This window comes from Lontra canadensis, unplaced genomic scaffold (genome assembly GCF_010015895.1).
Source record: "Lontra canadensis isolate GAN:19392208 unplaced genomic scaffold, GSC_riverotter_1.0 scaffold51, whole genome shotgun sequence".
Lineage (NCBI taxonomy): Eukaryota > Metazoa > Chordata > Mammalia > Carnivora > Mustelidae > Lontra > Lontra canadensis.
This window is the reverse complement of record NW_022631045.1, coordinates 2,601,271-2,673,359: the sequence shown is the minus strand read 5'-3', so window position 1 is coordinate 2,673,359 and position 72,089 is coordinate 2,601,271. Positions and strand designations below refer to the sequence as shown.

At 35.0% G+C, this 72,089-nt stretch overlaps 2 pseudogenes; both read right to left on the bottom strand.

The window, feature by feature from the left end:
• Nucleotides 1-20,399: 20,399 nt before the first annotated feature.
• On the bottom strand, nucleotides 20,400-21,539 carry LOC116877261 (annotated as a pseudogene).
• A 17,383-nt stretch (nucleotides 21,540-38,922) lies between these two features.
• LOC116877292 lies at nucleotides 38,923-39,403 on the bottom strand (annotated as a pseudogene).
• Between the last annotated feature and the right edge of the window lie 32,686 nt (nucleotides 39,404-72,089).

The following is a 72,089-nucleotide window of genomic DNA, read 5'->3' as shown; positions in this document are numbered from 1 at the left end:
ATTTATTTATTTATTTATTTTTTAATTAAAAATTTTTTTATAAACATATAATGTATTTTTATCCCCAGGGATACAGGTCTGTGAATCGCCAGGTTTACACATTTCACAGTACTCACCATAGCACATACTCTCCCCAACGTCCATAATCCCATCACCCCTCCCAACCCCCCTCCCCCCAGCAACCCTCAGCCTGTTTTGTGAGATTGAGTCTTTTATGGTTTGTCTCCTTCCTGATCCCATTTTGTTTCATTTATTCTTTTCCTACCCTTCAAACCTCCCACATTGCATCTCTACTTCCTCATATCAGGGAGATCATATGATAGTTGTCTTTCTCTGATTGACTTATTTTGCTAAGCATAATACCCTCTAGTTCCATCCACATCATCGCAAATGGCAAGATTTCATTTCTTCTGATGGCTGCATAGTATTCCATTGTATATATACCACATATTCTTTATCCATTCATCTGTTGATGGACATCTAAGTTCTTTCCATAGTTTAGCCATTGTGGACATTGCTGCTATAAACATTCCAGTGCATGTGCCCCTTCGGAGCACCACGTTTGTATCTTTAGGGTATATGCCCAGTAGTGCAATCGTTGAGTCATAGGGTAGCTCTATTTTTAGCTTTTTGAGGAACCTCCACGCTGTTTTCCAGAGTGGTTGCACCAGCTTGTATTCCCACCAACAGTGTAGGAGGGTTCCCCTTTCTCCTCATCCTCTCCAGCATCTGTCATTTCCTGACTTGTTAATTTTAGCCATTCTGACTGGTGTGAGGTGATATCTCATTGTGGTTTTGATTTGTATTTCCCTGATGCCAAGTGATGTGGAGCACTTTTTCATGTGTCTGTTGGCCATCTGTAGTCCACACTTCTTAATGTTAATATGACTTAAGTTTTTTTTAGACATGAGGGTTTTTGTTTATGTAAAATATAAATGTTCTCGGAGACAGGAGTCAAGATGGCAAAGAAGTAACAGGCTGAGACTACATCAGGTAGCAGGAGATCAGCTAGATAGTTTATCGAACCATTGCAAACACCTACAAATCCAACAGGAGATCAAAGAGAAGAAGAGCAACAATCCTAGAAACAGAAAAGCAATCACTTTCTGAAAGTTAAGGCCAGCGGAAAAGTGAATCCAAAGCGACAGGAAGATAGACCATGGGGGGGAGGGGCTGGCTCCCAGCAAGCAGTGGAGCAATGGAGCACAAAATCAGGACTTTTTAAAACACCACCTCACACCAGTCATAATGGCTAAAATTGACAAGTCAGGAAATGACAGATGCTGGAGAGGATGAGGAGAAAGGGGAACCCTCCTACACTGTTGGTGGGAATACAAGCTGGTGCAACCACTCTGGAAAACAGCGTGGAGGTTCCTCAAAAAGCTAAAAATAGAGCTACCCTATGACTCAACGATTGCACTACTGGGCATATACCCTAAAGATACAAACGTGGTGCTCCGAAGGGGCACATGCACTGGAATGTTTATAGCAGCAATGTCCACAATAGCCAAACTATGGAAAGAACCTAGATGTCCATAACAGATGAATGGATAAAGAATATGTGGTATATATACAATGGAATACTATGCAGCCATCAGAAGAAATGAAATCTTGCCATTTGCGATGATGTGGATGGAACTAGAGGGTATTATGCTTAGCAAAATAAGTCAATCAGAGAAAGACAACTATCATATGATCTCCCTGATATGAGGAAGTAGAGATGCAATGTGGGAGGTTTGAAGGGTAGGAAAAGAATAAATGAAACAAAATGGGATCAGGAAGGAGACAAACCATAAAAGACTCAATCTCACAAAACAGGCTGAGGGTTGCTGGGGGGAGGGGGGTTGGGAGGGGTGATGGGATTATGGATGTTGGGGAGAGTATGTGCTATGGTGAGTACTGTGAAATGTGTAAACCTGGCGATTCACAGACCTGTACCCCTGGGGCTAATAATACACTCTATGTTTATTTAAAAAATTAATTAATTAAAAAAAAAGATAAACTACACTTCTAATAGGAAAATGCATATCCAAAGAGCTTTCCTTGAATCATTGTTTATAACCGCAAAATACTGGAAACCCTCTGAATGCCCAGTATCTTGGAAAGCAACTGGATAAACTTCAGTACATCCACCCAATGGAGTCCTATACACTTGTAAAAAGAATAAAGAAAATTTTTCTACACTGAAAAAAAAAAAAAAAGAAGTGTGGACTAAAGAAAACATAATTTTAAGTATAAAATGTAATTATCAATGCTTTTTCTGTTCCTTAAAACAAGTCATGGGAGTAATACTTCCAGAAATGATTTGAATCTAAGATGGTTTTGTAAAACGCTGTCATTCTCCATTTATTCAGGCCATTTGATTTCTCCTCTCCCAAAAATATCTTACACAAAAATTCCCCCAAATCTTTTCCTATTAACTAAAATTTAGCTTAATGAAGCCCAACCAGCTGAGCATCTTCTCTTGGAACACAAGTTAAAGGGAGAGCAGGTGTCACCAACAGTGACTCAAGCCAGTGAGAACCAAAGCCAACAGCTCATGCTGACATGGATATCCCAGCCTGTCGATAGAGTGGGCAACGGTGGAGAGAGCAGTACAGCTACCCCTTTAACGATTCAGGAAGGTGTTTCCTTGTTTCCTTCAGCCCTGCTACTCAGTTCTGTGTTCCCTATCTAAGTGATTCCCATCCTATGGTTCTTCTATGTCATGTCCTAAGAGTTTCTAGTTGATTTCACCTTTTTACAAATATAACATTTGGTGGATCCTAGTGCATGGTCTTTGAATTACATTTTTTTGCCTCACAAATGTACTTGCCTTTCCCAATTCTGATTATTATTTAAAAACATTTTGCAGTACTTTAGTCAAACATTTTTGCCCAAGCCTTTTTTGTCTCCTAGTAAAATACTGTTTACCCAATATGTAACAGCCCTCCTGTCCTCCTTATACGGTTTCATCTAGGCTGTGACTTGGTGTGCCAATCCTTTACCCCCATCTTGCAGACAAGTTAAAAAAAGATATCTTCACTGTATCACTGAAGACTTTCTTGTTCATATCCTGATATCAAGGTCTATATGATAGAGTGGACCACTTAAGACTACAGTGACTGATTTACTGGGTTGTGTACTGGGTATCAACATTAATGGGAAATTTTATATTCTGCAATTGCATTTTCCAGGTGGTAGTTCCATTGTTGTAAATAGTATCAACCCCAACAAGTAAGAAATGGAAAGATAAATACAGTACTTTCCCAATATACATTTCCCAAAGTTAAATATGGATATTTTATGATACCGTGTTTGCTTTTTTGAAGAAGCTGTTCCAGAGAAATAATGTTCATAAGACTTTCTGCCCTAAATTAATAGTTTCTGACCTACTTAACAGGCAGGATTAAAGTTTGATTGGGGTTGGGTTTGGTTTGTTATTTAAACTCTACTAAAACTCTTATCTGATCTGATTTCTCCATCTCTAAGATTTTGGGTCTCTATGGTCCTTTCAATTATACTTTTTACAATAAAGTAAATACTCATATTTTGATCAGAGAAGATATTATAAAAATGAGCATAATTCAGAATCAGAACCATGGATAATTTAGAGGTTACATATCTTATTTCCTAACAACAAAACTGACACAATGACATGGAATAAAAGGATTAGAAGAAAGCTTACTTGTTGAGTTTATTTACTCTCAGGATTCTTGGTTTAGTTATATAAAAATAAAACAAAAAAACTCTCAAAATGGAAATATTTTGTTTTTTTCCCTAAATATCTCGGAGATTGTGTGAACTATATTTATGTCTAGTAGACCAGGACTTTGGATCAACTTGGCTTTATTAAGTTTTCTCAGAAATAAGGCACCAAGAAAAATCATGACCACAACCTCAAAATTTATGCCAAATATTGGAAAACTTGTTTTTAAAATCCTGCCATTATAGCCCTATTCATATGCAAATAATCTTTGTTTAGAACTTGTGCTGTATCCAGTGACCCATCTAGGGGGGACTTGCATCTGCACTTTTGAATTTAAGCATCTCATATGCATTAGTTTCCTAGAGCTGCCATAAAAAATACCACATACTGGGTGACTTAAGACAATAGAAAATTACTTTCTCACAGTCCAGAAATTCAGAAGTCCAAAACCAAGAAATTGGCAAGTTTGGTTCTTTCTGGAGGCTCTGAAGGAGCAAATGTTTTAGCTTCTGGTGGTTGCCTGCAGTCCATGGTGTTCCTCATCTTACAGAAGCATACTTCAACCATGCTCCTATCTGCATATAGCATGCTTCCCCCTATGTCTGTGTATCTTCACATAGCCTTTATAAAGACATCAGTCACGGGGTTTAGGGTCTGCCTTAATCCAGTATTACCTCATCTTAACTAATTATACCTGCAAAAAGCCCATTTTCAAATAAGATCACATTCTGATGATGCAGATGGGTATATAATTGGGGCTGGGAAGAAGGGTATACTACTTAACCCAGTACCCCACATTACCTACTTTGATTGAGAAAATGAGAGCAGAAGTGTTTTCGTGTATTCTGGGTTTAAGTTTTAAGGGCTAACACTTCCTTTTCCATGCTCTCTTACTTTTCTCCTGACTCCTCCAATGTATTAAAATGGAATCTCTCTCAGCCCAGAAGAGAGCTCTGCAGTGACATATGATAGGACAGGTCTCATGTACAAGATATAGACATTATCATTTTAAAACTCTAAAATTTTCAAGTTTGATTTTTTTTCTTCACAGAATAATTGGTATAATGACTGATTAAAAAAATTAACACTGAATCAGAGGTACTTCCTTAACAGACAACGTAGACCATCTGGCACTAGCTTTGAAAACAGTTATTTGGTGGCAAGGGAATTTCTAGAGGCTAGAAATATATGAACACATGTCATGCAAAAATTCAATATTTAGAAAAAGTGTCATATATGATAACTTAGGAGGGAGGTATTGCACATGGTAAGCTTTATCTTTAAATGAAGAGGTGAAAAACCAGTAGTAGTAGCATGTTGTCTTGTTAGTTGCACTTGCCAGGATAATACAAGAGAGATGAGCTCAGAAAAGACCTAGCTATTTTTTAAGGAAAATTTTAAAGAAAACAGAGAGAATGCAGAGTCAAATGACTTTCTGGATTGCAAGTTTAACTGATACTCATTCTTACTTATTATATATACAACTGACAAAGCAATTAAATAAAAAAGACCAGTTATAACTCGCTTAAGGATCAATATCAGGGTGTAGTTATCAGGCCCATTAAAAAAAAAAACAAAAAAACTCCTAATGGTTATAATTTTCCTAGCCAATTCATTCAGTTGGAAAAATACAGCTTAGAGAAAAAAGAAAAACAGCATTCCTCTCCTATGGAAGCACAATAGGCTTAAGTTGTCCAAATTAAATTCAAGGAAAGAGGCATGGTTTCAGAAGAATGGCTGTGTCTATTTTCACATGAGATTCACAGCAATCAAAAAGATAAGAAAACAATTAACTTTTTAAGAGAATTGTACAGACAAACCAACCATGGACCTAAAATCATTGTGGGTTTTTTTGATAGTTAAAACAAAGGCTGATCTCCCCAAATTCTATAGACAAGAAACAGGCAGAGATGATCAGCTACAAAGAAGTTCATGTAATATCACTAAAAATCTCACCTTCTTATTGGCAAAATCAAGTCATCCTAGAAAATTATCCATTAGTTGTAGCTATAAGTAAATTTAGCTAAACATAGAAATTCTTCATTATTTTTGCAATACAAAAATGCATCATATTGTCTGGTAGTTAGTTATTGGTAATTATTGATTATTTCTAATATATATAACACAAGAATAAATATACATACTTCCTTTTATCTATGTTTTCCTGTAATTGGAGAAGCAGTAAGCTCACAATGGTCATAGATTTAAACATTTGCCAGAATTTAAATCTTCTGTATTTTTGGCTCACTTTCCACAAGAGATAGTGTAGTATGGAAAATTTTTCAAATGTCTTTCAAAATGCAAATTTAGAGGAAATGTTAAAAAAAAAAAGGAATCTTTCTATGTTTTAGTAAACTGGAGATTAAAGCAATGTTTTTCATTTTCTTGTTTTTTTTTTCCCCACTAGAAAATATTGTCTCTCTTCAAAGCATGCTCTAATTTTAGCAGCAGGTATATTAGAATATTTCAGGTGGGACATTTGCGTAAATATGCCCACAATACAAGCTGAATATGTTGTTTCATGTTGCTAAGACTGACTGAATCAGGCTGTGAGCCCCACTCTTCCTCACAGCAGTAGACATAGTAAGAAAACAGAAGACAATAGGGGGGGAACAAAACACAAGGCTGTGTATCACATTGTGTATAAAATCAGGTAAATCTGATCTCAGAACAATGCATACTTTTGATATGTAGTTCTAGCTACTCTAGTAGGGGAAAGCAATTCAGTAATAAAAGTAGAAAGCAATGAAAGGAGTAAATATCGAAGAAATAAAAAAACAAGATGTGGTTTATGGTTTAAATAAAAAATCTGTTCAGACTGCATTTTGAATGTTCAGAAAACAAGTAAGCTAAACACAGCTTAATGTTTTCTTGTCAAAACAATGGTATGGAATCCATCAGTATTAAATGGGTACATCTCTGTGCATGATTGCACTTTTGTAATACTGGTAATTCTGAAGAGTGCCTTTGACATTATTTCAAGCTAGAATCTGTGATAGGATTGTTACGTCAATTATGAGTAGTTTAACAAGCAATGAATTACTTAGCCATAGACATGGAATCACATTCAAAAAGCAGGCTCAACAGTTTAAAGTAAGCTTAAAAATGAATTAGGAAAAAATTCAGTACAAGTGACAAGTGTTTCAGAACTGAAGAGAAATGTAGAATATATTTAAAATTTAGTACATTTTAAAAGTTATGCTTAATGTGCTTTGCCTATAAAATGGTTATATTTTAACAGAAAGTTACATATCATCTATTATTAATAACAAATGCCTTACCTTCCCATTCAATTTTGTCACATAATAATGAAATCATGAAATTATTCATATAATAAAAGAAAAAAAAATAACCAAAGATGTTTATTGGTTCCTTCCTACCACTCCACAAGCACTCTGCTAGACAGGGAGTAATAAAGTACTTATACCACTGGGACATTACATAGTAGTAGCAGCAGAAGACAAGTAAATAGATTACAATATTTGAAAAGTGGTATTAGAAAAATGTTAGAAAATCTCTCACACCAGGTCTAACCATAGACAATTCATGAGAGGGGACTGAAGTACAAGTTGCTTATTTGGTTAGTGATCTTATAAAATACCATTAGGTCAGGGAACAGGTGATACAGAGAAGGGAGAAAAGACCACACAGGTGGTGCCAAAGGGCAGGGCACTGTTTGGGTCAACTGGGACACTAAGAGATTATATGATATCTGTAAGGTTGCTCACCACAGTGCCAGTACTTTTCCTTGGTTAGGCTTTCTCAAAGACTTCAAATGCTCTATGGCATTTCAGCCAGGCCAGCACTTGCGAGTGCTTACAGTAACACATAGCTAGATGGTGTGGGGCCCATAAAAGAGGTAATGACATGGACTGGATAGTACCAGAGTCTGCTATAGAAGTATATCAAAATGCACCTGCCCCCAAAGAAGAATGGGGTTGGGGGAGAACTGGATGTCCTTCCAGTATAAAACTAAATGATACAACTTCTAAAAGTGAAGTTGGATTTAGCAAGAAGAATGATGTAGGAAAAATACCCAAAACAAGCAAGCAAGCAAACAAACCAAGAAAGTGTATCATGCCACCTTCAGAAGATGGTAGTTTATTTAAGATTTTGTTTCTTTTTATTCTTGTGCTTGCTCTGAAAGAAGTAGGTAGACAGAAAAAGGAATGGATATTTTAAATTTTAACGTAGGTCTTTCTGTTAGATTCTGTTTTAGTTTAGAAAGTTATCCTGAAAACTATGAGAAGACTGTGAGAATTTTAAAAAGAGCTCTTTTTTTTTAAAGATTTTATTTATTTATTTGACAGAGATCACAAGTAGGCAGAGAGGCAGGCAGAGAGAGAGAGGGTAATCAGGCTCCCCACCGAGCAGAGAGACCGACATGGGGCTCGATCCCAGGACTCCGGGATCGTGACCTGAGCCAAAGACAGAGGCTTTAACCCACTGAGCCACCCAGTGCCTCTAAAAATCTTTCATTTATTTTTTTTCTCTTTTTTTCCAAATAAGTACTGAGCCTCCTCTATCAGACCTTGTACTATGTTCTAAAGATAAATGTTTGCTGTCCCTGTGCAATTGGGGAAAAGACAAATCAGTAGTTATCAGCATAATCTTTTTTGGGGTGGAGAGGATGCAGAAGGGCAGACAGAGAGAGAGAATCTCAAACAGGCTCCATGCTCACTGCAAAGCCCAACATGGGAATCTATCCCAAGACCCTGAAATTGTGACCTCAATTGAAACCAAGAGTTGGGTGATTAACTGAATGTGCCACCCAGGCGCCCCTCAATATAATGTTTATTATATGTGGTATGCCAAGGCTGCTCAAGTTGCAGCCTGGTATGCAGAAGTGTTTCTGTAAAGGTTGAAGAGGGTTCCCCCAAAATCCATGCTCAGCTGTAACCTCGAGATGTGACCTTATTTGGAAATAGTGTCTTTGCATGTGTAATTAATTAAGATGAGGTCATACTGGGTTAGAATGGGTCATAAATTCAATGACTGGTGTCCTTAGATGATGGTTGTATGGAAACACAGACATAAACTTGGGGAAGAAGGCCATGTGATGATAGAGGCGAGGACCAGAGTCACACAGCTACAAGACTACAGCAGCCTAGGACTGTAGGCAGCCACCAGAAGTTAGGAGAGAGGCATGGGGCATTTTCTCCCTAGAAACTTCAGACAGACCTTGATTTTGGATTCTAGGCTCTAGAATTATGAGAGAATAAATTTCTGTTGTTTTAAACCATCCATTTATTGTATTGTTAGGTTATTCCTGGGACTCTAATAGAGCATCTAACTCAAGGCTGAAAAAAGTTGAAGAGAATGTTTGGTTTTGGGAAGGAATATTTCAAGCAAAATGAAAAAAGATGTATAAGTATCCAAAAGAGAGGGAGAAGATTTTGCTCTTGAATAATAAAAATATTTTTTACAAGATGAAAACCTGAAGTATGGGGTTAAGAGATTAAGCTAGGAAAACATACAAGAACTATTTAATAAAGGTACTTCTTGCTTATAAGTTAAGATAAGGATGTTAGAAATTTATCTTCAGAGCAGTAGAGAGTCATCAGATATTCTTAAACAGGGAAAACACAGAATCATACTTGAAGTTTATAAAAATTACTACAAGTGCATTATATTCTCCACAAGAGAATGGGCAGAAGAGGGGAAAATCTGATGGCAGAAATACCAGCCATGAAGTTATTTTAGAAGTCCAGATGGAAAGTAATTATTAAATAAGGAAGGCACCAGTGGGAATGGAGACTTGTGGGTAGATTTGAGAGGCATTTATGAAATAGAATTTTTATAATTTGATGACAAATTTTTATAATTTGATTTAAAGTGTAAAGAATAAGGAAGAGAAAGCAGTCAAGGGTTATCTGCTTGGACCACCAGTGATATTCACTGATTTAGAACAAAGAGGAGAATGAGTAGGTATACGAGAGAGAGCTGATTTCAAGTTTGGACATATTGAGATGAGGTGTCTTGGAAGATTCAAGTGAATATATCTAATAAGCTGCTGAATATGTGGTCTGATGCTCAAAGGAGAGATATTTGTGAAAGAGAGTTGGAAAGGAAAAACTGATCGGGAGACAATCAGATTACTGCTAATGATTAGTAGAAACTAATCTATCAGTGGAAAAGGGTAGTAGTGATGAGGACATATATGAGAGCAGAGATTAAAGAGATACTAATGAAGTGAAATATACAGGACTTACTGGAAAGAATATTTTCAGAGGGAAGTGTGGAAATACTGTTTTATTTGCAGAAAGATTTGAGAATATATGTATAGTAAGAGGAAAGAACCAGTCAAGATGGACAGATTTAAAGCAAAGCTGAGTGAGATCCATGAGAATTAAGGGAATCCGATTCAGAAAACGGCTATTGTAAAGAATAATTATGAGCCAATGAGGCATTCTTGCTGCTTCAGTGATTCCTGATCTCAGTGATTCCTAACACAGCCAGGATCTGCTCACTGCCTGTGTATATAAAAGATGGCAGGCACCCTCAAGAAGATTATATCTTCATGTGCAAAATCAAAAGCTGTCCCATTTTTCTCTTTAGCAGCATCACTTAATAGTGGAGGGGAAGGATGATATTGGACTGTGAGGGTCGGAAAAAATTTGCAACATCGAAAGATACTTAAATAATAGGAATACCTGTATAAATCTTCATAATAGCTTTTCTAACAGTTGGACTTGAGGTGTTTTATCACATATTACTGGCCACTAACAGGCTTTACACAGTCAATAGATCTGGACTGGCTTTGGTACTCACTACTTCATCTAGGAACTTTACAGAGATCATCAGGGACATGAATGTGAGGCACAGATTCCAGCTTTTAAACATATTCTGTGAAGAGAGAGAACAACAGGTGGAAACTGGAATATATTTGAGGGTATATGATTTACATGAGAAAGGGAGATGGAATCTGATGATTCTAATTTCTCTGGGAGGTAAGAGCTAAGGTTAGTTGTTGAGAATGAGGGTTGCAAGAGTGGTTCATGGGTGGAGGATGGTGAATTCTTAAATAATAGCACATTTCGGACCCTCCCCCCCAAAAAAAGGTTGATATGTAGAACACTGCAGTGCAGTTCTGAAGACCTCATAATGATTTCCTAATGTATTTGATCAGAACTGTGGTAGTTGCTGGTCGTGGTAGAAAGAGGTTGTGAATTACGAAACACTGAGTTTAGATTTAGGTTTAGGTTTAGGTTGTGATTCAGCAAATGAGTGGAGTCCCTTGCAATTCTGATTACTATTTGCAAATACACTGCCGGCCAAGGCCAATGATCACATGGTCATTCAGAAACAGTAGCCAGTGAAATGATTCAGTATGAAACCTGCAGCTTTCCTTTGTTTGCTTCTGTTGATCTTTTCCTTTATATTCCTCCTTTAAAATTTTTTTTCTTCCTTTCCCTCTTTTTGTCCTTCACTTTTTAATGTTTTCCTCTTTCTTCATTTTTAGTTTCAGCAAGCATATGCTTTTTTTTTTTCTAACTCTTGTAGTGTCTACTTTTATTATATTTCAGATTTACATATTTGACATTTAAAGAGTCAGGTAATGTGTTCAGGCTTATAAGGAAAAGTAATTAACTTCTAGACTTACTATTCCTATCCCAAGTTTCTTGACAATCAAATACTTCATCTGGTTGGAATCACTGTGTCTGGTATTTATTTATTTAACGTTTAGATGTTAACTCTCTTCTCCTTAAATGGCAGTTGAGGATTTAAATCACTTGTGCCCACCACTCACAAGTACATTCCCCCTCTACTTCCCCCTGGCATAATTCTATCACAATATTGATTACAACAACGTTTATTTAGGATTTGTAAGATGTTGACTATGTGAATATTGTTCAGAGCAGAAATAATGTTTTTTCCCCCTTGTCCAACTTTTAAAAATTCATTGGAGTTAAAAATTACCTAGATATTCTTTGGCTGAGTTTTCAACGTATCCTGGCACTAACTCAGCACCAAATTTCTGAGATAAGTGTACATTTCCTCTCAGGATGGTAAAACCCATCTGGTAATTTACTAGTTCCTTCTGTGTACTTTTGACTTTCTCAAACTGTCCATTTTTCTCTCCCAGTGTATGCTGATCATCTCAAACTCTGACAACTCTCAGTTGATGTTTCTTTCAACATCAGTTTGGAGATTCTATTTGTCTCTTTCCTGTTATATATTCTACTTTGCCTGCCATCTCTTACAACCCTCCTTTGGAACACAACCTATAGTGGTGTCAAAGCAAAAATTGAACCCCCAAAATTTAAACAAACAGGAATGCTTAGAACTTTGAGCTCAACTCCACTGAAACAAAGGACTGGAAAGATTTTAATTGGTGGGATGGGGAGAATCATTGGCCATCTGTGCTTGCTAACTGGATTTATCCAAAGAAAAATAAACTTCCTATATCCTTATGACAGAAAGTAGTTTTACAACTTGGAGGAAGGTGCCTGCCTAAGATAGGCTCCTACTCTGCCAGGGAAATGGTGATCACAAATCAAAAAGATGGCTCCCAGGTTCCACAGAAAGATATGCCTGGCTTGTAAAACTGCCAAGAAGTCTTCTGGAAAGATTTACATCTCAAAGAGGCAGAGAAATAATTTACAATTCCAAGTTTTCTAAAGCCAGTGTTTTAAGAAAAGGAGGTCAGGGACCTACAATGAGGAAGAAGCTTGTCTAAATTCTAGCATTGCTGAGGGAGATGCTCAGGGTCTCCTCAGTCAGTCAGTTTTTTTCCTTCCTTTACAGAAGAACTTGGCTGGTCTCTTGAAACATTCTTGGCTGGTCTTTTGAAACTTCTTTGAGATATTACATGTCTCCCACTTAAATGACAGTTTGTTTTGATGTAGAATTTTAGGTTGAAAGTCATTTTTCCTCATAAGAAGGCATTGTTTCATTGTCTTCTAGTTGCAATACTATTAACAAATTGTAAGCTGCTCTCATTTTACATCCTTAATATGTGCATGCTTCCCTCCCCCCCCTTCTGGAAGATTTTGGTCTTATTTTTGGTTCTGTGATTTTGAAGTTTCAGTCAAAAATATGTTTTTGTGTAAGTCCCATTTAATTCATTATTCTAGGTATGCAGTATGGCTTTTTTGATGGAAAATTACACTCTTTAGTTTAAGGAAATGTTCTTATATGATTTTTTTGGATGATATCCCCTGTATTTTTTTCTGTTTACTTCTATATTATTTGAATGTTGAAATCTGTAAAATCTTTTTTCTTTCTGCATTTCCATTTCACTTTTGCTGTTATTTTCCTAACTTTCTGAAATCTATTTTCAACTTTAGCTTCCATTCTCCTCTAATTTTGTAGTGGTAGTGAAGTTAGTGGCTATTTTTTAAATTTTTCCCTCTTTTCATAAATTCTAAGAGTTCTTTCTTGTTGTCTGTATTTTTCCCTAAAGTGCCTTTTTTTGATTATTAATATACAATGGTATCTCCTAGCTCTCTGAAAATGAATAGATTTTGAAGTTTCCCACTACTCCCTTACATGGTCCCGTTTCCTCCAAATTACTCTCTTTCATCTATTTTTGTCCGAAAAGCTTGTTGCTTTTTGTTTTTTTGTTTGTTTGTTTGTTTGTCTCCTTCTTTCATATCATTGGCTTTCCTCAAGTGTCTGCCGACTATTCTCTGCCACTTATGTTTAAGTGCAAGGCACTGAAAAGGTGATGTTCAGCTTTTTGTGCATGGGCAAGCTTTGTTTTTACCAGTAGTCGCTATCAGATAATAACCCAGAGACTTAGCAGACTTACTGGGACTATTTCCAAAATGCAGGGACCTAAAAATCTTCTCTCTTGGATTCTCCTGTATTCTTGGTTAGGGTGGTGGGTTATAAGTGAATATAATGACCTAGGCTTTTAATCACTGTATTGAGTGAGTACTGAGTCTCAATTCTCCTCTCAATTTTGCCCCATACTTCAGGTGCAGGGCCTCTCCAGTTTCTTCTCCGAATGGACAAACTCTTATTTTCCCTCATTGTTGGTAGAGGCAGTTGCTTACATGTAAGTCCTCCAGGCTTTTGGAGGTCAATCACCCTCTAAAGACTTTTATTTAGAACTACCTGTTGCTCCAGTTCCCCAGACTTTTCCAGGTTTGCTTCTTGTGGAGTCTCCTCTGTGGTCCTGTAGATATCCATCCTTTTCTTTTTTTGTCAAGTCAGGTGTCACTTGTCTGTCAGCTTACCATTTTCCAAATTTGTTTGACATCTGTTTTCCACTCTTTTCTCTTATTCACTTCATGTTAGTTTTCTACAAAAAACTATTTTTTTATGTTTGAAAGAATTGTAAATACACACATGTATTCAATCTGTGAAGTTTCAAATAAAAGAGACAATAGTTTTTTAACGCACTCAAGACACATTACCCATTTGCTTTTTATGTTATAATAGGTTGTGAATTGAGATCTCTGCCACATAATCTATTTAGACCAGATTGATTTATTTGAGGGTTTTTGGCTCAGGATGCAATTGTAAGATTTTTAAAAATTATATATATATATTTCAGGTAGAAGGGTATAAATGTAGGATATTAAAAAAAATATTTCAAGTAGTGGAAAAATCGGGATATTCCCATTATCTGTTGGTGGGTGGATTTTAAATAAGAGAAAAAAAAACAGGAAATAAAAAAGATTATCTGAGACTGGGACTAGACCACAAGCATGAGTGGCATTTTAAAAGTGCTTGATAGCATACATGAAAAATTTCTTCTTTACAGTGATAAATATAAATGTGGCAATTAATCTCATTTCAAATTTTTGGAAATGTTTTATAGTATAGGTAACTATATACATCTCTCTATATAGAGAGTACACACTAAAATATAAATATGTTCATATACATGCATACATATATCTGTTTATATGGTAATATAAGGTTTTTAAAGGAATGGCATATAGTACCAAAATTTCTGCAATTATAGTTTACATTTATCCTAAACAACTGTAACATGAAGGCCCAATGTTATTATTCTTGAAATGGAGTATTAAAAGTCAGGAGGAAATATTAAACAAAAAGAACATTAAACATTTATCAATAAAATACATATTTTATATTCTTTAACATAAAAAAACAATTAAAGATGATTTGCTAGCCAAAAGAATGTAACTTGGGGTTTCTTTGCTTTTTAAACTGGCTTTTATGCTTTAGGAAAAAAATATTCTTTTGTTACAAAGAATAGAGTACTATGCCACAATATGGAATGTTTCATAAAATATTTATGAAATTTTATATAGTAAGGATATAAAATATATTTTAATTGAAATTTTATGTAAGATTATACATACCTACTATATACACATATATTTTTCATGGATCATTGGGAATATATGTAAGACTCAATTATTGAACTAATTAGGTTTCATAATACTTTCTCATCTCTGCCATTTTTAAAAACTAGAATGCTTGGGAAATACATTGAATGTGTCATATTCTTACATTAACACACTTACATTAAAGTCAGAAATCATCTGCCAGAATCTGTAACTGATGGATATATTTGAATCCTTGTGTTCTATCTCCTCTACTGGCACATTATTTTATACATTATCTATACAAAATGAAAATTTGGGGTGTCATTTACATTTATTTTTATCCTTAATTGTATTACAAAGTCTCTAAACTCAAAACGCAGTGAATTAACTGAAACTGGACTACATGTGAAGAGAGAATCTGAAACTAGAGATCTAACTTAACTAGAAAATAATCAGTTTTTAAAAATTAGTGTTTTAACAATAAATATGAAAGCTATAGGACATTGTTAGGAGAAATTTAAATGGTTGTGGTTTTGTGGGTGAAATAGTTGGAATTCTAGTGATAAAAAAATGTAAGGCTATTATGAGAAAAAAGTTGCTATTTGAAAATCTGTAATGACTCTCTTTGTAGATATATTATCATATATTAGTTGTCTAAAAGTCATATTCAGACCAGAATGCCTATTTAATACTTACTGTTATGTGAGCACTGTCACCAATTTGCATTGTTTCCTTCCGTGTCATTTTCAGATTCAACATGAAGACAAAATCTGGTTTCTAGACATGAAATATTTATAAATAAGCTTTAAAATACCCTCCTTTCTGCTTCCCTGGTGATCATTCTGCTCTTGTGTACAAGATGGTATACATCCTTCCTTTTACTTTTGACTCTGGAAAAGAGCTCACAAGGATGATGTTGTGCGGTAGCTCATCACTCACATACGCCTGGTGAAAGCTGATTGCATGGTATCATTTCCTCCCCATATGGAAAAGGGGATACCTCACTTGTCACAGGCTATTGAAAGTCGTCAGCTTTCATCAGTGGATCCTGACAACACGGAAGGAATGATTCACCTGAAGGAAGCAGAGGGCATAGCATTTCAAAAGTGATCTCTAAAGACTGATTATTTCTTGTCCTTGACACCCTGCCAAGGGCTAGATACATCGAACATTTGGGATGTAATGGAGCCTACAAATCACTAGTTGCCTAGAGTCTCCCTGGGTCTACAAGAGGATAGCATGCTTGACTTTAGTTCAGTTTTTATTACATGTTGTAAACTTTTGACTGCTCTGATATGCCTTGTCATTGATGTGTCAAGATTGGATTGTGACAAGGTGTCTGACCTGATTGAAATCAAGAATGCTCTATTGGATCTTGTAGAAAATAATGGGAAAGCTTCTGTTGTGAGACCTGGGGCAGTGGAATACATTTCATAATTATGTCATTAAAAAAACACAGAGACTTATTTTAAGAGCATTTTTACAAGGAATGAAGGGAAGGGACTTCCCTTGGCCCGCAAAAAATTATATTGAATCATACATTACAAGAATTCAAAAACTATAAAGTTACAAGTTACATATATTTTGCTTTGTAAAAGGGCTAACTTTGTTGGTGGAAATTTGTTCATTTCTGCCACTAAGTGGTGTTCTGTTGTCATTGTTTTAAGGCAGTTGATGTAAATGATTTCTTTAGCACACAAGAGAAAGCACAAAAGACTTGTTATCAAATGAAAGATAAACTCTGCTTTTGTTATTCTGGTATTCAAAGTGCTCACTTGATAATATTTCAGAATCTTTTATGACGGCTTCATGAAATGCAGTTTCCAACAATACGATCTCACTCCATAAGAACACACTCACTGATAACAGTGGCTTACCCTGTGGAGAAGGGATTGTGGATCAAACCGATTTTTTTTATTCCCTCTCCAAAGATATTCCCTACTCAGAAAAGCTAGTAAACAAGAAGATAAGGGCATTATTTTAGCCACAGTAAATCCTAGTGAAAGTACCAGAGAACTGGTGGGAAGGAGTAGCAGCAGAGCTTGCTTCAGGCTGATTCTGTAATTTTTCAGTAGGAGAGCGCCCACTTGTAGATTAAAAGATGCAGTCCCATCGCTGCCTGGCGAAGTTGATATTTTGAAGAAGTTAAGCAAACTCTCACATCCCTCCCTTGAGTTTAGGAATATTGCCAAAGCAAATAAACACAGCTCCTATGCTAGTATTTGAACCAAATGATCATCTTCTAAAAACTTCCTTGCAAAGAGTCCTTTAAATACAGGCAGAAAACTGTGGCTTTTTAAAAATTGTCATTATCTTCAAAATTCATTCCTCTTCTCATTCTTCTCTGCCCTGCATGTGTACGGTGTTAAAGAAAAAACAAAACAGAGCCTGAAAGTAGTTAAAGCCATAAAAACAGACTTTATTCAGGAACTATTATAAGGGGAAAGAGACATCAGTAGAGAATTGGGCTCAATTTTGAATATAAGGACAAGAGAAGATTTATAGTCAAGCAGCAGGGTAGGTGGGTGGGTGTTTGGGAGGGGAGATGATTGGTGGATGGAAGATTATTGAGAAGAGACATCAAAGGTTAGGGGCATTCTTGCTAATCTGACCTATTGGGATTCTGGCTGAGGGCAGACCAGAGTGAGCAGATACTGCTGGGGCAGGGGTGGGGGCATTGGGGAGGTGAGAAGTGGGGAGGGATATGGTAGAGAGGCCTCATCAGGAAGAAAGCTTAGAGCTGTGTGATTAAAGTGTGGTCAAGGAGAGAAGCAGTAAAAGATTGTTCTTCATTGGCAGTAAGTTTATCGGGTAGGTCAATTATAATTTTTTTCTCTTCCATCTTCCTTGTCATGAAGTATCACCCTGAAGTTAACTGACAACCACAATGTTTTTCTGAGACCTATAGACATCTTCTATCAAGGTCTAGTACCATTTTGGAGAAAGCTACATATTTCTTGAAAGTATACATTGCATGGTTGAAGCATTTAAAAATTGACTGCAAGTTTTTGGCGTAGTGTTGAGAGGCAGGCTTTAGAGTCAAAATTTTCCATCTTGACTCCATTGTCTGTTACCTATTCAAACATGGACAGGTGGACAAGTTACTTCCTCATTCTCAATACCTCGGTCCCTTTAATATCAAACACAGAGATCACATCTTATAAGAATGTTAGAGGATGACAGAAAACTTGATACGTGCTATCTCACCACATAATTTAATTAGTGTTAATATTCAAAACAAAGATGAGGAGTTTTGTTTAAATAATTCTGCTCAGTTGGAAACAAAGAAGGGAAACAAGATTTCTAGAGCTGAATAAAACTCTTTAAAATTCTGGACTCTAGAGCCTGTCATTGCAGAGTGCCCTCTCTGTCAATTGTGGTTTTAAATCTGTTACTTACATTTGTGCAGCTCCTCAACATGATAAATTATTCAAAAATATACAACATCTACACTTACTTTAGGTTTGGGGGAGATAAAGAAACAAGGCAGATGAATTTAAAAGAAAAAAAAATCAGCCTTGGTTCAGAAATAATGATTAGGACAATGATTACAAGTACTTATGAAAACAAAGGAAGGAAAAGACATACAGATGTAAAAGATCTAGTAGCTTACCTAGTAATCTATTTGTTTTTGCTAAACACAAATATAAGTGTCTGCCTGTGTGTGTGTCTTCTAGAGACTTTTGATTCTCATTTTAATTTTCCCATGAAATTGAATTTTCTTGGCAGTTTGCTACATAGTCCTGAATATTTCATTTAGAGATGTTCATCCATCTCATTCAAAAAAGTTCGCCTATATTCAACTGTACTTTCCTTATTCTCAGATTTGATTTGGCCCATCTTTCTCTATTATAATCTACTGCCAATGCCCTAAAATGCATTATTCTGAATTGGCAACCAGGACTCATACTACTACAGTATTAAACAATTAGAAGATGAGAGTCATGTTAATTTAATACACATTTATAGTCAGTGACCCATGCAACTTTGCTTTTTTTTTTTTAGTTTGACCAAAAGATGTTAAAAACTTATTGTCATTTTTCTTATTCATGTTTACCAAAGTTCTTATTCAATCTTAGAGCATTTGTTGTTCAAATCAGAAAATATGTGAGCAACACCCGGAGGATCTTTGGCACTCTTTAACACAGAATCACATGCTGAGCACTGTTAAAATAATCCTTAACTTTTAGCATAAACAAATTAATTTCAATTAAAAAAAATTACCACCACCTATTCTGTGTAAGGCAGAGTATTACATTTTCACCACTTACTGCTATTCCATATTAGGGACCAACTCAACTCTTACTAAGGAAACCAAATTTGATAGACATTGTCATGGGTATGCAGAGCAGATTCCAGTGTAATGACCAATGGGGACTTTCAAGAGGCTGTCCCTTAGATTTCCAACAGCAGAAATGTCACCCAGTTGTGGGGGAAATGGAAAGAAGATGTCCTTTTCAGCTTAGAGAGGGAACACCTTTTGAGATTGCTTAGGGGCCATCTTTTTCCAGTGTAACATGATCCATCAATGAGCAATAGCAACTTGGCATTAAAACAAAACAAAACACAATTTTATTAACCTTACTGATTCTCTTGTTGTTTGTTATAAGAATAGTCTCAAAGTTTGGTGGAGACAGGGAGATGGGCACCAAGAAAAAGAAGGAATTCACTGGGAGTGCATACTACTTTTTGGAAAAATTCTTAGCTTTATTTTCTAATTTTACTGAAGAGCAAATTGGGAACCGAAAGTGAAGTGATTTATTCAAGGTCATACACAATACAGCCTCAATCAATCCCTCATTACATCACAAACTCAAAGTATACCTTTTGATTTCATTCTTCTTGTGGTAAAATATCTTCCTATCAGATTGAGATAACATGGAAGTCTGTATCTTCGGCTTTGATAACTTCTGTAGCTGTAAACTTGATCACAGAATTCATATTTTATCTTTCAAACTTTTAATTTATCATCTTCCTTGCCAGCTGTGCTCTCCCACCCTGCCTGTCATCTTTGGTGATGTCCACATCTCCTCTCATCCTTTGGGAGTCATCCTTTAATTCCTCTCCTTCTTCACGTTGACTTCTAATGAGTGAAAGAATAGCAGCATTAGCATCTGTTTGTCTCTTTTGTTATACTGTATGTTCTTTGGGGAATTAGGCTCAATCTTATTTATCTTTGAATAAATAAATTTAGGCTTTGTTGAACTTTCTTATGCATAGTAAATAAAGGACTGATGGGTATGAAGCAATGGATAAAACTAGAATATCTTATTCATTTGTTTTTAATGCACTTATATCCTACTTTCCAAACAGAAAATTCTAATATGTAGTATGTAAGATAATCAATCAAGTCCTGCCTTAGTTCAGACCTTCCTCAGGTCTTTCATGGTTTTCCTTAGAGGTATGAAACAGTTTCTTAACTGACTTTTCTCATACTTATTGTGCCTTTTTCCATATGTTCCTTATGTTAATATCTGCATTTCTGGGTAAATAGTATCTGGATATTATTTAAATTATTTATAGCCCAATTTCTTCTTCATTTCAATATACTCACTGATATTTCCATAACTCTTGGTCCTTAGATCAGGTCTTAAGGGAAAATGATGCTCCTTGTATTCATTCAACCAAACATGTGTCAGCCTCAGTTATGTGTCACAGTGTCCTTACCTTTAGGAGATCCATATGGTGGCATTTTTGTTTTTTTTTTTCCCCCAGAAAACATGTCCTATTATAGAGCAAGGGAAGATGAAGAGCTTACCACCACATTTTCAGATCCTAAGTGATATTTCTAAATCTTTTCCTCTACAGATTTACATGCTACTTTTGCACTGCCAATTCACTGAAATGGTGTGTATTCATGGCAAACAATCCTCCAGTCACTGCAGGTGACTTTACTGTTGCATTATCTCCATCTGGTCCTTGTAGCTCAGAAAGGGGAACAAGGTCCCATTTTGAAGTATGGCCCCCCAGCTGAATCCTCCCTGTTCCACGGAGGGCAGCAAGTTGTAGACAAGCATTTCTGCACTGATGATATCAGCTGGGTGCCAAGCCATGGGCTGCTGGTCCTCTTGGATGACAGCCAGCAAGAGCTGCAACCACATCACATTCACTTCACAGTGGCTGTCCAGCAACACCAGAATTTCTCCTGTAGCATGGGTTGCTCCAATCATTCTTCCTCCAATCAAAGCACCATGCTTTGTATTTCTTGTTACTTTAATTTTTCCAACAAGGTATTTGGGGATATATTTATCTAGCTCCCCTTTCAAATCATCAAAGTCATTATCATTATCCATGGAGGTGATTTCATGAAGATGATGTGCTTGTATGCTGTCTATGACCATGCACTGTCCTGGGCAAGGCTAACACAGCTTTGCTGTAGAGACAAATAATAACACTAGGGACTATCATATCAGTCAAGTAAAGACTTTTCTTTACATGCTGCTCTCCTTGTGTCTGACAAATCTCTATGGTAGGCCAAGCAGTTACATATTAAAAGCATGTATCTGAGAGTCTAAGTGTCTCAATTCCTGATCATTTTCTTTAGAAATTATATCCAATTTAGAAGAGAATTTCACATTCTTTTTTTTCTGGATCTTCAACATGAATATTGTACCACAATTTTGTGTGCTTTGAACTATGATTCCAACACTGGCCTTGGAGCTTGAATGAAACAGGGTATAGAATATTTTAGGCAATGATCCACAGGGGACAGACCCCTCGATAAGCACATACATGAACAACTGAATAACTTGACTGAAGTTGGAATAGGCAAGGAACAAAACTCTCCAGGTCACAGATATAAAAAGGCACCCGAATAGCTATCTCAAACTGTTACACTTAACATTGTGGACCTAGCAATGAAAGGACCTTTTCAATTTCTTGGAACAGAAGCTGCTGGAGCCAAAAACTAATGCTGGAGACTGAGTGTGGACCAATGTGAGAATGAGAACATCCCAGATGCAGTTGGAGGTGGGAGTGGGGATGCTTCTGCAGGCTTTACTTCCAGGTACCCCATCATGTCCTCATGTTGAAGACCCCCGATGGAAACCTTGTGACTCCCAAAACCACCAGCCCAGATCAGGACTTCACAGAATCTGGCTGCGGCACCCTCTCTCCCTGCCTTAACCCCATGTGGGGTAGGAGAGGCCAGTGAAAGGGGCCCCGGCAATCCCCACAGCCCAGCTTTGGACATGCACCTGTCACACTGGCAGTCATAGGTCCCAGGGCCTTATGCCACCATCTATTTCTTTTCCCTTTCTCTCCACCCCACCCAAAGAAATTAGCTAGGCTTTTAAAATTAAATGAGAGTTTTGGTGTGCTGGGTGGTTTAGTCGGTTAAGCATCAGACTCTCGATTTTAGCTCAGGTCATGATCTCAGGGTCCTGAGATCGAGTCCTGCGTGGGGCTCTGCACTCATCAGGGAGTCTGCTTGAGACTCTCTCTCTCTCTCTCTCTTTCCTTCTTCCCCACCCTCCAGCTCAAGTGCCTGCCCACACATACTCTCTCTCAATAAACAAAGAATTAATCAATTTAATTAAACAAGAGTTTTAACAGCGTGTCTTGGGAAATAGCAAAATAGTTTGAGCATTTCCACCCTCTCCATTCCAGTTTAAAGTGAATGGAGGATTATTTAAAATAGAAAAGAATAAAATAAAAATAAATAAATAAATAAAAATAAATAAAAAATAAATAAAAATAAATAAATAAAAAATAAAATAGAAAAGATAGGAGTGTGTGTGTGTGTATACATACATATATATATATGTATATATATATTCTTTTTTGATTTTTTTTTTGCCTATTAAAATATTTTTGTTGAGAATCTCAGTTTTCTTTTCTTTCATTACAACAGTATTCGCATGCTTTTGGTGCCTCCTGAAGAAAGTCCTAAGTGAAAACAAGAAGAAGGAAAAGGAATAGAATATGGCAAAATAACAGTGCTCCATTGGTAACTAGCTGTCTATTCCTTTTTTTTTTTTTTTTTTGTAGAACCTGAAAATTTCCCTTTTGAAAGATTTTTTACAGTTTGGTTTCTGTCTTCTAGCATGGAGACTGGTATTTACCTTGAAGGCAAATAGCTCCTTTGATGTCCATGACTACATTAATATATCTTTTCTTATGCAGAAGTAAGACATTGTGTTTAAGCATGTGGCATACTGATTAGTAGATAGAAGGTGCTAAACAAACAATTTCTTGACTTAAATTGGATAGTAAGCTTTTGGTTTATTTTGAGACTCCTTTGGGATTTTATTTGTGTTGGCTAAATAAAGTAGTAATTGGAAAACGTAAAAAATAATATTATCTACTTCAGAGTTGCTGGAAGGATAACAAAGCTAATATTTGCAGTGACTTAGTTCATCTTTGGGATACACTAAGTTCTCAAAGTGTTTATTACTTTTGTTGAGCTATTATCAGTAATGAACACACATGGTACTTGTGTTTATATGTGTGCATTTTGGTTTCTATATGCATACATGCATATGTGTGCATGTATTTTTAAATACTATAATATCATGATTAATACGTATCTATAAATTCACTTAAAATTATTCCTGACTTTATCTTTGAAATTTAAATCATATATATGTTTTAAGACAGTGTACATTATTACTGCATAATGTGCTTTTTAGGGAATTTTTAAAGAGCTACTCTAATCTTTATAGCTTTCAATATTTTAAAATCTGTCTTTAAAACGTGGGATTATCCCCTTGAGTCTATGAGAAAAAGCTCTGTTTCCAAAATTGAAAGAATGTGTGTCATTTCTATCTAGAGCACGGGCACATGTGAATTTTACAGGACTGGGGAGGATTAACTAGGAACTTGGTACGATGTAAAGGCATCTGAGAAGCAGTAGGAGATGATACTTGACCTTTTGAGGCTTCTCAGGGGATTGAAGTTAAAGCAACTCCAGGTGGTCTTCAGAATCACTTGACATTTCCCGTAAGTAAGGGGCCAAACAAGAAAAAAACTAGAGAAAGTCAAGAGTTGCAATAAAGTTCCATTTCACCAATTTATTGAATATATTTATTTAAAGTATCTTTTTGGCTCTACAGTTAGTATATCCAAAATGCCTGACTATACTCAGTGCAGCAACCAATATGATACTTGTATTTGTCAAAGTTCATCCTCAGGTCTTTTCCTTTGTAATAGCCTCACCCTCAGAGATCTCAGTCACTTCTAAAGTTTCAGCAATTGCATCTGTGTTGATTACCTAAACCCATGTTGCCAGTCCAATATTTTTCCTGAATTCAAGATCTATATTTCTTAAAGATTTTATTTATTTAAATTAAAAATATAAATTTATTTATTTATTTATTTATTTATGGAGCATAAGCAAGGAGAGAGACAGAAGGAGAGGGAGAGAGAGAATCTCAAGCAGAGCCCTTGCCGAGCACCAACTCTGAGCCCAACACAGGCCTAATTTCACAACTATGAGATCATGACCTGAGCTGAAGTCAAGAGTTGGATGTTCAATTGACTCAGCCATCCAGGTTCCCCAAGATCCATGTTTTTACACCTACTCTCTATCTTCATTTGGATAGCTTACTGTTACCCGAGACCCAGGTTCTCCATTTTTCAAGATGAATTAGCATCTACTATTTGATGTGCTGTGTACTCAACACTGTAGATATAATGATGAACAAACAATGGAGCACTTCCTAGAGGAGGCTGTGGTCTAAACCGCAGGTCAACAAACTTTCTTTTTCCCCCCCAGAAAAGACCAAATAAATGTAATTCACCATAGGAATTAGGAAGGCTTTCCCAGTACACAGTGACAATAAACTGCTTCCCCTGCTTTGTGACCATTTTGTACTGTATACATACTCCAATTATACCCTTAACACATTTCATTAGAGTTGTTTCTTTGTATCAGGGGTCAGAAACTACAGCCCACGGGCTAAATCCTGCAGTGGACTAGATATTAGGGGATGAGTAGATTACAAATTGTTAGAAAACCTGATTTTTACTTAATTGCAAAAAAGCTCCTTCTCTAAATTATTGTTTCTGGTATTACCAGGAATATCACCACTATCTGTGGTGATTGCCAAACTGAAAACTGAATTCTTTCTTACACTGCAACTGACTTTAAATAGGTTACTTGCTATGTCATGTAGACAGGGGCTAGTCTAGGCTTTGTATACTTAGTAATTTATATGGTGTGTGGGCTTTATTTAAGTAACGAATTTCCAATTTCCATGAATAATTCAGTATAGGCCTCAAAAAGGGATGTATAAGTCAGGGTCCATGACACATAAACTTTCTGGTAAATTCTGTGTCCACACGCTCCTTTCTGTTTCTACTTCCTCTTTAGTTCAGACCTTTATTATGCTTCATTTGGACTCCTGCTATAGTCTCTTACATTGATTTTCTGGGATCGACATAACAAACCACCACAAATTGGGTGGCTTAAAAACAGAATTTATTTTCTATTGGTTAAGGAGGACAGAATTTGAAATGAAAGTATCAGCAAGATTGGTTCCTTCTGGAGACTCTGAGGGAGGAACCATCCCATGCCCTTCTATTTCGGTTATAGGCAATCCTTCAGATTCTTTGGCTTATGGATACATTATTATGATCTGTTTCCATCTTCACATCACCTCTGTGTCTTTCTGTGTCTTCTCCTAGCCCATAAGGACTCTGATCATAGCATTTAGACCTTACCATAAATCCAAAATGATTTCATTTTGAGATTCTCAACTAATAACATCATCTATATTCACATTCTGAGGTTCTGGGTGGACATGATCTTTTTGTGAGACTCCTTTCAACCTACTACACTTCTTAACTCATTGGTATGTCCTCACTTATTGTGTTGCCAAAATATCTTCATTATGCACAGTTCCAGTCTTGTTACTTCATTGTTTAGCAATATCCATAATTTATCAAAGCTCCTAAAATAGGACATAAACACCTTTTTTTAGGCTATTAAATAGCTTTCCATTGCTTCAGGATCCTTGCTTTCCTTCTGGGGGATTTCTCCTATAACTCTAAACTCTAGCTAAACTAGCTTACTTCTTTTGAAAAAACATACACTATGTTTTCCTGCCCCTCTGTCTTTTGGTCATTCCTTCCTTTAACTTGAGTGCAATTCCCATCAAATCACTCTTAATAAAAAATATCTTTTATTCTTTAAGCCTCCAAACACAGACAATTTAACAAATTCATTTAGTAATTATCCTCCACCAGGAAAATTTATTTGCCCCCTCAGATGCATATAGGGTGTTATTTCTCCCTCATTTGAATAGTAACAGAATAACAACTTATTTTCCTTTTCATAGCTCTTCATTGTTTATAGAGCACATAGGTCTTTGACATTGATTCACATTGACTCTAAATATTATTGAAGTCATTTGCATACTTACATAATTCTTCCTAGGTTCAGAGCAAGGTGAGCACAGGAACTCTGTTTTGGTCATTTCATAATCCTGCAGTGGTTAGTGTGGGGTTTTAGGAACAATGTAACACCACCACACAGAAATTCTTGTTCTCTGAGGAATCATGCTAACCTGGTAACATATAGGTTTAGGATTATGGGCCTGATTATTAGTAGAGATCTAACTCCTTAAGGATTGTGTCTAGAATGATACTGAAGTCATTTTTTAAAAAAATCTCAGAATATTATAAAGATTCAATCAAATAGCTAGTGACAACACCCACATTACATATCACATTACAGAGCTAAAACTAGAATTTCTTAAATGGGATTGTAGTAGATCCTTGGAGGATTGTTCCTGAGGCTTTATCTCCCCATACTCCTCATGCGATGATGTGTCCTTTTAAGGGAATAGAAATTACTTCTAAACTATGGTTGTTGTTCCAATTAAAGTTATCACATCCTTTCTTATAGGATATAGGAACTGAAGAAAAATAAATAATGCATACAAATGTCCTGCTCAAATACTTATCTCTCTAATCACTTAGGGAGATGTGTCCATTAGTAAGACAATGGATTTTGCCAGAGAATGGTCAATAGAATTAATCCATTGGTTGAAGTTGTGGGTAGAGTTACATGATGGCCATGTTTCTCCCTGAGATACAAAAACAAACAAACAAACAAACAAACAAAACAACAACAACAACAGCAAATAAGACATCTTCTCCATGTTGCTAGAGCAATAGCCAGATAGTCTTTGCCAATGCTTTGGTGCTCTCTCTGTAGTGGGCTCCTAATTAAAAAAGGAGCAAAGCCAGGTTGGGGGCTCAGGATTTTCAGCCAGTGAAATATTCTCCTGTCATACATAGTGATGAAAACAGTGTAGATTTTATTTAAATATATTCTGTCTATTGAAACTGAAAGAAAATAAAAGGGCAAATATTATCCTTTGACAGGTTTACATCCCTTAGTATCCTTGAATATTTCTTTCATTATCATTAAAAGATTCAAAGTATAACTTTATCTAGAAAATAGAGTCGTTCTAGCTTTGCCCTAAGAAACAAACACAAGTAAACAGGTAACATAAGCAAGAATTAATGTGTATAAACATAGTACATGCATGTTGGAAAATTGAAACTTCCATCCTTCAATGAAGGATTCCATCTTCCTCAATGAAGAAGGAAACTTGTGGGTAAAATAAAGCATTTTGGACCTGGTGCCAGTTGATATCTTTTTCTGTAAGAAGGTTTATAATGTAATGTAGAGCAAGGAGAAGGCAAATGCACTCTAAGACTGAGTTTATTTGTAGGAAATGGGTTAGGGTTTGACAATAAAAGGTAAAGAAATATCTCACATATATTGGATGTGTATCTTTTAAAAAACATAGTATTTCTCTGCTGTGGGAAATATGTTTGATGGATTTCAGATATTGTAGGAAAGGACCAACTACTGCCAGCTACAACTCTCATTCATCTACACTGTTTTCTTTACCAAAGATCATGATTTATTTCCCTTTCCCCCAAATCTACGTGGCTTTGTGATATGTACCTGAATACTTCTATGAAGAACTGTAAGTTGAATCACACAACATTGGTTGAATAGAAGCAATTCCATGGGGGCTCATCTAATATTTGGGCTGTTGTCAGAGTAAAGTGCAACTTCATTGGAGAAAAACAGGTGGGGAAGTATCTAAAATAGGGAAGGACAAAGGTACCCAACACTTCCTGCCACCAGTGTCATCTGAGAGGCATTTGTTGTTCCCTCACAATGAGCCACAGAGAACAACCAGGCTAGGAAAAACAGATTGATCCCTCTGTGGGATCAAGTGCTGGAGATGAACTGTGAGAAACAGAAAAGCAAGGGGTCTGTCATACATGTCGTATTTTCTGATTTCATCAAGAATTTCTGAACTTTAATGCAGTGTCCAATGGCCCCTAACCATATATGAGCCAGGCCCTAGTCCTATATGTGAGCCAGGGTTTAGTTTTGCCCCCTCCTCCCCACATCCTCTCTGTGATTTATGGCCACTAAATTGATAGAAAAATTTGGCTAAGCAAAACTGACACTCAGAGTTGAATGACAGTCCTGAGGGAGATGGATGTGAGGCAGGCAGCAATGACACCAAACCTAGAGTTGCTGAGGAAGTGGAAACACCTGAATGTTTCACTGAAAAGCTATACTTAGTGCTATTCAGATCTATAATGCCAGCTACTCTTAAATGCTCTCAAGAGCTATCTATCAAGAAGACTAGGTAGGCCTGGAGAAGACTTATACTAAATACTGGAAAAAAAAAAAAAAGAGTCACATTTCTGCTTGAGGGAGAAGAGGCAGCTCTATATCTAACTTGAATGGTTAGGACTCTAGATACAAAAGTCCAGCCTGAGGTCCTGGATATTAACCAGATCAGAGGTCCTGGATGGGTAACAAGACAGACAATGCAGTCTTTCATTGATGGTACTTTATTATGGAAATTTTCAGCATACTTTGAGATAAGTATGTCTAACTCTAATTGGCCTTTTCTTTTGTCTTCTCAGGTTCTATTGAACCTCTTTAGTTGGTCCCATGCCGGTCTACCATAGAATGAAAGACCTCTCATTTCAGAGAATTTATTTATGATTAAAATTCTCAGTCTTTGATTCCTTTAAGAGTCTCCATAGTGTCAGCAAACTTAGGCAATGTTCAGGATCTACTCACTCAACATTTGTAAATGGCAGGCTTAGACAGGAAGACTCCCCATAGTTCCCATTTTATAGAATCTTCTATGTAATTAGGAAGATAAACTAGATGAGGTTTAAATGAGCTTGTGGAAATACATTATTTAATTAAACCCTGATTATAAAAAGAAGCACAGTTATATTTTTATCCTCCTGACTTTTCCTAATTCATATCAGTGAGGGGATTATATATCATTATTCCACTTTAGTTTCGGTGAGAAGGTAAACTTTCCTCAGGAAAGTCCAACATGAAAAGTTCTCACTAGAAATTAATCCATGTTAGATACATACAACTCCTTTAGCCCTTCTTGTGTCTCCCATTCTTCATTTTCAAGACTTCATTATGGTAAGGATTATCACTATTCAGCATTTCATAATTACTATGTCATTAGTGCCTATTTAATCAAATTAAATAATTTGTGTTTATTTGCATCAACAGTCAAATCATAGTCAGATAGACACCAAACCAAAGTTTTGATGAAACCCACCAGTGACTTCCACCTAGTGAGGAGGTATCTGTATTATTTCGTGGAATAGTGATGAAAACATTGTTTGGCAAATGGCATCGTATGATAAATTTTAATAAAACTTTTGTTAGATTCTACTTACTGGTACAGCTCTCATTTCTCAGACACTTTTGAAGTTAGGAAGATTAATAGGAGACATTTAATGACCCTCTGGAAATATATCATTGATTATACCCTGATAATCTTTTTATATTACCACCAACTATGTTTATTTATTTTTATTTACAACTACTTTAATTGTAATGACAGGTTGAGAAAGAAAATCATGATAAGGAAGATAAGTTGGGTCTCTGTCTCAGCAAATTTCTTGATGCTATAGATTAGATTTTTCACATCCATACAAATTCTTCTTATCCATACACAAGGGCTTGAAAAGACTGAAGTAAACTTTTTTTAAAAAAGATTTCATTTATTTATTTGACAGAAAGAGAGAGAGAGTGAGAGAGAGCATGAGAGGGGAGAAGGTCAGAGGGAGAAGCAGACTTCCTGCAGAGCTTGGAGCCAGATGCAGGTCTCAAACCTGGGACTCTGGGATTATGACCTGAGCCAAAGGCAGTGGCTTAACCAGCTAAGCCACCCAGGTGCCCCAAGACTAAAGTAAACTTATTTCAAATAGGAGACATTGGCTTATTATATTTATTCTGGTTGACTGCAACCATGCCCATTTTAAAAGGTACTTTTAGATCATATTACATTGGGGAAATATAATTAAAAATAAACTCTTCTTCCAATCCAGAAAGACTCTCCATAAACATAGTAAAGAGAATACTTCATTAATGAATAATTATTAAATCAGAATGTGATATGCAAAACAGGTAGTCCATAAAGAGATCACAAAGACAGAATATTCATCCCTTTACATAGCCAAGGAGGTATAAGTAGTAAGTCCTCGAATAATAAGGATAAGGATAATAATAATAATAAGTAATAATAAGGATAATAATAAATAATAAAGATAATAATAAATAATAAGGATAATAAGGGGCCACCTGGGTGGCTCAGTGGGTTAAGCCTCTGCCCTCAGCTCAGGTCATGATCTCAAGGTCCTGGGATTGAGCCCCCTGTCAGTCTCTCTGCTCAGCAGGCAGCCTGCTTTCCACCCCTCTCTCTGCCTGCCTTTCTTCCTACTTGTGATCAAGTAGAGATCACAGAGAGATCTCTGTCAAATAAATAAATAAAATCTTTAAAAAAATGGATAATAAGTCCTCAAATAAGAGGACTGGGCAATACCAATTGTCACACAAGTACATCCTAAATTTACCTGGTAATTGAGGTGACCATCTATGTTAGTTAATTGATTACTGAAAGAAAAACAAGTTTCTCAATCTTTATAGCAGGAGGTAGTTTTCTAACATGGAACAAGACACCCACAAAAATTAAATTCCTACCCTCCCACAGAAACTGGGAAATAGTGACACAATCTCCCGTGATGTTTACGTTTCAAGAAACTGGTTCCTAAGTCTTTGAGAAAAGCACTCCTGGGTCATAAAACTGACAAAAGACCTATCTAGGTTTCTAAAGGTTTATACACATTTCAAAGAAATGAGAAGTACTTAAATACAAGTTTTCTAATTTAAATGCTGTAAGAAAATTGGGGGAGAAGTAGTAATCTCTTCCTTTATTTTCACAGGGGAGAATTAAGCCACTTTTAATTTTTAATTGTCAATATAGTCATTTCTATGGCATCCCATAATACTCAAACAGGAAAAGGCATAGTTTTTATCAATGAATTGTAGCTTACTGTTCCCTTCAAAACTCACTAATTTTTCATTAGTACTACCATAGAGGTTTCCACTATAAAAATAAATACAAAACAAACAAACAAACAAAAGCTTGAAAGGCAAATGGGGTAGTCATTTTCTTAAATGACATTTTCACGCTCTGTGAAGACCTCTCCAGAGTGTCAAAGGCCTTTTTCCAGTTCCACCACTGAAATACCCTTGTTCAAATCATTCAAAGGCTGTAAATGACAGGCTTGACCAGTTTATTTCTGACATTTGGCTCTTTGGCTTGGCCATAAATAGATTTTGCCCCCCGCAAGCACACATACCTGCTTATACTTTCCTCTAGTAGAGAAAGACGTTGCTCTGACCATCCTAATATCTCAATAAGTATCTCTGAAATGTTTTCCTTTTCAATTTTCTTGGAAGACCAGGTAGATATTTTTACCCTCAGAACACCAGGGGTTAGACTTTCACAGTGGTACAGGCCCAACTCTTAGCACCTGGTTTTCATGTTTCTGACATTTTTCTCTATTATCATTCGTGTATTTTCTTGTGGGTTATTGGGAAAAGAAAGCTCATGTTGCAACCAGGATACAGAAGAAGTAAAGAGGGAAAATTCAAAAGGTCAATGGAACATTGGGTAAGTGTTTTCTTCAGAAAAAAGCAGACAATTTTAGCAAGGCAAGAGCTGTCAGTTTCTCGTGTAAAACATAAAATAAAAGAATAATACTCTAGAGAAACAAATCTAATGGGAGAGAGGGAATAATAAGAATATACCATTTAAAATGCTCCCTGAGGGAAAAATATAAATACAAAGGTAAAAAAAAAAAATTGATGTTCAAAGAGCTTTTTATAACTTTTATTTAAAAGATAAAAGTGAAAAACAGTATGTCCACTTCAAGCTTGCTTCTGACAACACTTAAAGAAAATGCTTACTGGGGGACTAACTCTTGAGCACCAGGACGCCTTCTTTTGGTGGTATCATTCACCTCGAAAATGAGGTCAAGTTACTTTTACAATTAGGTCCAGTGTTCCTCCAAAAGTAGTACAAGAAGGCCCATTGTTTTTCCTCATAACTCAAAGTTTATTTAATTGAATATTGGAGAACACCTTAAAAATCAAGCAATTTTTCTCATCCAGTGAAGAAAGTCACAACAGATATCACATGGCTAATTGTGTTTTCCATGGTTTTAGGAAAAAGAGGAAATATGTTAACAGGAGATACCTAAGGTTGCAATTCTTCAAACTAAAGTCTAAATTAATTTACTGAAATATTTGAGCATCTGTGTTCCAAAATACATTCAATCTAGTTTTATATATATACATATATATATATATAGAGAGAGAGAGAGAGAGAGAGAAAGAGAGAGAGAGAGAGAGAGAATTCCCCATCTCTCCAATATGTAGTCACTTCTAAATATTAGATTTATTTTAAAAATCTAAGATGTAAACATACTATCCTTAAAAATTTATGATTAGAATTGAAATTATGCAGAAACTATAAATTAAAAAATGAATAGAAATCTCCACAGTGTTCTCCAAAGTGGCTGCACCAACTTGCATTCCCATCAACAGTGTAAGAGGGTTCCCCTTTCTCCACAACCTCTCCAACACATGTTGTTTCCTGTCTTGCTAATTTTGGCCATTCTAACTGGTGTAAGGTGGTATCTCAATGTGGTTTTAATTTGAATCTTCCTGATGGCTAGTGATGATGAACATTTTTTCATGTGTCTGATAGCCATTTGTATGTCTTCATTGGAGAAGTGTCTGTTCATATCTTCTGCCCCTTTTTTGATATGATTGTCTGTTTTGTGTGTGTTGAGTTTCAGGAGTTCTTTATAGATCATGGATATCAACCTTTTGTCTGTACTGTCATTTGCAAATATCTTCTCCCATTCCATGGGTTGCCTCTTTGTTTTTTTGACTGTTTCCTTTGCTGTGCAGAAGCTTTTGATCTTGATGAGGTCCCAAAAGTTTATCTTCGCTTTTGTTTCCTTTGCCTTTGGAGACATATCTTGAAAGAAGTTGCTGTGGCTGATATCGAAGAGGTTACTGCCTATGTTCTCTAGGATTCTGATGGATTCCTGTCTCATGTTGAGATCTTTTATCCATTTTGAGTTTATCTTTGTGTACGGTGTAAGAGAATGGTCAAGTTTCATTCTTCTGCATACAGCTGTCCAGTTTTCCCAGCACCATTTATTGAAGAGACTGTCCTTTTTCCACTGTATATTTTTTCCTGTTTTGTCGAAGATTAATTGACCATAGAGTTGAGGGTCCATATCTGGGCTCTCTACTCTGTTCCACTGGTCTATGTGTCTGTCTTTATGCCAGTACCATGCTGTCTTGGTGATCACGGCTTTGTAGTAAAGCTTGAAATCAGGTAACGTGATGCCCCCAGTTTTATTTTTGTTTTTCAACATTTCCTTAGCAATTCAGGGTCTCTTCTGATTCCATACAAATTTTAGGATTATTTGCTCCAGCTCTTTGAAAAATACCGGTGGAATTTTGATTGGAATGGCATTAAAAGTATAGATTGCTCTAGGCAGTATAGACATGTGTTGGAGAGGATGTGGAGAAAGGGGAACCCTCTTACACTGTTGGTGGGAATGCAAGTTGGTGCAGCCACTTTGGAGAACACTGTGGAGATTCCTCAAGAAATGAAAAATAGAGCTCCCCTATGACTCTGCCATTGCACTACTGGTTATTTACCCCAAAGATACAGATGTAGTGAAAAGAAGGTACCATCTGTACCCCAATGTTTATAGCAGCAATGGCCACGGTCGCCAAACTGTGGAAAGAACCAAGATGCCCTTCAAAGGACGAATGGATAAGGAAGATGTGGTCCATATACACTATGGAGTATTATGCCTCCATCAGAAAGGATGAATACCCAACTTTTGTAGTAACATGGATGGGACTGGAAGAGATTATGCTGAGTGAAATAAGTCAAGCAGAGAAAGTCAATTGTCATATGGTTTCACTTATTTGTGGAGCATAACAAATAGCATGGAGGACAAGGGGAGATAGAGAGGAGAAGGGAGTTGAGGGAAATTGGAAGGGGAGGTGAACCATGAGAGACTATGGACTCTGAAAAACAATCTGAGGGTTTTGAAGGGGCTGGGGTTGGGAGGTTGGGGGATCCAGGTGGTGGGTATTAGAGAGGGCACGGATTGCATGGAGCACTGGGTGTGGTGCAAAAATAATGAATGCAGTTACGCTGAAAAAATAAAAAAATTAAAAAAAATGAATAGAAAGACACTGCATTGCTCTGTTGTTGTACTTTAGACTGCTTAGTCTGGAAAGATTATGTGCCAAAGACTTTGTAAACATTCTATTGTTTAATCTTTATAACATTTCTGAAACAGAGACATTATTTTTTCCATTTTCTAGCAGGGGAAAATGAGTTTCAATGAGGTTTTTCAACACCTAATAAATTCTAAAATAGTCTTAAATAATGTGTGTTGAATCCCCTACTTCCTCACCAGACTTTTCTTATATCCTGTCCTCTTGAGAATGTTATTTTCCATTTAGGTCCTCTGTCACATCAGGTAGCTCCCATGCCTCCAGGCTTTTCCAGGGGCCTCTCCTTCTATCTGGACAACTCTCTCAATCCCATGACTCCAGAACCCCACCTTTATCAGTGCCTAGTCATTTTTCAAACCTGAAGTCAAGCGTACTTTTCTCAAGCAAGACTTCCCTAACCTGCAAGAAAAATTAGACCTCCCTTCCACCTTTCATAGTACACTGTATACTTCTTCAAACTACTTAACCAAAATTTTCAGTAACTCAATTGATACTTATTTATTTAATGTGTGTATTCTGGGCTAGAATGTAAGTTCTATGAAGGCAGGGATGAAGTCTGTCCTGCTCACTGCTATATCCTCATGATGTAGCACAGGGCCTCATATTGGCTGAGAGAGTAAGTAGATGATTATATAAATAGATAACCTAAAATTCAATGGCAAATTTTAAAGTTTTGACTCCAAACTGCATACTTTAACTGGTAAGCTGGGCTAACTTCTAGAACAAAACTGCTCAGTTCATGTGGACGTAAGGATCACAAATCTAATTCTAGGATGAGTTCCAATTGCTTCTGGGAGGTTAAAGCACTAGGAACAAAGTTTTGACTTCAAAATATCACTATGTTAATGATCACTTATATATAAAAATATATATATATTTTAAAATTTCTGGTGAGACAAAAACTATATTAAATTAGTCAACACATTGTTGTTAACTATAAGAAAGTAAAAGGGGTTTGCATTCAGCGTGGTGACAAACACTCTGCCAGCAGAGATTCAATCTCCCATACAGAAAAATTAGATAACCAAGAAGGGGTCAGATTCTTTAGAATTATCCTTATTTTGTATAGTACAACAAAATGCCTACTGTCTTATGTGGTCCTCATTTGTTAATGTGGGAACAAGAAATACATATTGTTCAGAGCACAGAAAGATTACATGTGACTCTGACCACTCAGTCCAATGTGGTTGCTTGTAGCTTCCCATGAAAACAATGTGTGGACATTGATTGTAAGCTACATCAAAATTTAGCATTTATTAGTGTGGATTATTGCCACTGCCATGTATCTAAAGACTAACATGGGAAATAAAACAAGAAAGGAAGTCAGAATAGACAGAGTCTATCTTTTATATATAATAAAACCAAATACAAAGATTGATGTAGAGGTGCCTGGCTTGCTCATTTGGTAGAACATGTGACTCTTGTTCTTGGACTCATGAGCTCAAGCCCCATGTTTGGTATAAAGATTACTTAAAAAAAAAAAAAAAAAAAAGATTGACGTAAAGCCCATGGAATAATTTCAACTGTTTCTGGCAACACAGGGAAGCTTATCTAGAATAAAGGTTTTATCAGTTTCAATTCAGAGAGAAACTTCTCAAAATATCTAGACCATCAATATTATCCACCTAAATGTTTTTAAATGTTGAAATATTTATAACTATTACTAATTTTTATTGCATACAGGTAGTGGTAATACTTATAGGACAAAAACATGGTGTAAAAGAGTTGTTTTATTTTGTGTTTAATGTACATTTACAATATAGTGAGATAGCTTATATGATGTCTATGACAGTAGAGCCTCACAAATCCAAATTCTCACTTTAGTATGTTGGTTCTCAATGATAAGAGAACACTTCCTGCGTTTTCTACCTTATGACAAGTATGATTTTAAATTTTGTTGATAGCTGGCTCTAGAGAGACACTGCAGGGGGAAGGGAGCCCCTCTTTCCTGATTAGGGTAAATGGTATTTTGTTTTTTCTTGCTCTTGCCACACTGTCAGGCAAAGGACAGGTGTGTAGGGACATTTGATGTTGCTCTGTTCCGTCTTTGCACCCAGAGCACACAGTTCCTTGGCAACCATGCAACCCCAGTCCAGAGGTTCTTTTTCTTTTTTTTATTTAATTTTTCCGCTTGTCAACTAGCTTAACTCCGTCAGTCCAACAAACCTCACTGTTCAAACTAGGTCTGAACACTATCCTGTAAGGGGTTAGAATATATCCTAAGTATGTCCTTCTTTGGTACATTTCCGTAGCTCTAGGAGAAGGTGGAGAAGCCCTTTAGAACACATTCTTTTCATCTTTATAGTTATGATTTTATTATAGTTTAATAATTCTTAATGTTAAACTTTCCCTATTTAAATTACTGTGTGGCTCTATCTCCTAATTGGACCAAGACAAATACTTAGTCCATACAATATAATGAAGACCATTTTAAAAACTTGCAACTTTTGGGGCACCTGGGTGGCTCAGTGGGTTAAAGCCTCTGCCTTTGGCTCAGGTCATGGTCCCAGGGTCCTGGGATCGAGCCCCGCATCGGGCTCTCTGCTCGACAGGGAGCCTGCTTCCTCCTCTCTGTCTGCCTATCTTCTCTGCCTACTTGTAATCTCTGTCTGTCAAATAAATAAAAATCTTTAAAAAAAAAATTTGCAATGAGGAAAGTGACTACAAGAACTACAGGCACAAAAGAAAAACCTTGAGAAAAAATTTTCCAACACATTAAAAAAAAAAAACATGCAACTTTTTTTTTTACTTTATAAATGAGTACAATAATTGATAAATATGTATATATATATATATATATATATATTCATATTAAGTCCTTGATAAAAAAATCCAGATCAGAATTATTAACTTTTTAAATAAAAACTTTACACACATCATGGTCATATGCTTTATTTCACTGCATTACAGAGAAAAGCTGTGACTTCATATATAAATAAATATGTTGTATTTTTCCACTGTGAGAATTCTATTATTTAAAAGTAAATATAAAAACTACCCCTTTCACTTAAATAGTAATCTTTGTAAATATGCACATATTAAAAACATTGAGATTCAATTTCTGACTCTGTGGCCTTCATTTATTCTTATCAAATATCAAGGAGAAAGAATAGCACAAGTATTTTCTTATAAGTTAAAATTAAAAGAGGTAAATTTTTATTAAAACTGTATGGGAACAACTGATTTACAATGCATTTTTAATTATTAGAGTAAGGTAACTGTTTCTCTATTAGCTATCATCCAGCAGCTGTCCTCCTCTAACCAATATAGGACTTGGTAGTGGCAGAAAGAGTTTAAGTCGGATATAAGTGGGAGACTAAAAGCCAACACTGAGATAAAATCAGTTCTTGCAAATTGAACAAGAATCGAGTGATGGAAATTCAGCCAGACAGACAGAGCATTTTATCTGGAAAATGCAATAGTGAGCACTAAACAATAATGGGTCATCACAGGTGGATAGACAGGCAGGCCATCATGCTGGTGTCCAGGAATACTAGCAAGAGTGTGAGAGTTAGGTGTTAAGTAACTTAAAACTAAGTTAAGGCAGCTATGTACTGAAGCAAAGATTCTAGAGAGGATTATAGGGACACCAAAGAAATTGGAGAGAAGTAGCATAATTCCCACTGCAAGGCTAAAATTTTCATAACAAGATTAGAATACAGATTCTCCAAGAACAGAGTGGGACACAATCCTGGGTGAATAGGGGAAGTCTGCAGGAAATCCAAACCAAGACTCAGGCATGAGATCAAACAAGGAACAGAGACTCAGTTACTTGGTACAGAATATAGGATGACTTCATCGCATAAACCAAACTTGGAAGGAAAAGTCACCACAAGAAAAGAGTGCAGTTATCAAAAAGTCACCTCAGTGTGGAAATATAGATCTGCTGGCTTGGAACATGTAAATTTCTCTGACTAAAGTCTTTCTTGATCCTGGGTTGGATTGACTGTAGCTCAGAAAACAGTGTGAAATTAAGTGCTTTACATTCTAGTTATAAGAGATGACTGTGAATGGGGGCAGAGTAATAGGTAGGGCCTTAAGTCTTTATCACAGAAATAGTATATTTCTATTTTTAAATGAGTGTTTATATATAGCAAAAGTTAGACAGAAGATTTTTTTAAAAATTAAACTTTAAGAAATATATTGGATAATAGTTTTAGCAAAGAAAAATGCTCTAATGGAGTAAAAGCCCTTTGGATCCCCTTGGTACCACCAACTTGGAAGATTTTAGTTGTAAACAATCAGATGAATGATACAGTCTCTTGATATAATTAAAACTGCATAAACCACAATAGGTTTGTTCCTCGAATAGTTTACCAACAGTTTTTCCAGGTCTACTACAGCTACTGCACAAAGGGATTAGCATGAATAGTTATGTCCTTTGTGCACATCACTGAGAGGTTGACATGTCTTCTCATTCACTGGTAACTTCTCAAATTCATCTAGAGTCTCAGCACATCCATTACCTTTCCAAATACTGTATATTTCATGTCCAAAAGTGACTGTTTGCCATAGGTGAAGAACTAAGATCCATTGGTATTTGGGCTGTTATTAGCCATAGATAAAACACCTCTAACATTGTGCTTAAGAAAGTTGCTATATTGATCCTCAAATTTCTTGCCCCAGTTACTATTACCTCATTTTCTTGTACCTGTAAGATCTCCTGTTTCAAACATGAAATCCTTGGTACTTCTATGCAATATGCAGTCATTGTAGTAATTACTGGTACTGAGAGTCATAAAAACTCTCACAAGTTTTCGGTGTCCTCTCACAGAAGCGTTCTATTTTAATATCACTTACATCAGTATTCAGTATCACTGACATTTTTTGTCTTGATGGTTTCAGGAAATACTGTTGTTAATTTCTCACAGTCTTATCAAGAGAAGTTAGCAAATGCATCTCACTTCGAGTAGCACAGCTGTTGTTAAAACAGAAAAGATGTAATCGCAGATGCCTGTGATTCGAAATTACTGTCTTCAGGCTACCCTGAATTTCTATTTTGAAGTCCACTAAAATTAGAATTCACCTATGTTTATTATTTTCCTATGTGGGCAGAGTCTTGAAATATAAAATAGCAGAAGATAATCAGGTAAAAGGAAAGAAACAGAAGGACTAAGAAGAAGCATGTTTGACTTTCATAAAGGTGAGTACTTGATTTCCAAACATTATAAGATAGCATTATACAAGAAAGTTGAACTTCTTTAGGATGATGAGGTATAGTGCAAATAAAAGGAAGATAAGGGCTCTGATTTTGGATTGCAGTTCTTCCCCTGTAATATTGCATAAACTTGTGCAAGTCACTTCATTTCTCCCTGCCATAATTTTATCCATTAAAGATTGATCTTTAAAGGAGAAGGTGTATGTTCCAGATATCTATTGCTGTGGAGCAAAGGATCCCAAAACTTAGTAGTAGAACTCCTACAACCATTCTACTCTATCACGCACATTTTGTTGGTCAGAACTTCCAACAGAGATCTTCTGCATAATCCTACTCTTTCATGTGGTGTAATAGAGGCCATTTGGTGATAATAAACTGTTATAGAGTCTGGGTTGGAGGGTGCAAATTGTATACTCACACATTCGGTGACTAGAAGGGTACCTTTGGAAGGCTGAATTCAGCTGGAATTACCAGTGAAATGCCTAATATGGCCTCTTCAGCATGGCAGCTGCAGAGGAGTTAGATTTCTTAGATGGTAGGTCAGTGTGTCAATTGAAGAAGGTGAAAGTTTCATGATATGAGACAATCTAACACCACTTCTGCCATGCTCTACTGGTTAAAGCAATCTCAACCACGTCATATTCAAGAGGAGGGATCACTGACCGCTTGCCCATAAATGAAGTTTCAAATAATTTGCTTTCATGCTAAACCATTGTAGTACAAGCCCTGCTTGCAACAGTATTGATCTTCCTGCATCATGCAATAATCACCAAAAGTCCCATTCTATTGTGTCACGTAGCTCAGGTTTAAGGTCCATAATCACAATTTAAATCATATCTAGCTCTAAAAATATCTCTGTTTTGGGTCCCCCTCCTTTGGATAAATTTACTCTTAGACTGTAAGCCTGTGAAATGAAGAGACAAATCATCTGTTTTCTTGGGACAAATGAAAGTTCCAAGAAGAAGTAGGCATAGGATGATCATAGTAAATATTCCTTTTCCAAAATGGAGAAAATGAGACACAGAGCAATCACTATACTATAGTAATTCTTAAATATAATCTGGCAGATATTTTCATTTCCTGATTGAGGTTTAGTCTTAGTCTTTGGGTTATAATTTTACATGGCTTTGGTCCTGCCCTCTGAAAACTTCCTTTCCAATAAAATCTGCTTTCCACAAAATTTAGTTTTCTTAGAATGCTTCTTTTATATAGAATTTTGGTTATCTCTAGGCTTTTTTTTTTTTTTTTTTTTTTTTTTACTCTCTCTGTGCTGTTCAGTGCTAATATAATTCCTTTAAAATCTCATGAGCCTTTTATGTGTCAATTCTTAATCTGTTCCATTAGACAAAACCAAACCCATAAATCTTTTTGGGGTAAATCCTTCTTTATCTTGGTTTCCCTGTGAAGCTATTGTTTGTGCACTAAGCCCTATTGTCTCTCCTAGAGCACCTAATAGGGCATGCCCTTTTTCTTTTTGTTACTGAGAGGGTATATTTGATACGGACTTAAATCCTTCTGAAGTCTTTTTTTTTTTAATTTTTAAAAAGATTTTATTTATTTATTTCTCAGAGAGAGAGAGAGAGAGAGAAGCAGGCTCCCCGCTAAGCAGGGAGCCCAGTATGGGACTCGATCTCAGGACCCTGGGATCATGACCTGAGCTGAAGGCAGACACTTAACCAACTGAGTCTCCCAGGCACCCATCCTTCTGAAGTCTTAAACCAAAGGGTTTGTTCTACTGACAGTGCACTAAATTTCATCTCTACCCTGATACCATCTCTTACTTTGAGAACCAGTTGCTGGTTGGAATGGTTGTCCTAAGCCCTTTATGTTCACTCCATATCCTATTAGCAGTTGATTATTTCATCTCCCATTTCTCTCATTTTTAAAAAGACAACAGGAAGAAACAAGGTAGCACCTTTAACACTTCATCCAGAAAACATCTTGACTAGATTACCAAGTTTATTAAGTACATTATATATTTTCCAGGCTACCTGGGTAGAAGGAGTACCAAACTTTCTACCACTTCTTAGTAATTTTTTTTCAATCTTTTCAAGTCCTCTATAGTATTTATTTTAAGACTTGTCAGACTTTGGCTTGTTGCCCTGTCCCCAGACCAGAGCCACACATTTTAGATTTTGTAATGTTAGCACCTCACTTTCATGGACCAAAGTCTGTTTATCTGTTGGTGCAGTAAAAATAAAAACAGGACAAAAACTATCCAAAAGTTAGTTGCTTAAAACAACAATCATTTTGTTATATCTCATAATTTCATGAATTAATAATGTACCAGCACTCAGATGGATGGGTCTCCTCTTTCATGTAGTTTTGATGGAAGCCACTCAGGGGTATTCACTTGGCAGATGGGCCGGAATGGGAGGATCCCAAACAACTCCAGTCATGTGATGCTTCATTGGGAATGGCAGAAGGTTAAACTCAGCTCCAATCATCAATCCGATTGTGTACAGGTGGCCTCTCCAGCATGCAACCACCTCAGTGTGTGAAGCATCTCAAAGGGAGTACCTCAGAGTTTCAATAGCAAGGGCTGTAGCTAACACCTCTGGATGGAGGAGTGAAAAGAATGTGTGGTCTTGGTTTAAAAATGCCAAAATTGGGCTAGATGATCACTCACATCCTCTTTTGTTTCTAAAATATCTGTTTCAAAAGCAACAATAAGAGTTTAGAATAGATATGAAATAAAAGGGAAAACATTTTAACTTTTCACAAGTTATAAGCATCTAAACCCGCTGAGGCATTAAATAGTCTACAGCATTCATCTCTCAAAAGATTTAATTCCAAAGATAACTGCAGGTGATAAAGACATTTATAGCTGAGATTGGATGGCAAATATCTAAAAATATATAACTTTATATCCATGTTTCTATAAAAAATGGCTGCATTGCTTATTACCTCCTGTCATGAAATGGTTTTCTCCACTAAAGTCTATAAACTAAACTGAAACACTTCATTCTTAAAGTTGTATTTTCAGTTATTTCGATAATATGTAAAAGATTATTGCCAGGGAAATTTTAAATGTAATTTGTTACTTAAGATAAAGTTATCCAAATCAATAAGTGATATTCTCCTCTTGATATGGTTCTGTGTGGAACCTGAAATAATAAAGCCATAGAGATGGGAATAATCTTAGAGATCATCTTGACTAAATCCTTTCAGCCACAGATGAAAGAATCAAGCCCTGGAGGAACTATGAAGCTTTTCCAAGGTTTCTTAGCTGGTTAATGGGTAGAGTCAAGGGCTTTTCCTATGACCATAGTGCTAACAGCTACAACAGTGCCCTTGAGACAAATAAGCTTCTCAAATGATACGACTATTCCCTTGAAGTTTATGCCTTCATTAATTTTCTTTAACACCTCTTTCTTCATCTATTGTACATAATGTTTAGACCGACCTTACTGAGTTGAAACAAATTCCAATCAGACTGAATTAGTAAAAATTTCCCATTTTAACATATTTTAGAAAGAAGAACAATAATAATGTAAAGGTAAACATATTTCTAAAAATAGTGAAGTGCTGGCAAGGAAAAAAGTTGTTTATTCTTTTATTTCTTTCTATGTTTTTATTTCTCTCATCCACTATCTAAGGAATCATGGATTTTTTTGTATAAGAAGCTGTCTTAGAGCTCATCTGCCTTTTTGTCCCAATTTGTAAATATCTTCTAAAACATTCTGAAATGCAAGCATATCATGTGGGTTTGAATACTTCTAGTGATAGGTGCTCATTATTTCTAAGAAGAAAAGAGAAAATTTTGGTACAATAATTATTATTATATACTACATTTTAAAAGACTGAGATCTGTCTCTGACTGTATATATATCTTTAATATTGGTTTGGTCTATATGCCATCACTGAATATGTCATCATTTTCTTTTAAGATGAACTTCTTCAAATATTTGAGGAAAAGCATGAAGTTGTGACTAACTGTTTCATAATTTAAATTTACACAATTCTCTCCATTGGCAAAGATTCTAGAATTGAATATGTGCAAATGGATGGTGATAAACTATGTTGGGCATCAAGCTAAGAGGACAGCATTATGGATTACATGTATTTCACCTCTAATTTATATCTCTCTATTCCTCTAACAAGATGATTTTATCACTTATATTTAAGTTTTTTTAATTTTATATACTTTTTTATTTTTTTAATTTTTATATACTTTTATACTTTATACTTTGCATATAGGTATATAAAACTGATATATATATATATCATATATATGATATATGAAAAATATTCCCTCCTTAATGTATAATCTCAGGAAAATATAACCATCTCTCTCTCTCTCTCTCTCTCTCTCTATATATATATATATACACATATGTCTTTAATATTTTTTGGTATATATATATGTCTTTAATATTGGTTTGGTATATATATATCTATATATATATAGAGAGAGAGAGAGAGATGGTTACATTTATATATATATGGCTATATATATAGATAGATATATATAGAGAGAGATGGTTATATTTTCCTGAGATTGTACATTAAGGAGGCAATATTTTTCACAGTAAAATTTGAAAAGTGAGGTCTTGTAGAATACCCGTGAGTTAGAGATATGTGGCAGAATGGGAGGTCAGAAATACTTAAGGCCCGAGAAGAACTCAACCCACTGTTGATGGTTTTGAAGATGGAGTGAGGAGGCCACAAATCAAAGAATGCAGGGACATTGAGTTCCCATTCAAGATGGTTCCCATTTAAGGAGGCTCTTGAACTCAGCACCGCCCATGGACACACTGAATCTACAGCTGTGTATGGAACAATTTCCTCTGAAAGAAATCCAGAAACTAGTTGAATAACTACTATACATCAGGTGAATAAGAAAAAAATAACACACCAAAATGGGTCTTGACACACTCTTGAGTATTGGGAGCCACTAAAGACAAGGAAGGCTGCTTGGACAATCGCAAAGGTTTGAGAGTTAGTGAAAAGTTAGGGCCAGGCTGATTAATTTTAGGCAGTATTAAGTATGCCTCAGATACCATGTTCCCACAGATTATACAGTACTGACTGGATGAAATTATTGCAAATAAACAGTTCCAAACAGGGGGCAAAAATTGCATTTGTAGGGCCATACCTCTAATCACCTTGATGATTTTATTTATTTATTTTTTAAATATTTTATTTATTTATTTGACAGAGAAAGAGACACAGCGAGAGAGGGAGCACAAGCTGTGGGAGTGGGAGAGGGAGAAGCAGGCTTCCAGTGGAGCAGGAGCAGGAGCAGATGTGGGGCTCAATCCCAGGACCCCGAGATCATGACCTGAGTGGAAGGTGACACTTAACGACTGAGCCACCCAGGCGCCCCGATGATTTTTTTTTTTTTTTTTAAGTGGGTTTTCATTTTGATGCTCACTGAAGTCAGTAGATGCTGATGGATGGGGGAGAAAAAAAATGTCGCCAGCTCTCTTCCTTATTCCTGGAGAGGGGAGTTCATGGCTGCTGCTCTCCAGGAAGCCCTCTCAGAAGACCAAACAATCTCCCCTGTGTGTCCCAAGCATCCCTCAGATCCCTACCTTCACCCTGTTTATATCTGGGCCATCTGCCTGCCCAGAAGTGCAGTGCACCTTTGTTTTATCTCAGGCACACTGGCTGAGTTTCAAAACTCCAAACTTCAGGGACCTGGAGTGGCATGGACCTGTACTGGTCCTCTGGTGGAGGGTCTTACTGCACTGGGGCTGATGCTGGTTTTTCCCCGAAGGGCAGTTACACCAATGCACAGGAGCTAGAGGTTTAGAGGAAAGCACAGCAAAAACCCAGGTCCAGGTGAGCCACCCTCAGCCGATGTCTCTGTCCTATGCTTAAGGGACAGGGGAGTGCAATGGCACCTGCTAGCTCTTTTATCCCGAGTGGCAAAGCCACCTCTCCCAGATGCACTTCAAGAGGAGGGACAGGTCTCTCCCCATGTATCTCAGGGGATCTTCAAATTGCACCATGTTCTCCTGGGCCTCGGCCCTCTTCCACAGAAGCACTACTATGGCAGGCTCCACACCAGATGACTGCATGGACTTCTAAAAATTCAGTTTGAGCTCTGCTGGTTGTAAACACTCATGATAATCCCCCTTCTCATTTTCCTAGTCAGTGATTTTGGGGAACTGTTTTTCTTGTGTGATCCCCTTGTTGCTCTAGCTCTCTCTCTCTCTCTCTCCTCTGTCCATGATCCAGGCTCCCTCCCCTCTGCAACACTCATGATACTTTCCACACCCAAATCATGTCTCTGCACCTTTCACTATTTGGCCTCCCCTCTCCCATTCATTGTGTAGTTTGTTCTTTCAGTCTTCAGATGGATTTCTTGAGCATTCTGAATGATTTGATAGTTCTCTGACTGTGTTTGAGGAATGAAACAAGCATATGGTCGTCCTATTACTCGGTCATCTTCTAATACACCTACCTTTTTAATATTTTTTATTTCATATTACACTATTCACAGTTAACCACAATTCTCAGATTTTATTTCCATGAGATTTTGTTCATGTCTTTTCATCATATGTTTCTCAATTTTCTGTAAATTATATTTAATACCACCCATTCATTCCTCTGTAAATGTATTCCTTGGTATTTAGAGTAATATAACTTTAATGTTTTATTTGTTTTTATTTTCCATCAAGTATTTCTAAGTTTTAAGTCTTCCATTTACCTTCCAAAAGTTGAAACCCAAACTTATTACCTGCAGACAACCATGTCCATTAGAGATGAGCATTCTCTCTCATTGGGCACATGTAAATTTCTCTTAGCATAGAGATGGACTTTTGTGATATTGCTTTGTAAAGTGCTATATACATTAGGTATCCTAAAATAAATGTTTGATGTTAGAATATTGGATTTTTGGTAAATATCAGATCCGGATGGAAAATAATATAGTAATTTGTGATTGATTTAAGATATGGGTGGCGGGCATAATTTCTCATTTCTTTGCTTAGATAAGCTTTTCTGGTTATCTTTTAAATTTTCACACAAATCTTTTCATTGTAAATACAGGTGAATATTTACTTTCCTTAAATAATGCACAGATGATGAATAGAAGGATTAGATAAATATACCATCTTCAAAGTCTCAGTTATAAGTAATTCTGATATCAAATTCAATGTATTAAGAAAAAGGGGATCATATACCCAAGAGATCCAGATGAATAGTACTTTTTTCTTTTTTTTCAGAGCTATGTATTTTTGGAAGTAGCTTCTTCAATGATATTTGCTGATTAGATTCCCAAGTTGCCCTTACATTTCTGTTATTTTCCATTAGAGATCTATTTGCCCATTTTCCTGTACCCATTAACACTTACGATTCTACATGAATTTTCTTCACTACCTCACTACAAAATAAATGCAAAATCATTTCACGGTTGTATCCCCACAATTATATAATAATGATAGAATTACTAAGATAGCTCCCTTTCTCATAACTATGAGTCACTCTCAAATATTCTTTTTTTAGACAGTTACTACAAAATGATGGGAAAACAATTTACCACAAGCTGTAATAGATAATTTTCAGGGAAACTAATTCTTAAAATGTGTAACTGTTACTTTCATATGCATTTCTTTCTACCATTCTGGTCATTTTCTTTGCTTGGATTTTATATATCTATATATTAAGAGCCTGAGAAGAGTATGTGTTTCTTTTCACTTATTTTTGTAAGTTGGGAAGACACTGATTCTCTTTTAATGTCATTTCCTTTCTATATAAAGGAAATGTTAATTTAGATCCTTTAAAGGAATTAGCTACTGCTCAAAGTTAGTCGGAAACTTTAGGAGTGAAGTTGCATTTTTTAAATTTTCAATTAAAATATATTGGATTTGACTGAAATAGTGAGGAGCAAGGCAGGAAGCCAGGATGTTCTCAGTACTATGATTGATTACACACACTAGTACCTCAATGAATGACTTAAGTTCATTAGGTTTACCTTCATATTTCTGTTTTTGTATGTGTACTTTTACACCTGAAACACACTAGTAAGCATCCCCATTGCTCATCTATAACTGCTACTCTGTGTAGTTTATCCCTGTGGTCCTTAAGACTCAACTCAGCCATCACTTTTTCCAAGAAACCCTATTATGACTTATGGGTTTCTATAGAGCCCCCATGTTTGTTGTTGCTGTTGTTGTTTCTGTTGTCACATTGTCTTAATCTATTGTAGTAATTCATTTATTTATCTGTCCTTTCCCATCTCCCCATTAGACTATGAATATGTTGTGAGCAGGATTATGACTTATTTCTAAAATCTTGTTTATCCCCCTCCATTTTACCAAAACTCATGTGACTAAAGATTCTGGGGGTGGTGCATGTGTCCAATATGATTTGTTCAAGTTCCCCATGCTTAATCTCAACAGCATTTTCCCTCAAATTTCTTTCTTCCTTTAGATTCTATGGCACTAAAATTTTCTGATGTTTCTTTACCATCTGTCTTCCTACTCATCTTCATTTTCTGGTTCTTCTGCTTCTAAGGGATTATAATTATTTCATCCATTGGTTAAACATTTTATCAAATATTCTCCTAGGTCCTAAGAATTTAGAGCACAAAATGATAACTAAAAGAAGAGTTCCTTAGGACTCTCTTTTAGTCCCTCTCTTTATCCTTATTTTATCCTCAGACACTCTCATTAGTTTCTATGGCTTTCAATGTCGTGTACATGTTTACGATTTTGAAGATAGATCTCAATTCTGAAATTAAAGTGATCTGTTCAAATTCCCATTTAATATTTCTGCAAAGAATTCTCATGAAGAAGATACCTCAAACTAAGTTCATATTTCTTCCATAAAATATTCTACCTCTTACAGACAGAATGAAATCAAGGTAATTATTCATTAAAATAGTGGGCTTTAACATGAATAAGTTGAATTATATGGAATTCATTATTACTCTGTCATAATGAAAAGGACCTTGAACTTGGATTCTGCACCTAACTTGGCAGGTTTTGTCCGTAACTAGCATGGTAACCCTGAGGACTTCTCATAATTTTATTTTATTTGTCTGTAAAATACTTCACATGTTATCTAAGATCTAAATTGTTGTTGTTGCTGTTGCCATGATCCGAAGGACTATTGTACTAATACTGTAATGACATTTGGGAAAAGAATGAACATTAAAGCACAGAATCTATGAATTTCTAAATGAGTTTATCTAGGCCTGTCCATTGGATAGTCTTGCTTTTTCATTGTTTCTTCCTCTTTTCTGTGGTTTGATCTTTTAATATACACCCCTTGATCTCATACCTTTTCTCCATTCCAAACCCATAGAATAAAACAGGGAAATATGACTTGCTGTTAATTTCTGTATGGCTACATATAATTTCCATTATTATTAGCAATCTAAGAAGACAGCCTCAATACTTATTTCTTCCTAGTGAGAACTTAACTTGGCATTTAACAGAAACTATTTCCTTGAACTATTTTCATGTGATTTCTGAGAATTGATCCTATATCTGAAAGAGATTTTGAAGACACTATGTCATTTTCCTTTGCCATAATTTGATGTTGAAACTTATTAACACATACACAACCATTTTTTTTTTCAGTAGTCAAGATGTACCTGAATTTGAATTTTGTGTATTTCCTCAAAAACAACTATGCTGGAAACATCCAGCTCAATGTTTGTTTAGGAGATGAGTTATTATTGCAGAAAAAAACCATATGTAGATCAACTAAGTATAAGCACTAACCCAAATACATGATGTACACATGTAGAGTCCAGCAGTAGTAACTTCATTTATTAGTTTAAGGAAGAAAGGAAGTGAGGATAAAGAAAGCAGCTATGCAGAAGGCAAGGAAAATTCAGCTGAAACAGAAAAGTGGGGAAGGGATGAGTGATTGATTTAGAATCAAAAGAGCTGGTAATCTATGAAGAAAAGTTAGTCTGGATAGAATTGTGCATGTCTGCTTCTGGTCAGTGGACCCCTGTCATTCTGAGTGCTCTGGTAGGTGGTGAGGACATTATGTTACCTTTGAGAGATTTGTAGACCTCTTGAGGAAATGCAACATATTGCTTTTATTACTGCTTATATTTAGTTCTACTCTTATTCCTTCACTTCCTGATCTGAGGAATTAGGAAATACTTTTCAGATTTTTTAGAAAGAACAGTAAATGAAGTCTGGCAATGATGAACAATTCTATCACAAAACCTCTCACTGAAGGCCAAATTTCTGCACAGTGAAAAAGTTCACAGTTCTAGGAAAGCTGTGGTGAAACTTGTTTTGCTTTTCCCTTTGTCTTCTTAATCAACAAAAAATTTAAGATTTTTGTTGTTGTTTATTTTCTTTGTTTGGCTTGGTCGTTATTATAAAATAGTACCTTGGGCACCTGGGTGGCTCTGTCGCTTAAGTCTCTGCCTTCAGCTGAGGTCTTGATTAAGTCCCACATTGGGTTCCTTGCTTAGCAGGGAGTCTGCTTCTCTCAAATAAAGAAATAAAATCTTTTAAAAAAATAGTACCTATACTTCTGGGAAGTCAACATATATACATGTATATATGTATTAAGGATTGTTACATTGTCAATTCTCATGGATCAAAGAGGGTTATAATAAAATGTTTTATGATCTTTACTATTCATATTCAGTTAAATATATTTATTGGATACTATTAAAAAGTAAATATTTTTAGTACTTAAGAGTACCTAATAAAGATTATAACTAACAATTTCCCTCATATCAAATAAAATAACATCATTTAAAGAATTGGTCATGCAAAGATTGAACATCCATTTGAAATATTTAGGAGCTTCCCCAATAAAACTTATTTAGAAATAAGCCAATACTTGAGTGGGTTTAGATTTTCATTTATAAAATGTATATGCCATGATGTTTTAAAAAATAAATAAATAAATATTTAAGAAAATTATTTATAAATTCAAATGAAAGTTATAAATGCCTTATGGAAGGGTGAAAGAATGTTGGATTTTGAATAAAGAAAAAATAATGTTTTCATTATGACTACCTAGCTAAAAGATTCTGAGATTTATGACTTTTTAATTTCAAGTTTTCTTATCTACTAAATTCTGACAACAATAACAGTATCAACCACACAGTATTTTACTTTGGGATACTAGTTATATTCATGTATTAGTTACCCAAGAAATGAGAAATCTTTAAAGAGATTTTTCATAGTAAAATTTAACATGACGTTCTTCTAACTTCCCTAAAGGCCCCAATCGGTTTTTATTATTATTTTTTTTAATGTTCTTCTTCCATAGTGTTTTATAGCCTTTGTTGGGTGGGTTTTTTTGGGGGCATAAATTAACATAAAGAGTGAGTATACCTTAGAGGCTTTGTGTAAGATAACAATGCTGGATTTTTCTATTTATTTGTCTGCTTGGAATATTTATTGAACAACTATGCTTGAGCTTTGTTTTTCTTTTAAACAGAAATGAAAGAGCAAAAGTAATTTCTCACTATTTCTCAATTTCCTGTTAATCAGTTTCAATATGTTAAAATAATATTTGTAAAATAACTTTTTCTGCTTTTAAAATAATACATGCTTTTAAAGGAATATGTGGAAACAATAATACTAGAAAATGCATACTGAGTCTTTCAAGTAGCAGATAATGAAGCTATTAACTAATATTAAAAAAATAAGGGTGTGTTTTATTTTGTCTCTGTATTTTAGGATTTACTATTCCAACTTTATATCCTAAAGGTCACATAATTTTTTATTTACTGGAAAGAAACTCATTAGTTTATTACAAACCTTAAACCTTAACTATAATACATGAATGTTTAGACAATGTGTACTTTTAAAAGATTCTTTAAAAAAAGACTTAGATAAAAGTTATCTATATGTATAATGAAAACTATGCTTTCTCTCTATCATATAACCTAAAATTTCAAGGAACTGGAGCAAAGTAATAAGAGAGTTTATATAGATAAATCTTCTTCAACTTATGATGAGGCTACATCTGATTGTAAGTTGAAAATATCATAATTTAAAAATGCATACATCTAACCTACCAAGCATCACAGCTTAGCCTACTTTAAACATGCTCAGAATACTTACATTAGCCTACATTTGGGCAAAATAATCTAACGTAAGGTTTATTTTATAGTAAAGTGTTGAATATCTCATGTAATTTATTGAAGAGTGTATCAAAAGTGAAGAACAGAATGGTTATATGGGTAAAAAATGCTTTTAAGATCACTGGTTTTTTACACTCATGATCATGTGGCTGACTGGGAGCTGTACCTTACACATATACACCTCACACATAAATATTCATACATGTATAGATACATAGGCAGTTTAGGGTATACAATATGTATGAAATAATATGTATAATGTGATACAAGTGTTTATATATAAAACTCCTATTAATTTAACCCACCACAAGCTGAAACCAGTAATAGAAGCATTTCTAAAAAAGAAGCCCAGCTTATTTGCTCTTGCAATCAGCTATTGTAAGCTAAAAGTCTATGGAAAGGATTGTGCTTACCTAAAGATTAATTACCTTGTTAAATTGTATTTAAATTACCATGTAAATATTAAGTTGTTATTACTGCAAATGATTTTTGTGCCCTCTGCAAAGCTTCAATAATATATTTTTTTCCTGATTTGATCTAGTTATGAAACTGAACTTAATAGGGTAATTAAAAATATGTGTACTGGAAAGATTTAAGTTCTACCAGGTTAACCAAATCATTTATGTGGTATTTTGCAAAGTAAAGGAACTCTATGTAATGAGCTAGTCAACATAAAGCTAAAGTTCTGTGCTGCTTTTGTTCTTTTTAGATGTCTTCCATGAGCTATTAGATCTGCCAAACCGTTGTTATGTAAAACATCAACAGTCTTCTCATAGCTATACTACTGATGGTCAAAAATACAGAAGAGTCTAGAAAATGAAGGGATGGAAGAAGAGAAAGATATAACCCCAAATCCCGAGGCTTGTATTTCTTGACATTTGGATAACAGTTATGATGACTGGGGTAATCACACAACTACATGTACAAGGGATGAATCAGAGATGCTACTGAGGATATTCTCACACCAAAAGAAAGAAAAAAAAAAGAAAAGGAAAGAAAACAAGGAGTTTTCCTTTTGCTTACTAAAATACAAACATTTGCACTTTTATAAAATTTCAAATGAAGAGTTTCTCTGGAAGTTTTGTTGCCAAAGCCAATAAAAACACCACTAATCAGAAAGCAGGGTGTTCACCCGTGCTCCGTGTCTAGTTTATGACTTTGTCACATTGGGATCTTACTGGGTAAATTCAATAACCTCACTCTCATGTAATATCAGGGAAAGCTTAGGAAACAAATGCATAAACAGGGAGATCTCAGAGAAATTTGTAAATTTTTAGTGTTCTACTGTGTCTCAATGTATATGTGCATGTGTATACTTGCATGAGAAGTACACACATACATAGGAATAGCTGTTACCTGCATTGGCAGATATCTGTACCCTACAGGTGTATACACCTATATCTGATGTATCCGTGTCTCAAGTACATATATTATTAATTACCCTCTTAAGTTCAGTTTAATAACTAGATCAGATCAGAAATGTGTATATATTTCAGATAAACATGACATGTGAAAGCAGATGTCTGTTTAAATTACAAAAGCACCACTTGTGATTTTTATGTACAGTTCAGCGTTACATTGTTTTCTCTTAGTCAATGGCGTGTTGGTCTGGCTGTGAGCCCAGGTCTCTCACATAATGATCAACCTGAGACTAGCATAGTACCATCTGGTATTGTCTCAGGTAGGAAATACATAGAAAAAAAAAAATCTCCCAATTTATGCATTTCATCCTGAAAGCATAATTATACAAACCACAATATGACATTTTTTCAGTAATGGAGCCTCTTGCAAATAAAGGAAGTAGGTAACATTTCACTTGATTTTTGTAGAAAAATGGAAAAAATATAAAAACTAGGGAACAGCTACAGAAAAATGACTTCTTTCACAAAGTGAGAAATTCGAAAATAATCACACAGTTTCCGATACAGGGATAACCTGAACGAGTTACACATGTAAGGAGAGTGTAGTAAAAGAGAGGAGGGCACCACTGGGCCAGAATTGTGACGAATCTAAGAAATAGTCATCAAGAAAGAACTCGTGATCTTGGACTTTGGTTACATTATAAGACAATGGAAAAATAACATTTTTCCTACTAAATTACTTAGTGTACTTGTTTATTTAGGCTAGTCACCTACATAATCTGCATGTGCCTTTTACTTTTTGTTATTTAACAACATAAATAGATATTTACTTATTTTTCTTCACAGAGGAGAAAGCCTGATGCTATATGATGTTGATACTTTCTTCCTGAGTTCCTTTCTTGTAACTATTTCCAGTATTAAGTATTCAGTATTGGGATTTTTCTTTAAGGAAAGATTTTTGTTCATTCTGCATATCGCTAGGATAACAGCCCACCTACACATGCTGAATTCATCTCATTCATTGAAGATTTGAGCATAATTGAGAATATTAGGCTCATAAAAAGTAGACCATTTTCTTCATTTTTTATTTTCCTTGTTAATAAAGATGACTTTATTAGAATTTTATTTTTTATGTTTTGTAAATCCCCTGTAGTGACTAAAATGTATGGTGTGATAATATATAAGGAACAAATAAATCTCACGTGGTGATCTTATAAATAATATTTTTTACTATAATGTTAAAAAAAAAAGTCACCTGATCTTATTCTCTTTTTAAAAAAAGGATGCTGGAGTTTACAACATGGTCAACACCACATTATTCTGTTATAGGTTAAAAAATGTTACCACTAGGTTCTTTTTCTTCTTACTCTAATGAATTCCCTTGGAAGAAGTAGGAGATAGAAATACCTCAGACAGAAATTCGTCTTATAGTAGGTCATGTTATAGCAAGACTTCAGGGCATTTAGATATGAATTTTTTAGTTTATTGTCTCCTTTATTTGCCAAACTGATGTGTTTTTTTTTTTTCCAAAATGCAAAACATGTTTCCAAAATCTGTTGTAATACTGGTGTTTTTAAGAGTCAAAGGTTGAAAGAATCCTTGACACTGGGAAAAACAATAATTTATGTACATTTCTCCATTCAAACTTTTCTTTAACTCATCATTTTCCTAACTGCTTTACAGTGCTTACTGTTGCTCCCATCCACTGGGATTTTATATTTTGAAGTATGGATACCTTCTAGAGAAATCTGCTTCTCCAATTCCCACTTCAATGTGTTGCTCAATTTTTCTAATGTATTTCACAGCTTGTAGATGTTGTCTTTGAATGCTGGATCAGAACATTAGATGATGGACCCCTAAACATGAACTTTTATTATAAAGTGGTAACTAAATTCTACCAAGGAATGATGGAATCATAAAATTCAGTATAAAGATATATTCAGTTTTAGCATATGTTCAAAGATGACTATGTATAGATAAAAACCACAAATAAATGTTTTACCTTTCTTTGAAAATATATAAAGGTGTTTTGGTACTTAGAAAACACAAAGGTGCCAAAATTGAGGATTTACGTTGTTTATTATTCCTACAGAGACACTTTATAGTTGCTGTTGATTGATTTATGAGTGAATATATTAAAATAGTGCTTTTCATGTTATTATGTTATAAAATCTAAATATCATATAGTCTACATCTTCTGTATATATACATATATTTCAGCAGAGATACATGTTAAGTTTGATGAGATTTTAGAAAATTCCAATTCATCACTAAGTACTAAGAACATCTTCTTGCTGCCATCCTCAATTACTTCACAAACTGATAGAAATTGGCATGTTAAACTGTTAGGTATCCCAGAATTGTGATTAACAATGCAGATAGAAATAGTAAAAGGCAAAGTTATCGAACAACTATACAGTTGTCCAAATGTTAAAATAGAAATTTTACCGAACCAGCTTTTTAGCACTGAATTTAATCCCTTAAGGACATGGCAGCTACAAAACACAGCTCTTTTCTTCTCTTTCTAATGAGTTACTAGTTTAGAATAAAATAGTTTGGGGCAAGAAATACACATTTTGGTGTTGTAATTTGAAGTATATTTATTATTTGTTCTCCACAATTAATTTGTTTTCCATAATTCAGTCTATTGTGATATTTACTTAGAGATATTTTATGAATTTGATATATTATACTATTGGTTCTAATGTAAGAACTTAAGACAATTTTTATTCTGAATCAAGAGGCATTTCTCTCTGTCTTTGTCTCTCTGTCTCTGTCTTTCTCTCTCTCTCACACACACACACACACACACAATATTTGCAAGACTTATTACAGCAGGGAATGTTTTCCAGGATCTGTAAATCTAGAATGCAAATAACTGAAATTGTTCACTATAGACCTGCATTTTATTACTATAAAAGAGTGTTTACCATTATCCACATAAATCACAGTTTTGAATACCTTATGCATTTTATACTGAATATTATTATAGGTACATACCACTGTAAAATAGTGCTCTCATTTTGGGCTCATTGGCTTGCATAGTTTGTAGTAAAGCCCATTACACTTAAAGCAAAAATAAATATAAAAGGAGTTTTGGTACACAATTACATGTACTATAGCATCTATTTAAATGGGCTTGTAACCAAAATTAGTTTTCATCATGGGGGCTCAGTAGAGACTTGGGAGTTGTTAGGCACAGTAAATTTTTTCTTTGATTTTACTTTTTTTTTTTTTTTTTTTGAGTTTGGGCAATTTCCTAGTTTTTTAATTTATTTGTTGGCGAATATAACATTCAGTGAATATTAGAGTACTAAAAGAAAGAGAAAACAATGGTATTTTAACTTTCTTAGCATTCACGGAAAAAGAATTAATAGCCAAAATTAACATAGGTACTCAGTTATTATTTAAAAAGATAAATATTTCTTATTTCCCAATATATGAAGAAATTTATGCTTGGAAATTTTGGTGTTCTTTTGGCTTGTCACTAGTTAGTTTCGGTGTGACATTTTGCTGTAATAGCTAACAATCCTATCAAGAGGATTCCTTTCAAGTAGATGACACCAGAATATGTTGTAATATGTGTCTCAGCATTCGATCTTATGAATTATGTTCACCATGGGGCCAGAATGGATAATAGGATAACCAAAATATTGGAAGGTTATAATTATTATGACTAATTATTTTTTAAGGAATTTTATTTATTTGAGATAGAGGAAGAGATCACAAGCTGGGGGAGGAGCAGAGGGAGAGGGAGAAGCAGACTCCCCACTGAGCAGACTCTCCACTCATTGAACAGGGAGACTGAGGGCTCCATCCCAGGACCTGAGCTGAAAGCAGAGGCTTAACTGATTGAGCCACCCAGTGCCCCTATGACTAATTTTTTATAGTAGAAATACCTTAGTCATTTTAGCTCTTCTATTAAAAAATAACAGGTATAATAAAACACTAAAACAGTCAAAAGAAGTGTACAGTTTTATGGGTTACTATAAGGCAAACATCCTTGTAACTAGATAAAGAAGAATTTGTTGGCAATTCTAGAACCCCCCCCCCATGTGGTCCATTCCAATTATAGCCTTACTTAAAGAGAGTTATGATCTATAATATATCTTATATATTATGAAACAACACATAGATCTATAGATAAATTAATATACATATAAGATATATCTTTGTATCTATATGTATTTTATACATATATCTCCTTAGTTCAGTTGGCAACCTCCCTTCACAGTCAGGACTGTAGCGTTTTTATGTAAACACCTTAGTATTCCGTCTATTTCATCATTATATTATACTGAGAATTCTGATTCAGGGGACAGAAAGGATGGCGTAACTAGAAAGTTCTATAATTACTAATTTGTTTTATCTCACATCACACACAAGTTTTAGAATTATAAAAGTTAACATTACTTTCCCCAGTAGAATTACTGAGAAGAGTTAAAATATTATTTTCATATGCTCTTTATGTCCCCACTTATTTTTCATAGTTGTACTATATCTACATTATCAGAACATATTGTCATTATGATTTTTAGTCTTAATTCTACAAATAACTATAGGTTTAATGCTCATCATAAAGTTATGTCATCTAAATTTCACTCTAGTGAAATTCTTAAGAGGAGCTTATGGGAGCAGTATTCTCTAGGTCAACTGTTAATAGCAATATGTCTTGGCCTTTATCACTGTAAGTCAGTTTTACTGGATGTAAACTCTTGGACTTATATTTTTAATCCCTTATACTTTAAATATGCTAATTAACTTTCTTTTAGTATTAAATTGTGTTCACAAAGCCTAATGACAAAATATTCTCTTTGCGTTATAAGTTATACACTTTTTTCCTAGATGCACAAATTATTTTATAAAATATTTCTTTAAAATCTAGTAATCTTATTAGCATATTTCCTCATAATGGTTGTTCTGGTTCAGTATTTTCAGGTACATATTGTAACTTTCAATATGTAATTTCAATATCTTTTTCAAAAATTCTTCTGAAGTATAAGTTTTAGTATTAACTCCATTTCCTTGCTTTGGTTTCCTTCTTCAAAAACACCTATTATCTGTATGTCGGGTCTTACATTCCAATCTTTGGTATTTGACAATAGCACAGAAATAACACATAGACATAAACTCTTAAAATATTATGGAAAGAGAGAAGTAATTAATGCCTTAGTGGTTAATAAAGTCAACATTTTTGCCACTCATTGGATGTGAACAAAACTTAGAAGAAATTTATAAGAGAAAACATGTTTCTTTTCTTTTTTTAAAAAAGATTTTATTTATTTATTTGACAGACAGAGATCACAAGTAGGCAAAGAAGCAGGCAGAGAGGAGGAAGCAGGCTCCCCGCTGAGCAGAGAGCCCAATGCAGCGCTAGATCCCAGGACCCTGGGATCATGACCTGAGCCAAAGGCAGAGGCTTTAACCCACTGAACCACCCAGGCACCTCAAGAAAACATGTTTCTTACCTAAATCTAACTTGTTGCGTACACAGCAATGGCAAATGACATGACTAAATGGCTCTTGAAAATAATGAGATTATTTTATTTAAAGATTTATTTATCTATTTGAAAGAGAGAAAGAGAGGGAGGGACAGAGGGAGACAAAGGGAGAATTTTCAAGCAGATTTCCCATTGTTCACAAAACCTGATGTACTTGATCCCAGGATACTGAGATCATGACTTCAGCCGAAATCAAGAGTTGGATGCTTAACCAACTGAGCCACCCAAGCACTCCACAAATCATGGCATTAAATTAAAGACACATTTCATTCTTTGACCTATTCTGTAGTAAAAATGTAATAAACAGGCTATACCAAACCTGGGAGAAAGGCATTTTGGGGAATGGAGGATTTTTCCATAACTATTTTTGTTAAGGTAAGCTATCATATCCTATCTTAGGTGGGGAGGAATTGAAATGTGTAATCAGAATGCCAAAGAGAGGTGTTTATAATTCTATATGTTTATACTCATAATTAATATAAGATATGTATAATAAACTATGCCCAGGATAACAAATGTCAAGCCAACAGATTTGAATGCCTACATACAAAATTTTAAGGACCTAATTATTTAGATTTTCTATGCAAGCACATCAATTTGTTGTTCAAGCATAACACTTAGAATATAATGTTCACACTTCTAAGAGAGCAAAGTGATCAAATGCAGGCCCAGGAATGGCAAGCAAAGTGGGCCAAAGTGATTTGTTGATGGCCTCTAGAATATAATACACATTTTTTTTTTTTTGTCAGATGGAAACACCAGATAGATGTGTTATGAGAACAAGCTATCAGTTTATTGCCATATCCACAGTTATAACATTGTTTTCCTAAGTTATGCCCTTTTACATTGATTACATCTTCTTGGTTATTCCAATCAAGTATTTCATTTGATTAACTTTTTTACATTTTGTTCTTTATCTCATTTCTAATCTCCTTACTCATTTTTCATTTTCTTTGTTCAATTTCATTCATTCTAGGCTTTCATTTCAATAGTAGTCAATTTGCTTTTTAATGTCCTGTTGGCATTGTATGATTTCTCAGAATTCTCATGTTCATTTTAACCATTTTCACTCCCCTTAAAAGATTTACAGTTGATTTATATAAATAAAGGTTAAGAAGGCAAAAAAGCATTAAATACTAAAAAGTATACCATTTTACATACAATTTAATATTTCTTATTCTTCAAAATAGATGATTCAAAAATATGCAAAATGCCTACAGTTCTTATGAACAATTCACCTACCAATATTTGTCAGTATTTATCCATTAGTAAGAATATTTTATATGATTTCTGGAATTTGCTTATTGATTGCTTAAACTGATTGCTTGAAAATTATATCAAACTGAACATAGAGAAACTCATCTATATGTTAGCAGGATAAAGTCAGCTTTTCATGGTTGTATTATTGTCATCATCATCATTACCAACACAAGAGTATGGATTCATTCTTAAAAAGTAATTTTACCAACTCAAAAAGCCCCAGAGTAATGATTTCTGCCTTGCAGGCATAGAATGTATTTTGTATATTTTATTACACCATAGCATTCAGATTCTGAGGAAAAGGAGGAATACTATTTTCTTTATAGAATAATCTTGGTAAGGGTTATTGATGACTAATTGTGTATCCATTATCAGCAGGTGAATAAACCTTGTTTTCTAGAACTAAGAAGGATAATTATTTTGTTATGAAATTGCCTCCTTATGTAACTATGGAAGTCAACGCCCACATGGATTAAAGAGAAGCTTTAACTTGGCAAATAGAAGGAATAAAACCATAAATGTTTTCAAATGGACTTATGCAATACTAATAGTAATCTCTCCTGTGCTTTCTGAAGATTCACAAGGAAGAGATTCAGCTCTAGATGATGAAAAGAATGAATTTGAAGTTAAATTATATCTATTATGAATCTTTACTATGAAAAACCAAGTACTACTAAAGGCTTAAGATATTATCAGGTTGAAGGTCTACACAAAAAATGCTTTGTAGTTAAAAGAAACCTTTGTATGAGTTAGGAAATTTGAGGCAAAATTCTGATTCTGCCAACAGATGATCTTGAACAAGTTAGTTACCTCATTCAGAGTGGAAGTATTAAATAGAAATCTTTTCCTAGTCTGGTAACAAACTATAGAAATTATTTCTGGTGATAACCTGCAGCAGGGAAGTCATGAACTTGTCTCACCTCTACAATTCCCATCCAGAATCTTTATGTTCAGCACCATGTATGGGTGTAGCTCTCGTATTCCTACACATTTCAGAATACCCTTAAAACATGTCAGCTTCCTTCATTTGGCACCATATTGTATGCTTCAAATTCTCTCAGTATCTAAACAACTTCCAATGACATACTCCAATTTTGTTAGTAAGTTTTAAATCATGGAAGTCCGTGAAATATCAGTCCAGCTTATTATAATCAATGATTGGATTGACTGCTTGTCCTTAAGAGCTTTTTGGTAAATGTGTGAACAAATTCTATTTGTCATCTAATAGACATTTTAAGATGCATTTTAATCATGAAACCATTGTAAAAATTTCTCCAAAATACATATAAAATAGAATCCAAATGACTGTTCTTAAAAATCAAATATAAGGGGCACCTGGGTGGCTCAGTGGGTTAAGCCTCTGCCTTCGGCTCAGGTCAAGATCCCAGGGTCCTGGGATCGAGCCCCGCATTGAGCTCTCTGCTCAGCAGGGAGCCTGCTTCCTCCCTCTCTCTCTGCCTGCCTCTCTGCCTACTTGTGATCTCTGTCTGTCAAATAAATAAATAAAATCTTTAAAAAAAATCAAATATAAAATTCAAATTTCATCAGAATACTACAAGCACATTGAATTTACCTTTCAACAGTCTATTAACTGTTTGCTTAGGGTTGATTTGCCTTAAGAAAAGGGGAAAGCTCAACAACCCATTTGGTGCCAAAATTAATTCTAACAGTAATACATTTTGTGCTCCACTGAATTTCAATTTATTACCAGTGGAGCTTGGTTGATTGTTTTGATCTTCAGTTTATTGGCAATGAAGTAGGATTTACTGTGCTACCACCTTTCAGTAACATACATGTTACTTCATTGAGCTGGTGCCTCATTGTAAAGCACTACAAGAAAATAATTTAATTGTCTGTCTTTGCTTCAACTCATAATACTTTTGAGTGTGGTAGAATGTTTAATGTCAAACTTGTCTCTTTGCATATCTGTTTCAGCAATTTCAACTCTTAAGAGGTAAAATGTGTTAGTCCAAGGAGTTGTCATTGCAATTTGATTACAGTGACACTAGATGGCAGTAAGTAAATCCTAAGGTATTAGATATTAAGAGAATGCAACTTTATACCTAAAGCATTATATATCTTTTAGAAACAGTTCATATTAAATTTCAATAAGTACACTCAAAGGTGATTTTAAAAACAACTTTTTAAAGATTAATCCTATGATACGTAGATCTTTCCTTAATAAGTCTTAAGCTTTTTACATTACTTTATTTCTTGATTTGAAAACCTAGTTTCAGTGTCAAGGAAAGACTTATTTTTAACTTCTTAAAAATTTTTCTTGGATATTTGCTTCATTTACTATAAACTCAGGTCTTTCCTCAATACTAGTATTCTGGCAATTTCCCAATAATTTCAGAGACATTTTATTTTTTGTGTGTTTATTTCAAAAAAGAAGTCAACATCACACTTTGTTCCATGTCTCCATGTACATACACACTAATGTAGTCTCTTACATTTAGCTTGATGCAAATTCCCTTTCAAAATTACTTCCACTAAATGATGTCTTTTGGGTAGAGATTGTCTAGAAAGCAACAACATATTTTCACACACTTACCAATATTCAACTTTTGCCTTTCTTTGAAGAATTTTCTAGAAGGGCTTTAAGGTAAAGGTGGCATAGTGTTAGCAATGCCTTATGTGAACACAGAGGGGCCAGACATCAACAAGACATACAGCAGATGTTTGGTAAGAGAAATCAGGAATTTGTGCTCTTCTTCATAAATCTTGCTTGGGCAAATGCTTGGATGGGGTTTCCATTCTCTAAGATAGGTGTATAAACTAGGGGCAGGGGAAGCAGATTTCAAAGTATAATAATGGGTTATTGCTGATATTTTGTTTTTGAGGTGCCTCTGTGAACAAGTAGTGATATTACATAGTTTTTATGTATTTGGATTAAAGATTATGTGAGAGATCTGACTTAGATATACAGACTAGAGAATCATCATCAGCATATAGGTAATAGCCCTACATTAAGTCTGACAATGAATTACAGGGTTCTTCCAACATTCTAGAAGAGTGCACTCCATAAAGAACATTGATGTCCCAGTACATGGAAAGGGGGCAAAAATGTTGACATCATGAAAACCAAGGATGAAGTATTCAAGAAGAGTTAATAATGATACATTCTACAGAGAACCCAAAAATGAAGTGAAGGAAAATAAAAGAACAAAAAATATAATATTGCCCATTATATTTGGCAATGAGGAGGTCATTGGTGACTTTAGTGAGAGCCATTCTGTGAGTGTACCAGGTTGCAGAGGTAGAATATGTCAAAGTGAACAAATTGATGACAGATTACTCTTTATAGCAGTTTGCTTATGATTAAAATACACAAAGGAATACAGAATCATAGTAGAGTATTTAAAAGCCCAAGATACTTAAGCATATTCTAGAACAGTGTTTCATTTATGGTAAGAACTCAATAAATGTTAACTCTGACTATTTGTAGGGAGAACACTATTTCCACATCCCTGATATTTTCATGTATAGAAAAACTGTTTGTGTCTCTTTCTATGTTCATTTGTAAGAGGAGGAATGACTTACTTGTTTGATGTGTTCTGTGAAAGAATTATCTATTATCTGCTCATGCTTGTGTGCTCACTCTCTTTCCCTCTCTCTCTCTCATACACACATACACACACATGCACATGCACACACACAACCTGCCTTCAAGAAGCATGGATCCTCTCTTTCTCCATGTAGCACCCCCTTAGAAGTCCCCCATTGGTTTTATAATACTGACTACAATTGGATGGATAAGACTAATTGATAAGCAAAGTACATTTGTACAACAGACCTAAAATAATATTTTCCTATTGCTTTATCCATGACAAAAATGATATTTTTATCTCTGATTAGGACTCCTTTGTCTATCTCATAAATGATTCCAAATCTTGCTGAATAAGAAAGATTTATATGTAAGATCCCCATACTCACAAACTAATCAAAGTTTTAGAACAGGGAGTGAGGATTTTTTTTTTTTTTTTTAATCAATCTGGCATTATGGAGAAAGGGTATGTCACTGTTCCTCTCCTATTTGCCCTCTGCTGAGTTGTTCCTGGTCCGTGAGCATGATTTCCCAGCACTCACATGAATCACTAGGTCCTGACACAATGTTTGGTCATAGCCCACATTGGCAGTCTATATCCTGCTCATCCAGGGCTCAGGCAGTTACATCTCTTTACTCATTCTGTAATATGTTTACATCCCTTTCAGAGGGGGTTCTAGGAAGTTGCGGCACTCCTGCCATTATAAGCTGGGAAGTACTCCCATTGACCTTGGCACATATTTTAGAAACAAATATTCAATGGCCCTGATGCTAGGCTGTATGCAGACATTCAAGAGGCTTTCACTCTCCCTTCCTGGGCTATATTCATGGAAATGCTGTTTCTTTTTGGATCTCTTAAATATATTTGATTTTTTTTTTGTTTTGTTTTTGTTTTTGTTTTTGTTTTTTTCCTGATGGCAGTACTTTTCAACCTGAAAGTTGTGGCTGGGGACATCAATCTATTGAAGTGTTTTTTGAAATGAATGTTTCAGTTTGAGTGTGTATGTCTTTGTATTAGGTTAAAATATTAAATGAATTATAACTATTGGTCTTGGCCAAAAGAATTTTGGGGAAAAAAGATGAAACAGAGCACTTCCTACTTTCAAGTTTAATTCTAGTAACAGGCATATTGTTGGACTCACCCAAGAATACTCAAAAGACAACATTTTTCTCCCATATTACTCTCATTGGTTTATCCTCTCCCCTCTCAACGAGAAGTCCATTGCCACAATAAGAACTTAAATCATTTTGCATCCTTCCCGCTCAGTGGTTTGTGATGTAAATATTATAGTCTGAATCTTCCAGGATCCTTGGCATGTCCATATTTACATCCACATTTTTATCTCTATCTTTATATCTATATCTGCATCTATATCATCTATGTCCATATCTCTATAAAATCAACAAATCAACAAGTACCAAATAATGTTTCTCTTTAAGAATTATCTTAGAGCAGGGGTGCCTGGGTGGCTCAGTGGGTTAAAGCCTCCGCCTTCAGCTCAGGTCATGATCCCAGGGTCCTGGGATCGAGCCCCGCATCGGGCTCTCTGCTCAGCAGGGAGCCTGCTTTCTCCTCTCTCTCTGCCTACCTCTCTGCCTACTTGTGATCTCTGTCTGTCAAATAAATAAATAAAATATTAAAAAAAAGAATTATCTTAGAGCACAAGAAATGAACTTTGACTGTCTAGCTTACTGTCTTGAATTCCATTTCAGCCACTCAAATTACTTTTTCTAAATCATATCTACTCGTAAGAGGAAAGCCTAAAGACAAGGAAAAAAATGCAGAAAAGAAAAACTTTAATTTTTAGTTTAGTGATCCCCCTTTCTTTTCATATCTGTAACACTGATCTAGTTTAGCCCTTGCAATCTCTGTTTTGGATTCTTCTGAAAATCTCCTTACCATTCTATAGTTTCTGGACTCAATCCTAGTTATCATACCCTCCCTACATCACAAAGGCCAAGGGATCTTTAAAATATAAAAATCTGACCTTCTCACTTGTTCCTGATAGATTATTTATTGATGAGTAACAAACTACTCCAAAGCCCAGTGACCTAAAACAGCCATTTTTATAATATCTTATGATTTTATTGGTCCAGAATTCCAGGCAGTGATGAGATGAATGATTCCTCTTTTACATGTAACATTGATGGAGTTCATTGTGAGGACTTCAGGGACAGATGTTCTGGTCTGTGGGATCGAAGGCAACCTCACTCATCCATCTGGTGTCTCAATAGGGATAATTGAAAGACAGGGCCCAGTTCAGAAAGGCAGAATATCTATGAGGGGCCTCGTGCATAGTCAGACTTCATGCAGGGAAGCTCAGGACTTTGAGAGAAAATGTTTCGAGGAATTTGAAGTGGATTCTGGTCGTCTCTTAGTGCATGGGACCAGCAACTGACAATCACTTCTGCTTTATTCTTTTCATCAATGTTGTTACTGAGACTAACCTAGTTATGAAAGGAGTAGAATAAGTGGACTTCACTTCTCAAATGGGAGAAGTAGCAAAGAATTTGAACCATCTTTAATCTATCACATTACTCCTCTGCTCAAAATGTCTTTTCTATATATCTTTTTAAAGGCATTTAAATGATTACAATCTGGCCACTCTGTCTCATCAATTCATTTATTAAGTTTTATATTTCAGAAAACTTGAAGTTTTCCTTCTTTTTTTAAAAGATTTTATTTTTAAGTAATTTCTACACCCAACATGGGGCTTGAAATTACAACCCCAAGATCAAGGCTTGCATGCTCTATTGATTGAGCCAGCCAGGCACCCTGTGAAAACTAGGTTTTCTAACTTTACCTAGCACACATTTAAAAAGGAACGATCCTAAGCACTTTGCATGTATTGACTCATGGTGTCCCCTCTAATAACTCTATGATGTAGTTTCTATTTAACAAATGAAGAAACTGGGGCATAGAGAATTTACATAACTTTTGCCAAGTTTTCAGTAAGTTGTGAAGTTGTATTTGAACCTAGAAAATGTGATCTCAAAGTTCCTGCTTCTAAACATTAACCAGCTGCTAGAATGTCTCTTTTCTCTGGGTAAATATGTTTTCCTCCCTATTGGCTCATCCATGTGGCAAAAGGCCAAGTCTTTTTTAATACCAGCTCAGTTAATACTCCTCTGTGAAACTTTGTTAGTATTTTGTACATGCATCTACTTTAATAATGATAATATCCTTTGCTTATTTGTTTTGCCTGTTTGCACACTAGAGAGCAATACATATGTCCTCTAATTTTATAACCCATGCCTCAACACAATGCCAGGCACATGATTGATGCTCTGTAATAACTTTATAAAAAATAATAAGTGACTAGAGATATCTCAGTGAACCTGAGACTTCATTCTGGACTTTACACTGAAGGTTGAGCAAGTTTTATGTCATTATGTGCATCCTAGAATATATATTTTTTAATTTTTTTATTTTTTCAATTTCTTTTCAGTGTACCAGAATTCATTGTTTATGCACCACACCCAGTGCTCCATGCAATATGTGCCCTCCATACTACCCACCACCAGGCTCACCTAACTTCCCACCCCCTGCCCCTTCAAAACCCTCAAATTGCTTTTCAGAGAATACCTGTGAGAAGATGGACAAATATTCTCTTTTGTCTCAATCATAATATATACATTTTATAAATCTTATGAATTTTTCCCATGCTACTAATACTTAAAGGGTTTCATTTAGCAGGGAATGTTTTATTTTAGGAGCTCTCACATTGCATGAAGAGATCATAAATGTTGTACATTTCTTGCCAAGGTTTCACAGCAAGACAGTGACTCTATAAAAATTCAGTGGCATTGGAGAATACTAAGAATATTATTATAGTTAGTGTAGCTATCTGGAGAATGAGCTAGGTAACAAAATCCATATTTAATTAAAACTAAAATTGCACGGCATATTATGCATAAGAAAGAAATGATATACATGTATGGTATTCATTTAATCCTTAATGAGAACATCTGGTCATATTTCTAGATTTTAAATTTAGACTGCAGAATAGGGAAAGGCCTTCTTTCCCACAGGCTACAATAGAAAGTCAAAGCTTAAATGATATAATGAGTAGATTTATGCTATTCAATTGTGGTGTCTCTAAAACTTAACATAAAATTATACTGCGGAGGATGAAAGGTGCTCAAAGAAGACAGGAACCAATATTTATCTGGTAATCAAGGAGCTGTGCAGAAAGAACAATGAATGCATAATACAAACTTTTGCCTGATAATTTCTTTTTGTCAATAATCCTTTAGAAAGAAATAGAGAATTTTAAAGAGTTTAGTGAGAATGCAGAGAGAGAATGTTCATAGACTTAAATTTTGAAAATCATGACTTTCAGTGACTTATACTAGGCTAACTGGGTATTTGTACAATAATATACACATATCTTCTCCAGAATGAACTCAATGGAAATGCTAGGGATATCCAAAGGGTACATTTGATATATTACACCACATAATTAAAGTTGAGTCATTGTTAAGATAAAAATGGCAAATAAAATGTAAAATAACCTTAAAATATCATGAGATACAAATATTTAAAATTATTTGCTAGAGAAGTCCAGTAGAAAGGGTAGAATAGAATCTAAGTTAATCGTGGTAAGTCTTATATTGGTAAACTGATATGTTATATAGAGAGGAAGATAAATCATAAGTGCTGCTGTAAATATTTATATTACTGCAGAATAATTCTTCAGTGGAATCCAATCAGTAATGTTGTTATCTTATATATCTAACAGTTCAATGAGTAAATTATAGAAGCTATTTAAAACAATAATGATCTTAATAACCAAGAAGTAGAATATTCAAGGGAAAAACATTAGTGTTATTATTCACTCTTTCAATAGCCATCTATGTCTTTGAACTTTAGATTCAAAGGTTATAAAGAATAATTTTATAAATATAAAAATTATCTAGCTAAATAGTACTTATCATGTATTAAACAACTGAAATATATAATTACGTTTTTTGTTAACTGAACTCACTTTGACCAATTAGTGCTCATACTTGTTTCACTTTTCAATCCAGTAGTTTAGGAACTATTTGTATGGAAGAAGGATTTCATAACATATCTCCAAAACTGCATTTTAGGGTTTCTGTACTTTGCCAGTTGTTTATTCTGTACAGTGATAAATGACTCTTACATCTTAGAAAGCCCATAAAAATTAGTAATTAGAAGTATTATTTTAGTTTCTTTGATAAAATTGTATTTGAGTAGATACTATTCAATATAAACAAAATGGATGTAATTATTTCTTTGCCCATTTTAGATTAAAAATAACAAAAGCACACCATTTAACAATGATCATATCTTTTTTCCTTTAACTGGACAGTAAGAAATGGATAAGGAAAAACTCTAAGTGCCATGTCCCTGGGCCATATACATTTTATTTCTGTATCCCCAACACCATTCATAGTGATAGATGCTTAAAAAATACTTCTTGTATATCTAAGTGAATAATTTCCATGAGCAAGTGATTTTGGCTAAATCATGTGAAATTAATTTAAAGAGCTTATTCTCCAGGAGAGCCTTGCAGGTTGAAATGAACTCCCCAAATGCCTGGTCTTTGTCTAGAGTACCTGGCTATCTTTGGCTTCCTAAACATGTGAATTCTTAGTAGGAATGATCCTCAGCTTCTATAGGTTTAAAAAATTAATATTTAGAAAACTGATGACTACAAAAAGATTGGTTAAATTTTTTAGCAACAAAGTTGTTTTTTTTTTTTGTTTTTGTTTTTACAGAATGAAGTTGTTTTATGAGTAATGTTTAGTTACAAAGTCCAGTCTATAGCTTCTGCTCACATCAATTTCTACATCAGTATCTAGCAGATGGAATTCCTCAGTCCAAGGTCTTGGGCTCTCTCTTGGGCAGTGGATACATGCATATGCTAATACTTGGCCTATTTGACCAATTACCTTTCAAATGACATATTCTTTTCCTACAACTGTAAACGTTTCATTAAGTTATATTCCAGCCTAGGAAATTTTCTATTTCTTCAGGATTACATGTTTCCAAGTATGTTCATTTTATACTGTTTTAGCTTAACTTTCAACTGCAGGTACACTTCTAAGTTAAACGGCTAGGTGACATGTTGATTCTTCACAATTTCTATAGGTCTTAATTTAAATTTCATTTTTGTTTCTGAACGCATTTAAAATATATGTGATCATGTGTATATATATATATATATATATATATATATATACACACACACATATATACACATTTTTGTTTATGTAAATTTTCCTAGGAAGAGTGTCAATATTTTTCATGAACTCATGAACATATCTGACATTTATATTTATATACTATGACACAGAACTTTTTGGAACCACAACATGCAGGAAGAAATTTTATATCTAGTGAGAAAGAAGTAAGAGACATAATGGGGTGAATAAGGTATGTTAAAAGAACACAATAATGGAGACCTCTCCAGTTATATCATAGGATTAAACTATTCAAATATTCTGTCATAAAGTATCTTCCTTTCTTTCTTCCAAAAAATTAAAATATCTTTTCCCCCCTTCTTAATATTTCCTACTTTCAGGAAATCCCTAGGTATTCAGAAACAAAAAGCAAACGTAGGTATATTTGGGGCCAAAGATCAAGATAGACCACTATTTTTCTAGCCAGGCACTAACTTAATCAAAAGTAGTGGATGGAAGTTTTAAAACTCCAGAATACAAGCAATAATTGAAAGGAATTTTCAGTAAAATCTCATTTTTAAATTCAAGTTTAGTCAAATAAAAATCAGATAGTAATTTATAATAGTTTTTCAAGGCTCAATGGTAGTTTTCTCTACTCAAATGGCTCCAAATTTCTAAGAAGTGTAGGAAAACACTCCTGTCTTTTGTCCCAACAGGGGTATCTGTTCTGCTGAGCTCCACAAATAAGACTTGGTCACCACTTTGCCGCCTTCTGTGAATTCTACTCTGTGCTCATGATTATTTGGCATTGGTAACACCCAACGTTTCCTTCTTCATTTCACTCAGAAATTTTCTATATTCTTTAATGAATATATCACAAAGCAATAAGCATGCAAACATTCTCTTAGATAGGTCCAAGTTATACAAACTAAAGATTATATCATATAAATTCATATTTTCTTATTAAAATATATAAATCATCTCAGGTTTGATGCATCATGCTCCCCTAATGGCAGTTTACAAATTATATATGTTCATAAATATGTAAACCCTTATGGCAGATGAGCAAGAATTTCCCTCAGCCCTCTGAGATGGGAACATTCAAGACAGTCCCTTGTACATGAACTGGGAGACAAAAGAAAATATTACACAGCTTGACTAACCCATTAATCACTTAGACTTACATAATCTAAATTCTATCACCCAGGAAAACACAGTGCCCAAGAGTTACCAAGCCACTGACTAAGTAGAAATTGGGTCCAATCTTTGTTTGCTGTTCAGAATCTGACCTATTAATAGTGTAGCCATGAGGTAAAGAAGAAAGAAAATTTTAAAAAGGAAGAAAAAACATTGCTAAATAGGACAATCATCTGTTACTACCAGGACAACTATAAGAACAATTAAGCCTACCACAGTAACAACTAAAGGTGATACTGGAAACCATGTAGAAGAAATCTGACTTATAAACAAAACAATATTTTTTATATGAAGATATGTGTTTCTTTTCCCTTATTGATAATAATCAAAATGTTATTGGTAATAATAAAATGCAACCATTTAAAGAGTTTTTATAAAGCAACCACTGAGAGAAATTTCTGTAAATTATTTTATGAATGCAGTACTTTTTTTCAGTCACTTAAACTTCTTTGTACTTTCTCAAGTTAACAGAGCTCTACTTAGTAAGAGAAGGTTCCTGTAATATTCATCACTATATATTGCAGTCTTTCTACATTAGAACATAATTTCATCTCATATTCTCCTTTGTGCATTTGTCCAGATCACCTTGTCCTACAAGTAGGTTACTTTAAAAAAAAAAAAAAAAGATTAGTATCCAAAGAAATACTAATATCAACCACCACCATCACCTAGAAAAGAGTGTGACACATTCAAATGAATGGTTTAACACCATTAGTTTGTTCATTTCTATCAAACCTACACAATAGACTCTGGGCCAGGAGCCCTCACTATTAAGGCCTGGACCACTGCCTCAACATGCAGAGCTGCAGAGCTATCTGCTGGGTGGACAGAACATGGAAATCTTCAAATATGCCAATGATACTTGTTTTTTTTTTTTAATCCTTCAAGCCAAATAGTGAATGTCAAAAACTTCTTTCTATAACTGCTGCATTTGTAACTTTAGGAACTAGGATCAGCATAACCAATTTGTTGTTACTGAATATTTCTTCTTTCTTAAATTGTTTTCTTTTCTAATATTTCTTCTAAGTACAACTTTAGGTTTCGTCAAGTTGGATTTTTTTTTAATTTAAATTGAAAGCATGTGGCAAAGAGAATTAAAAAATAACTCCATATTCTTTAAAGCTTCCAGGAACTTACTATGATCTGCTTTAAAAAAAAAAAATGCATAGACAATGATCTTGATAACGTTTAAATGAACTCAAATACTGTAAACAATAAATTTGATGAAAGTACATAAATAATACTTAGAAAAATTTTAAAATGTTATTGACAGTAAAAAACAGAAAGGGGAACCCTCTTACACTGTTGGTA